Source organism: Momordica charantia (assembly GCF_013281855.1).
Source record: "Momordica charantia cultivar OHB3-1 chromosome 2 unlocalized genomic scaffold, Mcharantia_2.0 BLBB01000002.1, whole genome shotgun sequence".
NCBI lineage: Eukaryota > Viridiplantae > Streptophyta > Magnoliopsida > Cucurbitales > Cucurbitaceae > Momordica > Momordica charantia.
In genome coordinates this window covers 994,321-1,062,241 of record NW_028275160.1, presented here as the reverse complement: position 1 = coordinate 1,062,241, position 67,921 = coordinate 994,321, and the positions used below count along the sequence as shown (strand labels likewise).

Sequence of the window (67,921 nt, the reverse complement as noted above, 5' to 3'; positions counted from 1 at the left end):
TATAATTTTAGTCATTTCAATTTTAATTTTATATCATTTCTATCGATCATAATTTTAATATGATATTTCACTCATTAAATTTCTTAAAATTTAAGGATAAATTTATATTAAAGATTTTTCTGGTTAAAATTTTGTAAATATTTTGTAAATAGAAACTAAATTATTACAAATAACAAAATAAATATTTTGGGAGTACCACGACTGAAATAAACAAAAAATAAATAAAAAATTGAAATGAATTAAAATTAAAAATACATGCGCTAAAACAGTATTTAAATCTTAAATAAATGATGACGAGATGTAATTGTGGTGGTGCATATATATTTGGTTTTGGCACGATCCACCTCATCACCTCTCTTTCCGTATGGAATTCTAGCTAGCTCCCAAACATTCCAATTTGGATTTGCAAGTCATTCATGTTTTTCAAACATCTCTTTATTTTATTTATGCCGTGTGTAAAAAGTAGAATTATATGTGTATTATTTCAAAAAATTCTCAATAAAATGTCTTAGACCTTCCAATATATACTTATTTGAGATATTATGTTACTTTTTTTTTTACAAGAATATAATAGAGAGGGTAAACAAGTCGACTTAACATGCCCCCTCATTTTTGGACCGATTGTTCGTTTGAACTTTTAGACTCTGATATCATATTAATATTCATGGGTTCTATCTCAAAATCAATTGACAATGAGAGGAGTAGCTCATGTCTATTATAAACCATTGTTAAGTCCTCTCTCTTTTTAAGGTGGGATCTTTAACATAGTTGAGATACGCACAACCCTCGCTCCTTAATATCACAAAAAATAAAAAGATGAAAATTTTAAGTTTAACCGTGGAGTTGTCCAGCAGCCATGTTGTTCCAAAAAATATATAGTCTTTTTGGTTTTCAAATTCATTTTACAATAACAATATTTGAATGACCGGTAGGGTTAGTTGAATTTGGACTCCCTTTTTTCTTTTCCATATGATTAACGACTTTTCTTTTTTTAATAATTATAATTAAATTTCAAAGTGGCTAGGATTAATTAAGAGAGAATGAGTTCAAATCCAATGATGACCACCTACCTTAAGAATTCTTACGTATTTCCTGATATCAAACGTTCTAGAGTCAGACGGTTGTCTCGTGGAATTAATTTGGAAGATTGGCATGCGGATTTAAAAAAAATTAATGAATTCAAAGCATAGATATAAAGAAATGGCATTTTTTAATGATATCAATTTAATAACTGAGTCTTTATATTTTTCCTCCATCCAAAACCTCAAACTAATAATTATGAAAAATGTCTGATGTTTTGTATTTTTATAAATTTTGTACAAAAATTAAAATTTAATTTGTGCTATATGTTTGTATAATTAGGGTCACATATCGTCCTCTTCATAATAATTAATAATAAGATTTCATTTTATCTTATGAAAATAAATAAAAACAATGTCACAAATATTTACTTAATGCTTAATTAATTATATTATCAGCATGATGCGGTGATATGAATCAGCAATTAAATTTGTGTTGTAATTAACAAAGACACATTTTTAGGAGTCCAAAAAGCGTACGGCTTTTTGAAATATTTCACATAAAAGAATGGAAAATTGTGTTTTAAGTTATTATTGTATGAAAAAGTTTCTTTTTTTCCCCTTCTTTTTGCCTTAGAAATGAGGTTTTTCCATTTGACGTATTTTATATGCAATCAACCTAAAAAGTCGAAAATAGGCTAAAAAAACAAGAGAAATGCCGAGTAATTGTCTCTTTGTTTTGAAGATGTTTTGATGTAAAAATTGAGACACCGTTTTCATTACAGAAAATATTAGAAAACAAAAACAATAATAGTATTTTCTTCTTGTTAATTTACTCTTCACATATAATCATTAGTATGAATCCAAACAACTCTTAAGAAGAAGAATCAAATCACGTACATACGATAGATAGTAGGTCCTCCAACCTTGATCTGTCAGGCTAGAATCAATTAAGTAGTTACAGACGGCTGCATGAGATACCTCAGCAGCCTTTATCTAGGCAAATAATGGTTTTTCGAGCTATTTGAAACTCACTCTGGTCGAACTTACTATCTTGGCCACTGCGTATTTCTGAAGTAATTAGGGAAATGTCAGGAGATGATCTTTCCTCATCGTGCCACATAGTAGGTCATATTTCGTCATAGGTATAAATGTAACATGTATTCTAAAAAATATCATAAATTTTAATTTTTTTTTTAAAACGCAGTATAAGTATGACTATTCTTATCATATTTTTTATTGAATTTAGTCCGAGTTTTGTTATTTTTGTAAAATTTTAAAATTTTTGCTATATTAAAAAATACATATTTATTTTATAGTAGATGTCTCTTTAAAAAATACATCCAAATACTATGATCTTTTAGAAACTGTTTGAGTGTATTTTTTTAAATTATATTATTTGAATAATATTGTTTTTGCGTTTGTGATTTCGGTTTATCTAATGTAGATCAAAATTTGTCAATTTAAACATGTCTGAATTGACGAAAAAGTTGCAAGTTTGAATCAAGTAGATCAAATTTTCAAGTATCCATGTAGTCTTCTTAACAAGGTCATGTGCATGCAACTATTGATTGGAACCTTCACATTTTTTTCTCAATTCACATGGATAACTTATTTCTTAAAATCATTTGATGTTATTTTCATAAAATCAAAAAGTTTTCAGAAGCATTTTTTCTTAAAATACTTTGAATAAAAATCCTTCAAACCATTAATTAATCACAAATATTTTTCTTTCCCTATTACTAATTTTGATCCGTCCATTATATCCTAAATCTACTTTTTAGACCATCATTTTTCAAGTGTTTCTAAAAAAAATAAATCTTAAATTAATATAACTTTTTTTTATTAAATATCTTATTTATTTATTTATTTTTGGTAGATTTTTAAAAAGTAGCTCTAATCCTATAAAATTACTTAAGAAGCCTATACTAAACCCACTCTAAATTAATAATTCTTCTAAAAATATTTAGGAAAAAAATTGTCTTTACGCAATTAATATTGATTTCAAACCCACAAGAATCAATAATAATCTTACTTTGTCTTTACTTTTACAAAGTGACTCAAATCTGTGTGTGTTGAAATCAAGGAGAGGGAGAGGGAGAGAGAGAGAGAGAGAGAGAGAGAGAGAGAGAGAGAGAGAGAGAGAGAGAGAGAGAGAGAGAGAGAGAGAGAGAGAGAGAGAGAGAGAGAGAGAGAGAGAGAGAGAGAGAGAGAGGAAAATATTATTCATTGACTTTGTCAGTGACATATATTTGGAAAGGAACTAAATATGTGGATAAAGTGAAGTTATTTGGGAGACTTAGTTTTCTCAGGAAACAAACAGATCGCAAGTAGCTTTCTGCTTTAGATGGGGGAAGTACAAGAGATATAACGAGAAAATGCAGCAAACAATTAAGCAGCAATAAAGGGCTATGGAGTTATCTATATCTATATGTATCAGAAAAAAAAAAGTAAACCCTTTAATCACTAAATTTTGAAAACTAATTCAAGATTATTCTTTTCTAGATCAATAAATTTAAATCAATAATAATGTACCTAACACTGATTAATGCTACAAAGTTGAATTGAGATACTATCTATTTAATTTCCTTGTGCAAACCAAACACTTTCTCTAGCGGTTGTTGAAATTGGAACTTGTTAGAAATAGTGGCTCCCTATGAACTATCTATCAACTTTGTTAATAAGTGCATATTGGCATGAGAATCCAGAAGCTAAAAATGGAAATTTTCTAACTTTGGAGGGATTGTGTCAACATTTGTGTAGAGATACAGAATCAAAATCAAAATCGAACTTATATCTAAGTATAGAATTTGCAGGAGGGAGATCAATGTCAATATAGACTGGGTTATTTAATACGTAGGGGTGGAGATTCCTATATTAGCCGGCCATGAGAAGTAATTTAGGTATATTATAAACTTTTTGTTAGGCCCTCAATATCTTCAATAATGTGAGATCCTTAATAATCAGTGATCGGGTCTTGACCAAATTTACGTACTATGAATATTTTTATAAATGGTCAATGTTTAATGCTTGAGTTTTTAGTGTATCTAGTAAATTTTATAGGCAGGTTCAATGCCTGCCACGTGGACCACTCGTTCGATAACACGTGTTAGGGTCTTAATTCGGTCACATCAAAGACGAAGTAGGATTGACAGGATCACCTACCGTTAACTCGAAAAAATAGCCTAACTCAAACCTAACCTGGGGAAGGCTGATGGTGCTGGCGAAAAATCCTAACCCAGATACATGCATTAGAATGGTAGGGTTGCACTCTCCAAAGCTCCCTCTGTAAAAGGGCAGAGTATCTCCATCTCTAAGACAACCTAATTACTAAGCTCGGCTCGACACCCACTCGAACTAAATACTTACTTTAAGCTTCAAAATGTATATGACGTGCACCACACTTGTGTAAGATTCTGTTTTCAGGTCGTCATCTCGTCTCATTCGTAGCTCATTTTGGCTCGCCAGCTAACGTGACGCTTCATCTATAATCCTAATCAACAATAATGATTTAAGGTACGGTATATGAAAATAATGGATTTATATGTTCAGGCTTCTACAAGATTAGATGAGGACCATTCTCAAGAATTTGAGTCATAATGGTTTAACTCTCATTTTGATTTTCCAACTTTCAAATTTAATCTATTATCCATTTAGATAAAATATTCTTTTAGTCCCTGAATTTTCTTTTAGGTAACCATTTTTTTCTTGCTATTATATCACACACCACCTAATATATATATGTACACGCATTTCAATTTATGTGACCCTACTAAATGTTAATATCAACACATTAATACACATATTCAAATATAAATTATTCTTCTATTAAATAATTTATGACAAACTAGCCACGAGAATCAAAATAGTTTTTTTTTATTTATTTCCGGATCAAAATAGATTTTGAAATTTATAGATTAAAATAAAATAAATATGAAAATTTATGAACCAAAATAAACATTTTAAAAGTCTGAGAACCAAAATACAATTTAAACTTGTAATGAGTTAATATAAAAAATAGAGTTTTTTCGATGATTCTTAGTGCTCATATTTTATATTCCTGAATTATATAGTTATCTTTTTTCAGTCATCCTTTTTCTTTTTCAGAAAATTCAATTTTAATTGGTTTAGGAGACTTAAAGTACCTAAGTTAAAAATACAATTTAACTTGGTGTATGGTATATTGTTATTCTAGTATTGTTAGTCTAACACTTTACTACAATAATATTATATATAAAACTTGCTACATTTGTACAAATATAATAATGTAAATATACCTATGATTAAGAAAATTTAAAGTCATTAACCAAAAAAACACGATTAGAAAGCCAAAGTCAAAACCATAAAAAGAAAAAAAAAATTGTTGCTCCTCGGACGACCATAATTATGTGTATGTGTATAAATGCATTATTTGGCCTTGATATTTTGGCATCATTGCCCAATATTTCAAATGCAAATATTGCAATCTCTCCCATGGGGCCAATGAATTATACAAGACAAAATCAATCAAAAAAGAAAAGGGAAGAAAAAAACCATGCCGATGTGGCAGGTCGAGATTCGCGGTTGAATATTATTGGCTGAAGATTAAAAAGAAGTAATAATTCAAACCCATAATGATGTAAAATACCAATATGAGTCGTAGTGATTAATGTTGGCGAAATTATTTGGTTTGTGACAATATTATCTTTGCTTATTGACTCAAAATTTATTTCATCATTAATTACAGTAATCACTTGGAAAAAGCGAGTTTAGCCCAATTTCGAATCAAAGGGGTAGGGGAAACAGATGGTGATATTTTATATTTAATATTAATTGCGCCATGTCGGCAGTATTAAATGCATAATTTAATATGCTTCAATTTATCCTGACATGTGTTATGAATATGATAGAAAGTGAATATATGATATAATTTATATGCAGTTAAAAAAATAAATGCAGTTAATAATATAAAAAATATATATTTTTAAATTGAAAATTCGTGTTTCTTTTGGTGGCGGGTAATGGTGACCGTGTCGGCAGTTAAAAGAGAGAGAGAGAGAGAGAGAGAGAGAGAGAGAGAGAGAGAGAATCAAATCAATGGAAATTTTAAGGAAGCTTACAACATCAGTGATTAATCATTCACTTCTGTCAACCACTTTTAAATAGCAACACTCTCTCTCTCTCTCTCTCTCTCTAAAATCCAAGGGGCTATTCTATGGTTGCTTAAAAATAAGGCATCCCTAAAAAAAAAAGGGTTCTAGAAACATTGAAAATGCTTCGTGGAAGAGATACTGTGATGAAATTTTACGTGCTCTAGACTCTGCCCACATCCCATAAGAAAAATGGGTTACAATTTGAATCATCGATCGATTAAGATTTTTAAGAATTTGTTTAGGAACCTCAATATTTTTTTCCTACTAGTTATAGTGGAGATGAAGAAAAAGAGGGTGGGCTAGTATTATTACTGTTTTATTCTCTTAGTACAACATGTGGGATAGAGGTTCGAACCTTCAACATCTTAGTTGGAGATATATGTGTTAATTATACTCACTTTGACGAGTATTATTACTGTTATTGTATAACTGTATTGTCAAATTGTTCTATTCTATGATATTTTTGTTTACATTTACAAATTTAAAGATTAGTAAAAGGTTTGAAGGGGAGTGCCATAAGTTAATTATATTTGATTTGTTTCAAATCAAAGGTGGACAAAATGAAATGGTTTTTGTTAGAATTTCTAATAATATGAGCCAAACAGGTAAACATTTGATGTGTTCTTTTGCTATTTAATTAGACCAAAAGAAGTGATTTTGTGTAACGTTTCACAATATTCTCTCTATCAAAATCATGTAACCGTCCCATGTTTTCATTTTAATCGGTTACATAGGGGTTACGGTCCCCAAGTTAGATAACATTTCACAATATTCTCTCTATCCCTTGAGAGAGAAACGACTCTCTGCTTCTTCTATTTAATAGAGAAGATATTTGAGAATATAATAAGTCCAATCGTGGATTATCTCTTAACTTGGAAGATCAAATCCATAAATTTGCTTTCACTATGGATTCAGATACGCTTTCGCTCATTTTTGTTTAACCCTCTTGAATCAATATGGAAAATAGATCTATAGTTTTATTTTTTCCTACATTTATTATTATTATTATTATTATTATTATTTTGCTGGTAATAAAAATCCATAGAACATAACTTTATGAAAAGATCTTTTGGAAAAAAGGTTTTTGGCAAACAAAATATCAATATTGAGCTTTCCAATTAGTTAGTGAGGAACTATTTATTATATCCACACAATTGAAGGTCCCTTTTTAGCATTCATAATGATCAAAAGTATGTGCTATAGAGCTAATGCTAATGTACTTGCTGCACACCTTCCTTTTCTAGTGGAAGCAAAAGTATAAATATATATGTGGACAAAATCAACGACATAATTCTCAATATCCTTAACATTTTTTTCAATTTTACCGATATTATTTTTCAAATTTTATTGAATAGTTTCATGCTAGTTTTTTATTTCTTTTTTTAGTACAATATGCTAACTCACAACTTCTTGATTGGAGGTATATACTAATTATCGTTGAGCTATACTCGCTTTGGTACTGGTTTTTTATTTCTTAAACTCACGAAAATTTTTCATCCACATCAATTTTATTTGATGGGATAACATTAAGTTGTTCATTAGTTAGTACCTCTTCGCACATTTTTTGTTTATTTTTTTGTCATTTTGTCGAAGTAGATTTGCTAAATGTGATTCGATTAGATTCTACATCTTAGAACCAATTCAATTTTAGAGCGACTTTGTTATAACATAAACTAACAAGTATAAGTAATTAGAGACGTTCTCAATTAAAAAAAGGGTATTCACATTGGATAAAAAGACTTGATGGTAGTAACTCAAATAATTCACCGTGGTCAAAATGGAACCAAACAACTTTTTTCTACTACAAATTTATAAATAAAAGAAAGAGTAAGTTTTTAAAAGTTGTTCCTTACTTCTTTAGCAAGATTCAGAGTCTCCACTGTACATATCTAATCTGGTACAAAAATGATAAGAATTAATAAAATAAATAAAATATTTAAAAACCATATATTTTGTTTACAGAATGGACGAGAGGTGATATCTCAGCCACACTGTCCTTATGCTCCGACATTTATGTGAAATAATGACGAATTTTAGTGGTTTTATTGCCAATTTTATGACGAGTCAATTTCTTCAATAATCGGGATCTCAATCTCACCATCCATCTCCCTTCTCACGCGGTTATCGAAAAGTATTATTATATTCTTCTACATACATTTAAATAAAATCTTTATAGTTAGTACATTTCCTTTATCTCAAAAAAAAAAAAAAATCTAAAGGAAAAATGGTCGGATGCCAACATTATCTCCACATAAAATAGAAATACAGGAGACTTCAAACATTAATATACCAGATATTTTGAGTAAAGCAAAGTCGCACACTTAGGTAAAAATAAATAATATATTATAACACTATGAATATTAAACTAAATTTTTATAAAAATATTACATCACAGATATGGAAATGAAAATTCGAATCTACTACTTCAAAAATATAATTACCTTAATCATATGCTATAACGATGATTACATGGGTGACGATAATTGTCCATATTTGAACACAACTCATTACTAGTTGAGATTTTGGAAACTATTAAGATCAATAAAATAAAGCATAGATAACTACAACAATCAATTTAACAATTTAATTAAAATACAACAATCAATTTAATAATTTAATTAAATTGTTTTCCGGAGTGGAAGAAATTGGGCTTGGTTATAAAGGACTCTCCAGTGACTCTTGAAAACAGTGATACATACAGACAAGAAATGGGCTCCCAAAGTGGCCCATACATGGCGGAAAGGGCCCCGTAAAGTCGTATCAGTCCTCTTCAATTTCACCATTTTCCTTTCCTTATTATTTTACGTTATATTTTCTTTATTTATTATTATTTCTTTTAAAGAGTTCTATTTTTATTTATGTGAGTTGCTCCAGGAAATAAAACATAAGAACAAATTACATTTTTTTTTCTTTTAACTCTGAGTTTTAAGTTTAAAAAGCAATGTTTTAATCTTTTCCGTTAAGAAATACTTTTAAATAAGTTCAATTAAAAATTGTGTTGAACTAAAAGAAGTTGTTAACAGATGACATCACAGTACTGTACTAAATCGATATTTTATCTTATATTAACGGCAACAGTTTTTTTTTCCTTTTTGAAAGAGATAAAATTTTACTATAAAGTATATCAACGTTTGTCCAAAAATTTTAATTTCATCAAATTTGATTTTAAATTTTGATAGGTATTATAATATTTATATTTTTTTAGTACAACATATGGAATGAAGATTCGACTTTTAATCGTAGATAAAAGATGAGCTATATTTAAGTTGATATTTATGTTCAACTTTTGAAATAGTAGAACTTTTACCTGAAATAAGTTTTAAAGAATGATAAAGGACGCGTTTGATTAGTGATACGAAAACATAAATCTAATAAAGATTTAATGAAAACAAGGTTGTTTTATTTGTTTTTATATATGTGTTTGGTAACAGATTTGAACATTGAATCACAATCTAAAATATTTATAAAAGAACACAATTTAAAAGAAATAAATTAGAGATGTTTGATAATATATATGTAAGTGATTGATTACCAACAAAATATTTAATTTAATCTAAAACATTATTAATTAAATAACACAAATATTATAAATTTGGATAGAATTAATATTTTAAAATATTATATAATTTATAAGATATTATAATTTCTCTATTTTAATTTTAATAAAAATAAAATGAGTTTATTTGATTAATCTGAAAACAACGAGAAAACCCAAAACATGGTAAAAATAAAATATTCTCAAGAATTATAAAATATATGTGTAGTATTCGTGTTTGGTCAGGACTCGGAGCGAGAAGAATGCGAGGACGGTGGATAGAGAGACGATTACAGTTAGAGTGATGGTGAGAGTGGGAGTGAAGCCCAGCTGGTGCTCAATTTTCAATTACAGCTTCCCTCCCCTCCGCCCCTCAATTTTCAGACCAGTCCTCTGCTTCTCCAAGCCTCGGCTCTTCCTCACCCGCTCCTCCGCCTCCTCTTTGCTACTCAAATCCTCGGAGTCTTCTTCTTCTTCAGCTAAAGGCTTCTCGGATGGCCTCTTGGACCCTTTTCTCTCTTGTTCCATGCCCAACTATCCGCTCAAAGTTGCCGTTCTTCTTAGCGGCGGCGTCGATAGCAGCGTCGCCCTCCGCCTCCTCCACGCTGCTGGCCACTCCTGCACTGCCTTCTACCTCAAAATCTGGTTTCAAGTACGCTTTCTTTCTTCTATCAATGGAAAATACGGTCATTTCAGTATGAATTATTGTGGCAAAAAAATTGGGGTTTTGGATTACGAGAAATGACGATTGCAGACCTGCTTCTGTTTTTGTTTTTGTGTTTTTTTAAATGTACCATCTGTGTATGTTCTTAGGCAGGGGATTTTAGTTTCTTCCTGTGAACGCACTTAGATGGGTTTTGTTTGCGTAGGAAGACTTCGATAATTTTTGGTCGGAATGCCCGTGGGACGAAGATTTGAAGTATGTTAAAGCTGTTTGTGATCAGGTTTGTTATTATTTTAGCCTATAAATCCTTTTAGACTAACAAATTTTAATTTGGTCAATGGAGGTCCAAATGCAATAAAAGTTTTCTTCGGAATCTGAATATAGTTTAAGATGCTCCCAAGTTAATCGTGCTAAGCGTAATTATGAGTTCTCCATGATGTGGAGAATCTTTGTCTTATTTTAAATTCGTTTTCAGGTTGATGTACCATTGGAAGTCGTTCATTTGACGGAGGAATATTGGAAGAACGTGGTAAGTGATTTTACAACTACAACTTTATTCAATAACTTTGTTGGTTAAATCAATTTGGTTACAGTCGTGCTGGTTGGCCATCTTGCTCATTCATTATTTTGTAATAAGTCAAAGTAGTTCGTAGGTTCTCTTTTCCATGTAGTGAATATTTCTTGGTGTGTTTTAGGTTTCCTACATAATTGAAGAATATCGATGTGGCCGTACTCCAAACCCTGATGTCCTTTGTAACACAAGAATAAAGTTTGGTATGTTAGTTAGATGCACTCGAAGAAGTTTTATAAAAAAATAATTTCCTATATGGTTGAGCTCTTGTTTATGTTTTTTCATTTTAGAAAAATATAATTTACAGCACCCTGCTTTCTCCAGGTGCATTCATGGATGCAATAAGCAATATGGAGTTTGATTATGTTGCTTCGGGGCATTATGCAAATGTTATTCACCCATCTGCTGATCAAATGGACAGACCTTCGGTTTTAGAACTATCCAAGGACACGGTATCTGCAAGTGGTTGCATGAGGCTTTCTTTCAATCTATCCTGTCTAATATGCAGTTAAAGTCATAACTTGTTTAATATTTAGTAGTTCATTGTTTTTGTAACATAGGATACTATTTTGCTCTTTTCAGGATGTCTAAGAAGTAACTGTCTATATTCTAAGAGTGATGCCTTTAGAAATTCAGCTCGGAGATCTCATGTTTAAATTCAGTGCCTTAAATTTGACCTATGTTGAATTATATGGACTAATATTTGTTTAAATCGTGCTAGAAATGACATCTTTATTGAGTATTACGTACTGCTTTCATAGTTCAAGGTTCATGGTTGGACCCATTTATCCCTCCTTCTTGCTTCAGACTAATGGTTTCTTATTTTACTTTCTTATTTTTTTTTCAGGTCAAAGATCAAACATATTTTCTATCACATCTCTCACAGTATCAGCTTAAAAGACTTTTATTCCCTCTTGGATGTATTCCAAAGGTTTGTTCAAGCAGATCTTACACCATGTATCATTGCGTTCTTTGTAAGATATCTCTTATGGTTAAGATTGTGTAATTTGAAAGCTTCAGAAATTGTAAATTTGTTTGGTTTGGTACTGGCCTTCTACAAACATAAACACCTACTGCTTTACATTGGTTGCAATCAGTTGAGGAATGTATGTATTTAATAAGAGTTAAAAAATAATCACATAGTTTGATAAGCCAATTGATGTAGATATCATTTCAGAGCTTTGTGGATATCGTTTTGTGGTTGACGCTGTTAGGTTATTAACTATTCATGGGTGTTAGATGTATTAGCATTTCAATCTGTGAATTCATAAGATGAATTTGATGTGCTTATATCTCAACTTGCACTTCCTTTCAAATAGTGCATTATCTTTTCAGAAGGAAAAAAATAATACTTGTGTGCTTGTTTTATTACTAATATATTTGCCCAGAGTTGTGACTTTTGCCATATATTTTTTCCTCTCAGCCTTATAATCCCTCAACAATCATCTGCAGGATGAGGTTCGCAAACTTGCTGCAAAATTCAACCTGCCAAACAAAGACAGAAAAGATTCGCAAGGAATATGTTTCCTTGGGAAGGTACTTTCAGATATGGTGATTCATACATCTGTTTTGCTTGGAGGACTTCTGGCTTTCTCAAAATTTATTCCTCATGCTAATATGTCTAATATTTAGGTCTTGCTGTCTTATATTATGAGAATCTTCTTTACAAGTTGTTGCAGCTATTTAAAATGATAGAGGCTAGCTTAAAGAATTTAGCTTAAGATCTGTTAATTATGGTAAAAAATTTCTGATGGCTAAACTTTCCCCTGCGAGTTCTTTATTTCCTTATTCTTCCTCGTGGTGAAACTTACATTAATCTGGTTTCTGAAGATGGTTTCTTGTGTTAGAATTCACGTTAGAACCTGTTTCTTTTATGTATGTAGATAAAATTTAGTGAATTTGTTGCAAGACATATTGGGGAAGAGGAAGGTGTCATATTGGAAGCCGAGTCTGGAGATTTCCTTGGTACACATCGAGGATTTTGGTTCTACACGATTGGTCAACGCCAAGGTCTGAGACTCCCTGGAGGACCTTGGTATGCATTTCTGCTTCCTTCTTTCTAGTAGCATCATTTAAAGATAATTCTATATTCTCTGTTATTTGGCTATTGTATGAGCATTATCAAATCTTCAAGAACATCATAAATTCTATTCGTCCTGGTCGAGTAGATTTGAATTTTCCAAGGTGCTAGTTTTAGTTATCAATAACTTCTTACTCTAGACTATTTTAAAATCTGGTGCTTCACATTCTTTTAGTTACATCTCTTGCTGAGCTAAATTACTACAAAGATTTCAGCTTTTATGACAATGATCTGCTGCAGGTATGTTGTGGAAAAAGATATAAAGAACAATGTAGTATTTGTGTCGAGAAATTATTTCTCATTTGACAAAAGAAGGCGCCTGTTCCGTGTTGGATCACTTAAATGGCTCACTGTTTCGCCCCCAGACCAATTTACTGGGCTTCAATGTAAGGTAAAGGTTCAGCTTCCATCTCCCATTATTTCCCGCCAGTTTCACCATTTCATGTTGGCCTGGCTTTAATGATTCAACAGAGAAGACAATTGTCCTGAACGTTTTTATGCACTCCTTTCCTGAGAAGTCATCAGTTCATTCTTGCAAGTTTATGTTTAAACAAGCGTGCTGGTGAAAATGTTGACAATTACCACAAATTCGGTCAGAATAACCTATTTCGGATATATCCATGCATCTTGAGTTATACTTTTTAATTCTCAATCTTTGTTACATAAAAAATTCAATCTTCCATGATAATTTAATATAACAAACACATTCTCCACATCAGAGGATTTTCTTTTAAAGAAAGAATTCTGGTTTAGAGTTCAATCTTATCTGGGAATAGACTGTTTAAGGGGCATTTCCTTTTGAGATGGCACACGTATTAGACTTATGTAGATGATCTAGAAATGGAATATCACTGTTCTCGGGAAGCTATGCCTTCTGTATTCCGCTCATTTGCTTTTGAGATTATGACACTGGCCTCTAGTTCCTTATCAATTAATTTATAGTCCCCCTCATTTCATGAATTTTTACAATTTTCAGGTCCGACATGGCCCGAGTTTCTATAGTTGCAATTTGACGATGGAACGCGATGAGGATGGTCATGAAGATATTGCAGTCGTCCACCTAAACGAAGACGATCAAGGCCTTGCAGCTGGGCAGTTTGCAGCCTTTTATGAGGGAAGGAGATGCATTGGGTCGGGTGTGATTTTAGAATCTTGGGATGATCAGGGGTTTCCTGTATGTGAAAAGGCTCTTGAAATTGCAGGAATGGAAGATAAATCAAAGCTTGGTAAACCAGTAAAGATAAAAGTGAAACCAGAGAGTGATCTGAAAGAACATGAACATAAAGAAGATACAAAAATAGAAATACATGGCGAGTTGAGGAATCAAAGGACCACTGCGGTCGAGCAAATAGGAGAGACATCTTCAGATGAAGCAATCACCCCAGCTCCAATGAAATGGCTTGGAAACCTTGGGAAGAAGTTGTTGCAGATATTTTAACTTTTGTCTCAGTAAATTTATGAAACGAATCCTTCATCTCAACCATGCGATGAAAGTGAACCCCATATCATAATCGATATTACTTTTTGTTTCCACTCGTTTGTTTGATATTCTTCTAAATATTCTTGTGACGATATGGTTGCTTCCAACTCCATCTCATCTCACAACTATTTTAATCACTATTTTAACGTTTTTTTCTTCTGTGAATTTACTTTTCAAATCTTATTTTATACACTAAAATCAATAAATTAGGGAATAAGATTTAATATAATGGTTATTGACTGCTATGTTTTTTAGATTTCATTCTTTAACTATATGTTTTCTAGTACAGTAAGTAGGAATGAAGTTGTTCGAACTCATGACTTTTTGGTTGAAGATATATATTTTAATCAATTGAACTATACTCAAATTTGTCGAATTATCTCAATTATTATTTTTATAGTATTAGTAAGTAATGATACATTTTACAAATTTAAACATAGTCTAATTGGTTAAGGTATATATCATATATTTCTGTTTAAAATTTAATTGATTAAGATACATATTTCAAATTTAAGAAGTTGTTTATGCATGATGTCAAAGATTTTGAATCCTTGTCATAACAACTCAACCAACCAAAAAAAAAAGTAATTGTAATTTTGTGCTAATAGTAATTATAAAAAAAAAAGGAAAAAAAATGGTGGCGCGAGTTAAAACCCTTCGCCGTGCGCGGCAGATAAAGATAAACCCCTCTGCTTAACTGTCAAACGTTCGCCTTCCCAATTCAGTGTTCCAGCTGCTAGTCCGTAGCTACGACCATGGCAGATTTGAAGCTCTGGTACACTTCATCTCTCTTGTCTTGCACTCTATCTAAAACTCCCTCTGTCCTCTATCCGCTCACCGCTACTCCTTTAATTTCTTCCTCTTTCCCTGTTCTACGTACTCTTTCGTCCTTGGACTTATCCGGCTTCTACAAATCTTCTTCATTCTCATCACGAACGGCTTGCAACTGCACTTCGGCCACTGGCGATTCTGGATTCTCTGAAAAATATGGAGACGCCGAAGGAGAGGATTCGGAAGTGTTCGATGACGAATTTGAAGATGAGGATTACTCCATTGATGTGGAGGCTTTCGAAGAAGAAGCCAAGGACGTTCTTCGAGAGTATTCTAGCTCTTTATCCCGCGAACTAAGACTCGGTGCGTGTGTTCACTGGTGTATCCGTTTCTGCGTGAGTTCCATATTTGTAATTGTAAAAGAGAGAGGTGTCGATGCATATGTTAGGTAGACCGTCAATTTTGTACATGTTATGGTCCGAATGACGAAATTTCATAATTATAGTGTGGAATTATGCATCTCCTCCACGGTCCATAGCTTTTCAGTGGTCCTACTGATCATATTGTTGATATGTTGTGTTTGATATCTGTGATTACTGCTAACTCTGTGCCCTTTCCGGTCGCTTTAGAAGATGAAATGAATGATCAACCAGAAACTGGTCGGAAGAAGAAGAGGCGTAAGACTGCACCTAGAAATGTCAGTAAGTCTCTAGTTGTTATATTCCATCTTCAGTTCACCGGGGGCTAAGTTTAGCTGTTGTCATCGCATGTGTATACCGTGAGAACGTTTGGTTTGAAGAATCAATTTAAGGAACTAAAAGTATATAAGTACCCGTATTTCTTCGTAAACATTGCTGTATTGATTGATACCAGGAAGGAAATTAGAAAGAAAGAAAAAGAGTACAATAAATTACTTAAACAGCAAAATTCTCAAGAAATTTTCAATTAAAAAGGATATTATAGCTGGAAGAGGAAAAAAAAAATCATATTGCGCTTCACGATTGGAAACCGTTTATTTTAATATGTGACTCAGTTAGTTGCCTAGTTAGCGTATCACAGAAATAGACGTTAAAATTGATTGCATGGTCGGAACTTGTCAGTTGCCTAATTACCTCATGAAGGACCATACCCTTCACATGTATTAGAACATTTTCGAACTTTGTCAAGTATGCATTATTATTATTATTATTTCTTCTCCTCTTTCACTAATCCTTCTGCAAAATTTATTGTGTGTGACAATCAAGATGCTGTCAAGCTTCTATTGAACAGTGCTAAATTTAGGAATTCACTGGTTGCTACAAGTGATATGTTTCCTATGCCACAATATAAATTTGTTTCCTATTCTTATAAATTTTATCCAACAGATCCCAGACCATCTACTTCCAAGAGTCGCAATTGTTGGAAGGCCAAATGTTGGTAAATCTGCATTGTTTAATAGACTTGTTGGGGTAAGAATCTTGTTTTTTTGGTTGTCCAATCATTGTACTATTCAATGCCCTGGAAATGAGATTTAAAGCTTCCAATAGTATTATTATCCGGATAATGTTATTCTAAATTAGTCTTTCCATCTATACCATAGGGGAACAGGGCTATTGTGGTGGACGAACCTGGTGTTACTAGGGATCGGTTATATGGTAGATCCTTTTGGGGGGACTATGAATTTATGGTGGTGGATACAGGAGGGGTTATTTCGGTTTCAAAATCACAAAATGATGTGATGGAGGAATTGGCTATCTCGACAACCATAGGCATGGATGGCATTCCCCTTGCTTCCAGGGAAGCAGCTGTTGCGAGGATGCCGTCAATGATCGAGAAACAAGCTACAGCAGCTGTGGAAGAATCATCTGTCGTTATATTCCTTGTTGATGGCCAGGTTGTCTTAATTTATGATCATAAAAGCGCACTTCCTTTTGCATTTATTGTCAGGATTTATTATTCAAAATGTTTGAGAATCTTTCATTTTGTCAAAATTCAATTAGGAATATTTTTGGGTAAAGATTGCTTACTCCGGAAACTCTAGGAAGCTAAAAGTCCCCCTTCACTCATTTTTGGCCTGATATTTTCTTTAATGCCTCTGCATATTCTTTCATTTGCTCAAGTTTGGTTTCTTATTATTGTAAACAAGTCCATTAAATTTTATCTTCAAGTCATTAGAAATGACTTTTTCATTAAAAATAATTTTTGAGAAAATTTATAATTTGAATTGATTGTACCACAAAAATTTTATAATAATTTTAATGACAATGAACAACTAGAAAGGAACAAAACTAAAAAGTCCAAATATTTATAAATTTTTAACTACATGATTGAATGGCTAAGTGACTGTTTGGGTGTATTTTGAAAAAATTATTTCTTACTGTTTTAATTTTTGTGTTTGGGAATTAGTTGTGTATTCTTTATGAGCGAGTGCCCATGGATGTGAAGGGCATATTTTGAAGGTGCTCTTTTGCTGCGAAAATTTAGGAAAGGTTTAGGCAGGTGTTTAAGGGTGGTTTTGGATCTTGATTAGAGTTGTATGGCAATGATGGAGAAATTCATTGTATACCCTCCTTTACTCTTCTTTTAGGTAGGGACGGCGATTTCTTTGGCAGGTCAAGTTGTTGACTTTATTATATGGTACAATTGATTAGAGGAATATTAAGGCTATTAGGGGTGTAGGGTCTTAGGAAGAGGTTTAGATTCGAAAATGCTCTCCCTTTTTCATCATTATAGCTTTTCGTGGTTAATTCTTTTGAATACTCCTTTATTTTTATGGTCAACAATTGTCCCTATTTATTGTTATATTGGATACTTCTCAAGTTGAGGTATGAAGTTATTGTTCCTCGTTATCGATGATTTGAAATTGTATTTATTTGATCAGAATATACATATAAATTTATTTCTAGTTCCTCTTTGTTTCCCATGAGTTCATTCTTTGTGCTGATCCTCATAACATTTTTTTAATGCTCGTTCAACAAAATTTCATCGTATTAGCATATTTTCATGTCAATGCTAATACTACTAATAGTCTGATCAGAAATATTCACACTCTTTCACAGGCAGGTTTAACTGCAGCTGACGAAGAAATTGCTGATTGGCTTCGTAGAAACTACTCAGATAAATATATAATTCTTGCTGTTAACAAGTGTGAGTCTCCACGTAAAGGAATGATGCAAGCATCAGAATTTTGGTCTTTGGGGTATGTTTTTTATTGGAGATTTTTATTTTAATTCATTTTATATTTTTTGTTTGCGTGCAGGGGTGGGGGGAGGGGGGAGGGGATTGGGACATAATGAAACATTTGGAAGTCATATTAGTTTCAAAATTCAACATTGTATTTGAAATCGCTCTACTCATGCTCTTGCGATATAATCACAAAGATTATTGGGAATGCACTTCCAAATTTTAGACCTTGGAAAATATATTTATATAGGAACTAAGAAAAATGATTTTATGGCTTCTTTTTCCTTGAAACACCATAATGTAGGATAGTAATAGAGAAGTTACTAAATGTATTCCACCTAGATAAATTAAAAAATGGTCTGAAAAGAAAAAATGAAAGCCCCAGACCACAGTTAATCACACACAGTTATTGAAAATTGATCTTGAAAAATTTCTTTTTACAGATGTCTGGGTACTGTTGGAGTCAATAGTCTATACTGAAACTTGGAATCATGGCTCAGATTATACATTCTAGAACATTTATGATTTTGTAAGGAATCACTTCAAAATTCCTACCAACGATGATACGTTTCTGTTAATACTTTTCTGGAGGTCTCCTTATCTTATGTTATCAACTGCCAAAATACTCTCTTTTAGTTAAGTCAGAATTTTAGTAGGGGTGTGAGGGCTTGATTGAGAGTTTTTTTTTTGGTAGGAGACTACTTTGCCAAGTTTACACTAAATACTTTCGGACCCCACAAAGCCTAATAGAATTTTCTTTGATCATTTGATCTATTAACCAGGTTTACACCTCTTCCTGTATCTGCTCTATCTGGAACTGGAACTGGAGAGCTTCTTGATCTTGTTTGTTCAGGGCTGCAAAAACTGGAGGTTTGAATGCTTAAACTTGTGTACAAGTAGATATGGATGTTGTCTAATCAACACTACCTTTTGATCTTTTTCCCTAGCATTTTAATCCAGTTTGGAATTATCTTGAAGATCTGCTGTTTAAAAGCTTTCAAAAGAGTACCATGATTAGGATATCTCTAGGTCATCTAATTTGAAGAGTTCCACATCGATGTTGTATCCATTTTATATTGTATTGAACAAAATTTTCTTGATACAATACCTGTGAACGTTGACAGACCTCACGTAATTGCATTTCTGTTTCTTAACACCTTGTTATCTTGAAGTAATATTGACATTAATAATAGGTGATTCTTGTGTCAGGGTCTTGAGGATGTTCATGAAGAAGAAAATTACATTCCAGCTATAGCAATTGTTGGTCGACCTAATGTTGGTAAAAGTAGTATTTTGAACGCTTTGGTCAAAGAAGACAGAACAATTGTCAGCCCAATCAGTGGAACTACCCGTGATGCTATTGATACTGAATTTACAGGACAAGATGGTCAGGTTTGAGATGCTGCAACCCTACTGTTCTGTCATTGATGATTTTTTTTTTTAATAAACAATTTTATTTTTTTGGATAAGTGACTTTCATATATTTTTTTGAATAAACAATTTTATCGATGATGTGAAATTACTGGGAAAGCTCAAACCCCAACCAAGCAAGATGTCCACAATCTATTATATTTGTTCTAGTTGTGCGACCTTGATAATTCTGTCACAAATCTAGTCTTGATTCACGTGAAGGACCTCAGAAACTAAATCATTATCTATCTTACAGAAGTTCCGACTAATTGATACTGCTGGAATTAGAAAAAGGGCTGCTGTATCATCATCAGGTAGCATGACTGAGTCTCTATCCGTCAATCGAGCATTTCGTGCCATTCAACGTTCTGATGTAGTGGCTCTTGTCATTGAAGCCATGGCTTGTATCACTGAACAGGTAGTTCTCATGGCTCTTTCTTGAAAGATTATTTCGCGATAGCATGACCAATACCCTGCAATCTTCCTGCCTTATTCTTACAGTTTCGTTCTGTCAAGGTTCTATAAGACAAGTTAAATCCAAATGAAACCATCGTGGGGGCATCACATTATTTTTTATTTCTTGTTCAAATCATTCTACTGAAAATAAAATGATATTGATTATAAAATTTTAACATTCACCTGGGATTTGAGCTTGAAATAATAGCAAGGAACAAAATATTAATTGATACATATTATGACGGTACCAAATTGGACTTCAGACTCTGTTTAATAACATTCTGATATGCCTCCCCTTAGATACACTAACTTGTGGAGATCTAGTAAGAGGGTGAAGTGAACTATTTGTAGGGGAGTTAGTAAGGACTGACCTGGATCGTGAGAATATTGCTAAACCATCAATTTGCTTTACTTATGCTAGGAGGAAGAAGGTGAAGGATAGCAGAGGTAGGAGGGTCCTGTATATGTTCCATTTAAAAAGAAGGAATTTATCGGAGGGTGTTAGTGTTAAGACAGAAAAGGGAATGGAGGAGCGAGAATGGTGAAAAGTGTATTTTGGTGGGATTAGGTTGTATCTCCAGTTTTTTGTGTATCATTTCCAGCTACATTAATGAATTCTACTTGAATTTCTCTTGGATCCTATTAAATATTGCCATCCCGGTTTCATGTTTTAATTGTTGAGGCACTTCTAACTTGTTGTGATCGTAATGATGCTGTCTGAGTTGCTGCAAACAGTATACCATGTTCGTAATAAATATATTTAACTCGATTTTCATTTTATTTATACATCCTGTTCCTTCACATGAGCAGACAGCTAATGCTCTTACTATTAGCTACTGATATCCCAGTCTTTATGCATCTCCATTTCGAGCTTCAAGTTCCTACTCCACTATTCATGTTTCCAAGTCCAAGTTTCAAGATTCTCCTGCACCTCTTGAGGGGTGCTGTGTGGACTATATCTGGAAGTGCCCAGTACCTTTATTTCATGTCAGATGTTGTTGTAGAACTCCGTAGTTTTTTATAAGGAAGATACAAAAAGGTCTCCCAATTGGCACATAGAAAAGATAAGCTAAAAAGCATTGTAGGGAGCATAAAATTTACATGAAGAGAGACTAGTAAAAATAAGGTGGTCAAAGAATTTCCGGAAAGATCTAGACTTCTTGTCGAAGGCCTTATCGTTCCTCCCAAGCCAAATACTCACCCTAACAAGCAGCGGCCCTGTTGTAGAACTAGAATTTTGTTGTTGTATGTTATTTGTAACTAATTGCTTTCTTCTTGAGTTTTTGGTAGCCTTACTCTTTAAGCACTTGGTTAGAAGGTAATGAGATGAACAGTGTTTCCTTCACCGCTTCTCATTTCCACTAAAGTGCATTTAAACTAGTAGTCTTGAACATCAAGATGGTTTTTGCTTTTCTAAACTTCCAAGTTCCAACATGTGTTGCAGAGCACAGCTTTCTGGTGCTGCACTTTCTTTTAAATTTTACTCAACATGATTGCAGTGTTATAAAGGGCCAGTACTTCGTTTGGAAAGGAATGTTAGTAGTGTATCACCTTATTAGTCTTTATTTTTCCTATAAAGAACTTCGGTAGGGCTCTTTTATTCCTTCTTCAAAGGCAAATGATTTGCTCTTCTTTGTTTTCTCAGATATTGCTTACTTCTCATCTTGTTTATCATTCATGCTTTTCCAATTGTTTCTACCTCGACTGTTTTCTAATTAAACCACTTTATCATATTCGACCTGAATGTCCTAGGATTGCAAAATTGCCGAAAGGATTGAGAGAGAAGGAAAAGGTTGCCTGATAGTTGTCAACAAGTGGGATACTATACCAAATAAAAACCAACAGACTGCAATGTATTACGAGCAAGATGTAAGGGAAAAGCTACGTTGTCTTGATTGGGCACCCATTGTTTACTCTACTGCAATTACCGGTCAAAGTGTCGATACGTATGTTCCAACACAACTCTCAAGTTAATTGTTTAAAATTGTGCCTCAACATGCACATGGTCTATATGGATAGAAGTTGCCTCTTATATTCCAAGACATTGAAAGGAAATACGATATATGTACACAACATTTTCTTTTCTTGCTTACATACTGGCATTTGGATGCACACTTACGCTCATGTTTTTTATGTTGGGATCAGGATTATAACTGCTGCTAGTGCAGTTGAAAAGGAAAGATCTAGAAGGCTTACTACTTCCATACTAAATCAAGTAGTACAGGAAGCATTAGCTTTTAAGTCGCCCCCAAGAACAAGGGGGGGCAAGAGAGGACGTGTTTACTACTGCACTCAGGTATTCATTTCAAAAGCCGATCCTTTTATCAGTTCTACTATCTACAGCTTTTGGTTTAGGATGAAGTTTCGATAATTGTTTGTCTGCTCCAACTTTTATTATGCGAAAGTTGGCAATCCTTTCCTCCATTTTAGAGGGCAGGACATTATTGGTTAGAATTTAAGTCCCTGAATATTCATCTAGTACTCTCGTTAATTTGGTTTTACGTTATATTACTTTGTCCTCCACAGGCTGCTATAAGGCCACCCACGTTTGTTTTCTTTGTAAATGATGCAAAGCTTTTCCCTGAGACATATCGGCGGTATATGGAAAAGCAACTACGGTCAGATGCAGGTTTTCCCGGCACACCAATTCGGCTTCTTTGGCGAAGTAGAAGAAAAATGGAAAAAGGCGAAGGTAATAATCAGATGGGGTAAAATAATCATGAACACCAGGTCAAACTTGCACAGTGGACACATCTGAATAACTAAAAGTTATTTTTTCCTATTGGTTACAGGTAAAGCTATGAAAAAGGCACAGATGAATCTAGAGCAACGAAATAGAGAAGTTTCCTTGGCTGTGTGATAGAGAAATTTTAGTTCCCCCTTGCAAGAGTGACCTTGGAGTTGGATGTAGCTTTCTTTCAGAAAGAGCCGTGTTCTGTTTGGGTAATTATTTAATGAAAGGATGTGATCAAACATACAAAGCAATAAAATAGCTGAATAGTCGCTGTGTAGATTGTGAAAACCTGGAAGGAACAAACAATTCAATCGTGGTTGTTGAGGAACAGGCAGTTCAAGTCGCTAATTTCCAGCTACCTGAAAAGATAAGCCATTAATTTTTCTCTAAAACTTATATGATACAATTTTATCTTGATTTTAAAGTTCTGTTTCTATTAATCAGTTCATGATTGAAGTAAGATTTCTTTATTACCGGTAAGATTTGTTTGCTCATTAATGAACTGCAATGATGGATATATGGATGGATGCAAATTACTTTCTCATTTCATGGCAGTTTTATCCAAAGCAAAGACACCTTAACTAGCAAATAATGATCAACAACTTCATCAATAGAAATGGAAATATGTGCTTGATGGGGGGCTTTGAGCAGGCGAATGCAACGAAATTGTACAGGTATGGGCTGTCACACTAATTCATGGCTTATATTTGCAGTACGTGTTTAAGTTGCAACTTGCAAGTAACTGAATATAGTGTTCAGTAAAAATAATGTGGTCCTCTTTCACCTTCCACCCATTCAATGTACCATTATATTGATGGGAGAAATTAATTGGTTATTTTAGGTCCCAATTTCTTTGTTAGTCATTAATAGAGAAATTGACTAAAGGAGTTAGAAAATAATCAATAATACATCAAAGTGACATGTTATTTGTCTTTGTCAATACTAAAATATAGTACATTTATAGCATTTATGTATTTATACCTTTTAAGTGAGCATGCATACGTAAATGAGAATATGATTTCCGCTTTCAAGCAGGCCGCCCCGACCCCGCCCCATTGGGGATTTTTGCCGCCATCCCCGCCCTCATTATAAATATATATTTTTTAATTTTTAATTTTAATTTTAATTTTTAATTTTTTAATTAATTTTTGTTATTATTAATATAAAAAGTGAACAAAAAGTGACTAAATAGGATATTAGCTTGAGTTAAAAAAAAAGTATTTATAAAATTAATATATTAATATTATTACATAAAAAATAGAAAAAGTAAAAAAATATTAAACGGGGTGGGGAATCCTCCCCCGTCCCCGGTCAAACCGGGGATTCCCCGACCTGATTGGATCGGGTACCCGCAGGGATCGAGTCCTACACCATTGTTTGTAATATCAATTAATTTCATATGAATGACTTAATTAAAATTATTATTATGTTTTAAATTTTATGTAGTAAATTAATAGTATAATTTTCTTTTTAGTTCAACCCTTGTAAGGTGGAGCTAACATTTGAGAGGATAATAGGTATTTTTTATCTATTGAGCTTTGTTAGACACCCAAACTCTAACCCAATGGTTTAAGTTTTTGGATTTATCGGTAATTTATTCAGGTTTAATATGATATCAGAGATGTGTTGTCATTTCCATCCATTTGTATTCATTTCCACTTGTTTGGTCCTATGCAAGTTTCCAAATTCACAAGGGAGGGGAGTGTTAGATATTCAAAATAAATGATTAAATTTATCATAATTCATTAGTTAAGTTTTTGAGTTCATTAGTGGTATATTCATGTTTAAAAATATGTGATTAGATTAGATTGACTACTTAAAAAGTATTTTTTTTCTTAATTAACGTAGAATAACATTAATGCAATTGGTAAGACTAAAGTCTGAAATATATTTTAGAGAGTGGGGTGAATGGATGAGTCTTTTGGGGGAAAACATTGACAAAAGGAAGTCTGAACAGTTGATCAAGATTCCTATCTACGATCAAAACATTGTGGGTTGATGTCTGAATCAGTATTATATAAAAAAAAAAGTATTTAATGGGAAAAAGCATTTTTTTCACGTGGCAATGCAAATTTTCTGTTGCAGCATTAAATGTGAATAAATATACTTTGTAACTGTGCTACATAAATTAATGAAACTCGTAAATGCATCGTTATCATATTCCCATATGATTTTGTCGGTGGGTTAAAGATGCGGTGGCTATTGGCGAAGCTCTTTATCAGAAGCCGTTGTGGCGCTTTCTCCTTCACGTTGCCAATTATTTTGTTGCCCTTCCTACGCTGGATTTTTAAAGATATATTTTTTATTTTCATTTACATACTTATAAATAATTAATCATTAATTATTACAGATGAATAATTAATTAGAAAATAATAAATAATATATATATTTTTTATTTTTAAGAAAAGTGGTGAAGTTATGGTCTAAAGAAATTGCATTATGGGTGAAGGGAGGCTCTATTTTTCAGTTCAATCATGAGAAGTTAACAGATAACTTGTCCATTCAACTATTATAGGGATGAGATCAGGTCGGGATGGATAGAGATGAATTTTCAAATTATGTTAATTGAGGTTGGGTCAGGGATCCCACAGGGAAAAATCTCTATCCATGTGAGATTCAAACTTACAACCTCATGGAAAAATATATTAATTATTGTTGAGCTATACTCACTTTTGGCAAAATAACAATTTAATTAATTAGTAACAATTAAATAAAATAATATATTATTTATTTAAACATAGTTAATTATACTATTTTGTAATTGAAATAATTAATTTTAAAAAATATTTAATGTTTATATTAATAATTTAATTAAAAAATAAATATATATATATTTTTTACAACAGGTAGAAATTCGACTAGTTCGGAATTAAAAGTAATTTTTAGGAAGGCAGAAGGAGAATTGAATTCCATGTCCTCTTTTCTAACCGGATTCAGTAGGAGAATGATTTTTGACACCTAGCGAAAAGGTACTGTTAGCCCGTGGACATTACATTAAAAAGTAAAAAAAAAAGGTTTCGTTATCTTTTTCTTTTAATATTTGAAAAATTGCAAACAAATATTTAATGAAAAAAAAAACTATACAATATATTGATATTGGTGTGTAGACATCAGAGTTAGTATATTAGCCTCTTCAAAAATTCTCATGCTACACTTGTTATCCAGGTATCCATATAAAAACTCACATATGTTCAATAGGTCGATTATGTATAATAACCCAATATGGTATCTTTCATTTCAATCACGAGAGATTTCTAACGTACTCTTCTTGTCTTTCCACTACTTGTACTAATTTGGACTACTTCAACTTAAAAAATATTAGACTTCATAATACTATAAGTTCAATCTCTCACTTTCTTCATCTCTAACTTTCACGCCACTCGTGCCAAAATTAGTACAGTACATTGGTAGTTGGCATTTACCTTTTTTCTCTAGAAATCGGTGATTCAAACTCACATGCTCCAATTTATTGTACTGAAAAAAAAATTTATGTCACTCATAAATCATAGCTAAACAACCTAAGCATCGACTAATTTTGCTGCAAAAACATATTATGTTGGAATCAATCCACCAATAGATGTATCTTACTATAAGAGCATTTCCTTGCATTGCATTAGGTATTTAATATTGTGTAAAGAAGTTGATAACTTCTCAAAAGATTCGGATTGTGAAAAGTGAGAGAGACATAAAAATTGAGAAGGCGTAATCCACGTGAAATATAATTTTGTTTTTCATTATTAGCTTCATATACTCTCTCCCAAAGTGTCATGTCTTTGCAACTTCATCTAATACAATCCAAATTTGATAATAATTGAGAATAGCATAGGTGTTATTCTTTGATTTTGTCCTAACTTATATCTTAGATTTTAATTGTAATTTTAAAATTCAAGATATAAGTGGGATTTTGTCGCAACATTTTTTTTCCCCAACTAAAAAGGGGATGGATTAAAACTTTTAAATATTGTATAATAAAAATAATTATTAAAAGGAAAGATAATGATAATAAATATATCAATGCCGTACTTAGAATAGTAAAAGCTATCATTGCACGGTAGGGGCATATTTGTAATTTTTTAACGAGATATGAAATTTGAATATACTAGTACTAAAGATACTAATACGCACTAGATAATTGATAATCCATTATTGTACTTAAAACTAATTAAAATTTACATAAATGAAACCTAACGCATTAATGTTACATATTTAATAACTTCTATTATTACACTAAATCGTGGTTCTTCTTCCTTTAATAATCATATAGCCTAGAAATGGGGAGGTGTAGCAGTAATGTGTGTGCATATATATACATGTATATACATTTGGCCTAAATTAGGCCACATCATTTCTCTTAATTGATAATTCACGTCTTTCATATGACATTATTCAGGCCACACTTTTCCCCTTTTTAAATGAAACTTTATTAAATTGAAAGCTCCCAACCAGACTCCATTCAATAGCTCACTGGAATTGTGCATTCATTATTACATAAATATAGTATTTACTTTTACAACCACATTTCAAAACCGATGGTTTTTTTTTTTTTTTTTTTTTTAGAAACCAATTTTACAACACAAATTAATAAGTAACAAATTAACGTAACTAACTAATTATAATACTCATGTGGGCATATTGTACACAAGTGGGAACTAAGATTAAGCCTTTAAATAGTTGAAACACAGTTGAAGGAAATTTAATCATATTTCGCATTTATCGGTCGGTTTGGGAAGTTATGGAGAATTTGGAGAGGGATTTAGAGGAGATGAGAGATTACTTCAAGAGTGGGAAAACAAAAGAAAAAACATGGAGAATTTCGCAGCTCAAAGGCTTACGCCAATTCCTAAACCACAAAGAAGAAGAGATTTATAGTGTTCTAAACCAAGACTTGGGAAAACACCATGTCGAAGCTTTTAGGGACGAGGTATTTTTTTTTTTTAATTATTAGTTTTCTTCTAAAAAATCTCATCTTTTTTTTCCTTTTTCTTCTATTTAAAAAACCCCACTTGAGTTTTTGCCATGTTCACGCAGATTGGAACGTTGGCCAAGTCTCTGAACTTTGCTTTGGAACATTTGGATAATTGGATGTTACCCAAAAAGGTAATTAAGAATAAGAAAGACAAATAAAAAAGAAAAAAGCTAGCCAAAATATAGAAGAAATTTTCTATATTTAATTTTTTTCTTGTGCAGGCAAAACTGCCGGCAATAGCTTTGCTAAGTTCGGCAGAAGTGGTTCCACAGCCTCTGGGCGTTGTTCTTATAATCTCATCTTGGAACTTTCCGTTTGGTGAGTGAGGAATTTGATTAATTTTGAAGTTAATTAATTAATTAGATGATTAATGATTTATTTTTGGGATAAGGGTTGTCGTTGGAGCCGTTGATAGGAGCAGTGGCAGCCGGAAATTGCGTGGTTGTGAAGACGTCGGAGTGTGCTCCGGCGAGTTCGGCGTTTCTGGCGAAAGGCATCGGGAGTTATGTGGACGGGAGAGGCGTGAGGGTTGTGGAAGGAGGGGCGGCGGTGGGCGAGCGGCTGCTGCAGCAGCCGTGGGACAAGATTTTCTTTACAGGTACAGGTTGGAAGTAAGGCAATTAATGGAGGGGGCCCGTTGATTAGAATTAGATTAGTTTTTTTGGTTGTTTTGTTGGTAGTTTTGTGATAATTAATTAATAATTAAATTAAACCTCATCAGTTATCTCTCATTGATTTGATTTGATTTGATTTGGGGATGTGAAAAACTGAGACTTGATTGGTTGCAGGAAGTGCACGAATAGGACGGATTGTTATGACGGCCGCCGTGAAACACCTGACGCCGGTGACTTTGGAGCTCGGTGGAAAATGCCCCGCCATTGTTGACTCCCTTTCATCTTCTTGGGATATTCAGGTTTTCCTTTTTCCTTCTCTATACAGATATATAATTTCTGGAAAATACTTTTCAATTATTTATCTCTACATTCACTACCATTTGACTGTTTACTTTCCGTCTTGAATGAAACATTTTATTTTCGGGGAATAGCTGCCAAAATAATAATAATAATAATAATAAATAAATAAATAAAATAATAGCTCTATAATAAAAAACCATTACGATAGATTACACACATGACACATGCAAGTAGTGGGTCGACTAGAGAAAGTAGCTTGATGTACTCTTGACTTATCTTGATTAAGATAAAAAATTGAGCTTAGAATTATCTCTAGGTTTACCACTGTTAAAAAATCACTAACTTATTATTAAAAAATAAAAAATTTTATTTTCATATTTTTCTCTTTTAATTATCAAATATTAATATTCGTCTGTCTTTTACCTAACGATTTAGATCTCAATATTTTTCATAATTTATTTCATTTATATATAATTCATTCATTTTTTATTTCATATATAATTCATTCTAGATCTTCTTACGATGTAATAATAATGATGTATACTTATTTATTAAGAACAATCTAATATTTTAGTTTTCTCACACACCCCTAAAATAAAAGTAAGTAGAACTTTCTTTTTCTAAATCACAAAAAATATCCTTTAATTTTATCATATATTTAAAATATATTTTTATCATTTCAAAAACTTCAATATATACTATTCTTTTAACTTTTCAATTAAGCGGTAGAATTTAAAACTGCCTGCATAATTTAATATAATAAATAAGTAGGTTCATATAATTTAAGTCTTATTTATTTACTAATTTTCATCTAATTCAATTGGTTAAGGTAAAATATTCAAGATCCGAGTTTATTTTGATTTTATATATTTTTTACGTTAATTTTGAATTTCTATTTAAATATGCTGAAGAGTGAAGACTATGTAGCTCCTGCACAGTTAATTTTCCCGCTACGCTCGTTCTTTATTTCGCGATGGTAGAAATAGAAATGGCCATATATCGCCCACCATAAGCTTTTTTTAAAATTGTCTTCGATTTTCACCTCCAAGGCTGCAGCCAAACGACTCGTGATCGGAAAATTTGGAGCCTGTGCGGGTCAAGCTTGTGTAGCAATCGACTACATCCTTGTTGAGCATAAATTTATATCCACATTGGTAAGATTTCTGGATCAATCGCTCGTTTTCCCCTTTCCAGAATCCGTTCCTTTTTTTCTTTTTTTCCATCCTCTTCTTCTGCGTCTCCAACATTTGGAAGAATCAGGTGTCCAATATGACATTCTGTGCCTTTCTCTCTTTTTTTTTTATTCATTGCTATAGGTAGAAATGATAAAGAAATTGATCAAGGAAATGTTCGGCAAAAGTCCGAATCAAGCAAAAAGCATGGCGAGGATTGTAAACAAACAAAATTTCTTGAGATTGAAGAATCTGCTGGATGAACCTGGTGTCCGAGCTTCGATCATATATGGGGGATCGATGGACGAAGACAAATTGTAAGTGTTTAAACGGAAATGTGTTGATAAATCCATGCCTTTCTTTCCGATACGCTTGATGTGATAAATTTATCTATAATTTTAGAGAATTCAAAGGAAAAAAAAAAAAAAGAAGTAAAAGCACTCACAGAGGGCTCCACAATATATGTATACTATGTTACGAACCATGGGGCCCTGAGTGCTTGAAAGAAATAATTATGGAAACAGATAACACATGTGACCTTAGCTAATTAATAGTAGTTCCTTATGTTAACAAAATTTTCAGGCCTGTGTAATAACTGATAAGTAGTTTTATAATTAACTTAAGGAGTCTATAATCTATGATATATGTAGTGAATAATGTTACAAAAGAATTTTTGCTGTACTTAATGTCAATCTTTATGCAGGTTTGTTGAGCCGGCTATTTTGTTGAATCCACCAAATGATGCAGAAATTATGAGAGATGAAATCTTTGGACCATTCCTTCCCATAATCGGAGTTAGTTTATTTTTCCCCCATTTATAGCTGTGTACTACTTGTCATTGCCTTTCATTTAGAAAGGGTGGGAAGTGATGGATCGTGTCACTTTCTTTCTTGGTAGCTGGACAAGATTGAAGACAGTATAGATTTCGTCAATTTAAGGCCTAAGCCTCTCGCCATTTATGCCTTCACAAAAGATAAAGCTTTCCAGAGAAGACTCGTTTCAGAAACTTCGTCCGGCAGCTTGACCTTTAATGATGCAGTTGTTCAGGTACTTCATCGCTTCCGCTTCCTAAGTTTTTCAATTCACATCTCCATTGTAGTAAAGCATTTAGTCGAGACTTCTCCTAAAATCTTTTTAATAATAAGTCTGGGCTTATATAGTTTAAATCTGAGTTTATATAGTCTATCTTTAGATTATATAGAGTAACCTTTGAATTTATATAGCATGTATTTGGTTGGTGGTTTACGATGTGCAGAAGTATATGTATTGTTAAGAAGTTTTAGAAGCTATGTAACACGTAGGATTAGCAAATCATAGTTTGAAATAAATAAACCTATATACCAAATTTAAGCTCTGGCTTCATAACTTCATCCAATATAAACTTAGTTCACCCACGAGCCGTACGTAGTCTCTTCCAAGAAAACGTAGATGTGCTGATACAAGTGGGTCAAAACCAACCATTAGAGCAGCCGTTTATTTTTTCTTTCTTATTACCGTTCTGGTATCGGTGCCTAATTTCCAGCCACAGCAAGCAGCTTTAACTAGCTACTGCTGCTGCTTCAAAACCCTCACTGCCATTTTTGTTGTCAATTCAGTATGCAGCCGATACACTCCCATTTGGAGGGGTTGGTGAAAGTGGGATTGGCAGGTATCATGGCAAATTTTCATTCGACACCTTTAGTCATGACAAGGCAATATTGAAGAGGAGCTTTTTGCTCGACTTCTGGTTCAGATATCCACCATGGAACAATCACAAGCTTCAGCTGCTTAGACAAGCTTACAATCTTAATTATTTTCAGTTTGTCCTCACTGTTTTGGGTTTGAAAAAGTCTTAAAAGAAGACACCTCCTTCTCTTGAGAGATCCTCATTCTACCGTATAAATAAACAAAATGTATTTTTGTTGTGTAAAATGTATTAAATTTCAACGGGGACCTTCTGATCTTAATTCTTGTCTAGCAGCATTTATCCCTTAAATGTTACATGGGGCACCTTATGAGCCAGTGTGATCCCAACCGTAAAAAGTTAAACCTCTTTATTATTATTTATTTGATGAGAAACAAGAACATCCTATTAGATGAACAAAGGAATTAGTGAATTTTATTTAAGAATCAACAAATTTTCGGAAGATAGTATCAAAAAACCAAATACGAACTTTTGGTCCAATCTTGATTAGGTATATTAGATCTTACTACAAAAGAAAAATATCCTCTTTTGGAAGTTACAGTAAGCAGAGATAATCGGTTATTCCATGGACAAATTTAGTAGATTATTTCTCTTCAATCTAGGTTCGAAATCTCTCCTTGCATATTAAAAAGAAAAAGTTACAACAAGCCTTATACTCTTTAGTTAGTCTTTCAAATAGAAAAAAAGGAAAAAAAAAAAAATCAAAAGCAATGGAAGCCTATAATTTAGATTACCACCATGGACCATGGTATATGTTCCTGTCGTATTAATGAACTTATTTCACAGATCAAACCTAAAAGGCACCGACATCAGGCACCGACATCAGGCACGATATTGCTTAAGAAAGGACAAAGCCAAATTTATCACATGGGACCAAAATTTTTCCCAACTATATATATTCTATTATATGTTTAGATATTGCAACAATGTGTGTGTGTTTTTTCGTTACCTGTTAGTGACTGGATAGGTTGCTTCAAGATTGGGCAACGGTTATAGGAGGGAACTCTTGGGCGTTGAGAGTGAAGAAATCATCATAAAGAAATTAAGGAGATTAAAGTTAAAAATTTGTGGGGTATGAACTGTTCTAATTAGATCGGTTAATTTTATTCCAAATATATTTGATATTTGAAATGCATAATCTGAATGGTCGAGGGAATTGAGTTCTAAATTGTGCATCTTGAAACAATTTATTATTCACCATAGAACCTTTTATTTTTCTCTGCCAAGTTCTTCTACACATGAACAATTGCATTCACATTACCTACATATTGATTGATGTCACTGTAAAATAGATAACTAACAAACGTACTTTTACCAATCTTTAATTGTCTTAGATGATTAGAGAATTAGATTTACAATAACAAGAAAATATCCGGAACTATCAGATCGCTTTAAGTTGATAGGTCAGGACCTTTAACACTTGAATAATTAATACATAGCGGAGAGAAGTAATTTTGCAAAAATTTTAATTTCAAATTTTTCTGTCGTGATTACGGGTTAAATTACTATGAGACCCAAAGTAATGGATAAAGTTTAGAATAAATTCAACTTTTATCAATATTTAATTAACTATAACAAAGAAACAGCAGTCTTTTCTTTAGTGTTTTTTCTTTATTTAGCGCAGTTTGAACTCGTTTCTAGCTCACAAGCAAAACTAACCGTAAGTTTAGTATTAAGAACGACAGTTAGAAAGTTTACAAGCTCATCATCATAACTTAAACACTAAAATAGAAATACATAATTTCATAAAGTTTACAATCTCGTCATTATAACTTAAACATCAAAATACATAAATTTTAATGAAATAGTGATCAACACAAATCCCAAACCAGAAAAAAAAAAATTTAACCAAGGATTATGTCAAATAAAATACAATATTTCATAGAATTCAAATCTCTAGCAGCCATTGGATGCCAAAAATAATACAACTCCTTCCCAAAGTTTTGATCGCAAGGGATCTAGTGACAATCACACCATTAAATAATCGACGAACTCCAACTCCACCTTATGTATAGGAAGTCGGTAATATTATTCATACAATTTAATATAATTTAAATGCCATCACTCAGTGGAATTTTGGAGGTGGGGCTGAGTTGTAGTGGTATGGGAGGTGTATGGATTTGTATGGAGGCGGAGGTGATGTGTAGTAATAAGGAGGAGGTGGTGGTGATTTATAGTCTACGAACTTATAGTAGTACGGTGGAGGCGGAGGTGGGGGTGACTTATAAGTGTAGGGAGGCGGTGGGAGTGGAGATGGTGGTGGAGGAGATTTATAGACATAAAGAGGTGGTGGTGATGGTGATGGTGGTGGAGGAGATTTATAGACGTAGGGAGGCGGCGGAGAAGGGGATGGTGGTGGAGGAGATTTATAGACGTACGGAGGGGGTGGTGACGGAGATGGTGGAGGAGGAGACTTGTATATGTAAGGAGGCGGTGGTGACGGAGATGGTGGTGGAGGAGACTTATACAGGTAAGGAGGGGGTGGCGATGGAGATGGTGGAGGTGGAGACTTGTAGATGTAAGGAGGTGGTGGTGAGGGAGATGGTGGTGGAGGAGACTTATAGATGTAAGGAGGGGGTGGTGATGGAGATGGTGGAGGGGGAGACTTATAGACGTATGGAGGAGGTGGTGAAGGTGTTGGTGGTGGAGGCGACTTATAGATGTAGGGAGGCGGGGGAGAGGGAGATGGTGGTGGGGGAGACTTGTAAACGTAAGGAGGAGGTGGTGATGGAGATGGTGGTGGAGGAGACTTGTAGACGTAAGGAGGTGGTGGTGACGGAGATGGTGGAGGAGGTGACTTGTAGATGTATGGAGGAGGCGGTGAGGAAGATGGAGGAGGTGGTGATGGAGATGGTGGTGGAGGAGACTTGTAGACGTAAGGAGGTGGTGGTGACGGAGATGGTGGAGGAGGTGACTTGTAGATGTATGGAGGAGGCGGTGAGGAAGATGGTGGAGGTGGAGACTTATAGATGTATGGAGGAGGTGGTGAGGAAGATGGTGGAGGTGGAGACTTATAGATGTATGGAGGAGGTGGTGAGGGAGATGGTGGTGGAGGGGATTTGTAGATGTAGGGCGGCGGTGGTGATGGAGAGGGAGGAGGGGGTGACTTGTAGATGTAGGGAGGTGGTGGTGAGGGAGATGGTGGTGGGGGCGACTTGTAGATATAGGGAGGTGGCGGTGAGGGAGATGGTGGTGGAGGAGACTTATAAACATAAGGAGGTGGCGGTGATGGAGATGGTGGTGGGGGAGAGTTATAGATGTAAGGAGGAGGCGGTGATGGAGATGGTGGTGGTGGAGACTTGTACACATATGGAGGCGGTGGAGATGGAGATGGTGGAGGTGGAGACTTGTACACATATGGAGGGGGTGGTGATGGAGATGGTGGAGGTGGAGACTTGTAGACATATGGAGGTGGTGGAGGTGACTTATAGACGTAAGGAGGTGGTGGCGATGGAGACGGTGGAGGAGGAGACTTGTAGACATAAGGAGGGGGTGGCGATGGAGATGGCGGTGGAGGAGACTTATAGACATAAGGAGGTGGTGGTGAGGGAGATGGTGGCGGTGGAGACTTGTAGACGTATGGAGGCGGTGGAGATGGAGACGGTGGAGGTGGAGACTTGTAGACGTATGGAGGTGGTGGTGATGGAGATGGAGGAGGTGGAGACTTGTAGACGTAGGGAGGTGGTGGGGAGGGAGATGGTGGCGGAGGAGACTTGTAGACATAGGGAGGTGGCGGTGATGGAGATGGTGGAGGAGGAGATTTGTAGACGTAGGGGGGCGGTGGAGGAGATTTATAAACATAAGGAGGTGGTGGTGGGGGAGACTTATAAATGTAAGGAGGTGGCGGAGATGTATAATAGTATGGAGGTGGTGGTGAAGGAGAAGGGGGAGGCGGAGACTTGTAAACATACGGAGGTGGTGACTTGTGGTGGTGATATTTTGGTGATGGTGGTGGCTTATGGTGCTTATATTTTGGCGGCGGTGGTGACTTGTGGTGGCGGTGATATTTTGGCGGCGGTGGTGGCATATGATGCTTATACTTGGGCGGAAAATCTTTGTGATGCTGATGCTTTGGTAGATCACCACCAAGTTCAGGCTTTTCGAAAGGTAACAGACCATCATCGACCTGATCAGCAGCAACAATGGTGGCGGCAATGAGGCACATCACCACCGCAGAGAGCAGCTGAGGCCAATGCCTCAAGAGTTTCGTAGTCCCCATCTTCCGGCAATGCTAATTCAAACAGATTATGGATGTGAGTTGCATTATATGGTATGGTCTGAACCCTTTATATACTACTACTCATCAATGCTTTCTTGGTTGACATAGATTACCATTGTTTATTCCACGTAGAGAAGAGTAGCACATCTTAATATCTTCTTATTTTTAATTCTTAAAATTATCTTCACAGCTATTGATTTAATATAAATTAAGTGTGCAACTTACTTAGCTTATTAGACTATATACAATGTTATTCTCTCTATACTTTGAAGATTTCATGCTCTGAAAGCAACATTTTGATGAGATTGAGATCCAGAATTGTAAATAGAATTGATAAATATGTCTGGATTTCAAATGTGAAAACTTTGAGAGACCAAAATTATTAGATGTGCATTGATCTAGCACAACCCATTATCAATTAACAGTTTTTAATTCAATCTGGCTTGATTGGAGATCTGACTTTCTGCAAATTTAATTGAATATTGAGTTTGAAAGTTCATGGTTAACGACTACTAAGCTGGTGGAGAAATGCATTTTGTGTCTTAATTTAAAAGAAGTAATGCACGTTCGAAGCATGTATTTGTTCATCAACAGAATGAGGGCTATGAAAGAGACAAAGCATCTTCTGTGCACACAACAAAAGAATAACAAAAAACAAAAAAAATCTGCTCCAGTTTTGCCATGTCGGTGATATAAATTATATTTCCAAATTAAAATGGTTTCTCTTGACTTTAGGTTTATGTTTTTCTTATTTTAGATTGTATTTGTTGCAAATATTTCTTTAATTGTTGACTTGATGCGGTTTATTACTTTTTTGTCTTGTAACAACCTAGTCCTTAACTTTCTGTGGTTCATTTACTTTTCCATATTTCATGTATTTATGGTCTTCCAATCAAAATATTAGTCGAGGCTTAATTATTATTATGATCACTTATCTTATTTAGCTAATGTAGGATTCTGATCTCATTTCCAACGGGAATTACATGTATGTCTTTATCTCTTAATATTGTTTCTATAATAATTCATTTGGATGAACTAACGTGATGAAAATGCTAAGAGATTACATATAGGTGCATCTATTGATTCTTTGATTAAAAGATAGAAGAGTGTTTACGTATAGAAATACGAATGAGAAGTTTGATATGCAAATTATTTAGTATGTGAAAATAATTTTCTCAAAATGAGATTTATAAGTTTATTTATTTTTCATTTGAAATTCAATTATACTTTATCGTTCAAATCTTTACCACATATTGTTGTACTAAAAAAATCAAATTATATTTTTCATAAGTTGATTAATTATATAAAACTAAATTAAATTATATTGATAGTATTTTATTAAATAGCTTAAGTCATGTTTAATTTAAACTATACGTTAATTTTTATGTTGGTCTTTTAAAATGAATTTGAGACGTTGATGCTCAGTAGTAACATGGGTTTTTCATATCGTGTACATCTATAGTTGACCCAGAAATTAGGAAATTGAACTATCTTGCTGGTTATTGGGCTTCCTTCACGTTGAATTTAAAATTAATTATTTAAATTAAGTAATTAATTTTTATGCTTTTTTTTCTCTTTTTCTTTTTTGGAATTTAAATTGTTGATGCTGAATAGTAACGTGGGATTTCTATTGCATCTGGAAAAAATAGTTGACCTAGAAAATAAATTAGGAAATGAATTGTCTTGATGAGTTACTCTTTTTTTTTTCTTTCAATAATTGCACATTATAGGATGAAATTGAACCATCGATTTTTGGATGATAATAAATTATTCTCTTATTTTGAATTATTTTCTCAATTATATAAAACAGAAAAAAAGTAGTCGAAGAATATTTTTTTTATTTTTTATTTTATTTCAGCTAATGCATCTTTCTAAAGTTTGAATTTCCAACCATGTATCGTTGTATTTGAAAAAAATAAAGAAAAGAAAACAGAGCAAAATGGGAGTCAAACCATTAAAATATATCCCATTTATTAGCAATTATTATTAAGAAACAATATATAAAATTACAAAATCTCCCACTTACTACAGTAATAATGACATATAAAAAATTAATTTATAATTAGCAAATAAAAACATAAAAACAGAAAATTAACGGTGAAAATTTCCCTTCAGCTAATAAAGAGATTCGATCCATATCAATTCATTTATTGATAACTTTTTTTGTTCTCTCTTTCATTTCTAAGGTGAATCTTCTTTTTTGTTTCGATGCAAACATATGTAAGGGAGAGAATTTAAATGTCAAACCTTTTAGTCGAAAATATATATTTTAAATAGTTGTGCTATGTTCAGACATTGTCTTACATTCTGTACTTACAATATCATTGATTCAAATAAAATTGAATAAAAGAAAATCCGGTAAATTATGAAGTCATCTATGTCAATATGTCAATAAATTTAGAGGTGTTCTTCTTCTTCTTTTTTTCCTTCTTTTTGGTTAAATTTTCCTTTTCTTTTTGGTTAAAAAAGCTGAGATTATTTTTTCTTGTGTACAAGTGAGGTGAGGGTTCAAAACACGCAACTTTTAAATCAAAGATATATGTTTAACTAATTGAGTCAGGTTTATGTTGATAAGTCAAGGGATATTCTACATTTCCACATTTTCTTCACTTTTTAGTTGTAGATAGATGTTTTTCCCAATTGAACTATGCTTAAATTTATGATATTCTAATTCTTCTTAAGTCTTGATATCGACTAAAAGATTCTTGTATCAATAGTTAGATCTCATTATTACATTATAATAGAACTTTCAAATATTATAACCCATTCACATTTTATCAATCAATAATCTTTCATCAAATTGGAAAGGTAATATTATTATATTAGTTTCGTAATTTTAATTTTCTAACCATAAAAGTCAACTAATTACTAAGAAGAGTACCGACAATTCACTTTTTTTTTTTTTTGATAAGACAGTTCACATTTTAGGTGCTTGTTTTCTGCACAGAAAATTATGATCAGAAAGAAACGTGATTGCGCATTTTAGAAGACCAACATCCATCCATTACATATTTTTATGAATACTGAAGACGGAGGATTTGGATTGGAAGAAGTTTTAGAAGCCATTCACAATCAAATATGAGACTGAACTAGCTTCAAACAGTTTTGTTCATTACTTGGTTTGTTGTTTCTAAGTTTATGTACTGTTCCCATCTATTATATATTTTTTCATATTTTCTACAAAATTAGAAAATGACGATGCACAAGATTCATCAATCACCCTTATAGGAGATAATAGCAAAAATTAGCTTTCTAGAAACAACGCACCCTCCACATTTTTACAATGGTGTAATATTATTGTTTTTTGTTTCACCCAAAATGTCTTATACCAATTGATCGTTGTCTTTCACTTATATATATATTTTAATAGAGAATTTTGATCGCATGCCAACGAGTTCTATCTCATTTTAACCAAATGAATAGGTTGATAATTTTTCGCCAACTTGAAATTGGCTCAACGATAAATGATATCTATTCATTTTTCTAAGATTGGAAATTAAAAAAGACAATTTCAATGTACTAAAAGATGATTTTCTATATATCATTACCTGCTACCTGAACTTGCGGAGGGGAAGAAAAGGGAAAAAGATTCGCTCAGTAGCTTCTACCATGAAGCACGATGAGCCAAATGCATTGGATTTGAGCTTTGACCATTTTCCCCAGTTATGCTCTCCAACTAATAATATAAAGATGTGTAATAGGCAGAGGCAAAACCAAGTCGTCGTGGTTCCCCAAGTTGAAAAAATAAAATCCAAATCGATCTCAAAATCAATCAAATTCTACTCTCTGCTCTATAATTATGTGTGTATAAGTCCAGCACTTCTCTTATTCTTTAACCTCATACGAAGATCGTACAAAGTAGAAAATGAGCAAGGAAACGAAGTCAATATCTTCAGAAAGGAAGACTCCAAACCTTTTAAAGGTTTCCCTTTCTCATGATATTAATAGCTTCTTTAACGCTTTGAAGTGCCACCGAAAACTTCAGTGTAGCAAATGGGGCAAGCCTGGAACAGAGAATTACGTAATGTATTAGCTAAAGTCATTTATGGCCCGTTACTAAAATTATCCTCAAAATGTGCCGGGATAAAAAATATCAGAACGTCACCTTGTTGATACTGAGCCACTTAGTCCCGCAACAGGTATGGTACCTGTGTTTGCACGGTAGAGTGATCCTCTGATCTCCACGTTTGTATTCCATCTGGCATATCACACACCTATATACAAATGAAGACTGATTTATGTAGTCAGATGCATTCTTGTCAAAAAATATCAATTGACCCAGTAAATCATATACGACTACCACTTTCAGCCAGCTTTTTATTTTTAGTTAGCTAGCAACATAATTGTGATATCAAGATAGAATTAGGAATATTATTAGAGCATTAGTGGTATACTAATAATTAGTTACAGAAATTGTGCTGGAGATTTGTTATAAATAGAGTGCGTAGGAAATGATGGAGGTAAGCAATTGTTTTGTTTGGTTTGGATTTGAGTGGAAATACTCAAAGAGGAGAGATTTCAAGTAGCTTGAATACAGAGTTATTGTAGTTCAATAGTATTATAGTTCTTTTGGGTTCTATCAAATTGCTCGCTAACATATATCCAAAAACATGGAGAAACACTATTCAAAACAGTACAAAATAGTTTAACTTTGCAGCATGCACAAAGATAGAAAACAGTGAAGTTAAACATTTCAAATTTCAAAAGTGAATTGCAGGAATTGCAGGGTTTATATTCAATTATCTTCATAGCTGGAAAAAATCCTAAAAAACAAAGCAGAAACAATAAAAGTTTGAAAAAATCATATGGTATAAGACAATCAATCAATCAAGTGTTACCTTTCATTTCGTGATTTCTTCATCAAGAAAAACCCACATTTATACTTTGATACTGGAAGCAACGCAATCAGTTCTTGTGGAAGGCCTCGATTATGAGTTCCAACTGTCTCGCCTAAATCTAGTAATTCCTGAAATTTAGTTGCTTTAAACCATTATAATATTAAAGAGAGTAAGCGACATAATTTAGGAGGCATACACAGGAGTTTACACATTACAGTTAGCCAGACAAACTTTTACGTTTATTAGTTATAGGCCTTGAAGTACCAACTGGATTTACAGCTGCCACATGAGTTCCTTATCCTCATAACTAATAAATGTCAGGTACTTAAAAGCACTATCAGCAGGCAGATCCATCCAAATAAGCAAGTTTATGTTTTTAAAAGATCCTCCGAAGAAGCAAGGCTCAAGGTTAGAAACTAGCTGGAAGTGTACCAGCAACCACAATGCAGAACAAACAACTAGATTAATCTGAACCAGCATTTCTTGCGTTTCTACGTTGGTAAGGAAAGCATCAAAAACCAAGCCTACTGCCAATTTCAGCTTAGTAGCTGCAATGGCAACTAGTTTTGCCATTGGCTTTTACAGCAGCAAGGACTTCATACTTGTTGAATTAATTAGCGCAACTCTGATACCACTTGTTGAATGAATTAGCACAAAAGGAAATAAACAATCACTTGAAGAAAGAAATTTTTATTTAGAAAGTATGAATATGGACACTCTTTGATGGAAGACTCTCTCACTTTCTAACTTTTCTCTCTTTCTTCACTCACTTCACTTGGTTCACTCTCATCACTCTATTCACTTGATTCACATGGACATCTCTCCTATTTATAGGAGAAAGATCCTTGGAGCCCAAGCAAAAAGAACTTTCTAGACTCCTCTCAAATTTTACATATTCTAGATTTTTCCTTATCCATTCTAATCCAAAAGATTTCTCTAGAATCCTTTGGAACCTAAGAGAAAGTCTAAGATATTTCTAGATCCTTTTCTTTAGATATTTATTTACAATCTTCAAGAACAATCTAGAAAGACTAACTATTACCTATAAGAGAAATGTGTAGAAACTTCCAAGAAGCTTCTAGATAGTTAGTGTTGTATTTCAACAATAGTAACCGTAATAACAATTCAATTACAAAATTCAACACTTAGGCATTGAGTAAGAAAACTTAACTTCGATAAGAACATGTAAATTTACAGGAGAGGAAAATTTTGTGCGGCAATTTGCAAAATTAAGAGGGAAAGAAAATTATTATCAGCTCTAACCTCATAAGTCATGTTATCTGGATCAACAATATCTTGCCAAATAGTCTGCATATTTCAAAGTGGAACTGATTAGGGAGCGCATTCAATAAAATCTTTTCTGAAGAAGTTTGGAAGTAAATTCCAGGTCTATATGGCCTTGAACAAAAACTCTTGGGACAAAGATTATTAGGGAAACCTGAACCACCACCTAGGCTGTCAAGTTGTCAACATTGGTTAGAAAATGAATTCCTATTCTGTATTCTCTCTCTACTTCAGTTTATATGTGCCAGTTTTATAACATACCCAAATAAATACAGGGATGCTAAGCCAAAAAGTGAGGTATCTATTGTCAACAACCTTACAATAAAACTGCAACTGTAGACTTAATGGCACAAAAAATTTAAGAATAAAAAAGCTGCAGACCTGATACTCTTGATAATTTGGATGCCTACGTGGGCCTGAAAAAGCAATGGAGAATAGTTAAAGTTGGGAACTAGAAAAAAATTTTCAGTAACATTTTAATTGGATCAGAAGGAAGCCAAGAGGAAAAATTTTGGTTGTTAGATTTCATATATACCTTTAACACTCTACCTAGCAGCAAGTTAATTCTACTCCGGATAGTACTTGCTAAATATAAAGTGGTTCACCCAGTGGTTGCAAGTTAACATTGAAATATGGTAGAACATGTATATCAATGGATGGTGAATGTATCTCATTTACAAGATACTCGTTGAAGCACCCTACATTCAATTTGTTGCATCGAATAAGTCATCCCAGTAAATAACTAACATGCCTAAAGCCAATTTTTCGGCAACATTTAACTTTCATTTGATATCTGTGTCATAAGAAAACCATAGACCAATATAACCATTATAGTTTTCAAATATGCCAAAAATGCACTATATTAGCAAAAAGAATGCCCTCAATAGCGATCATGAAGATGAAGGTTGCCAATGCCTGAAAATTGATGACACCAACTGCTTTTTCTCAACAAATACCTCAATTCAGGAACAGAGAAAAAATAAGAGACTAAAAATCAAAACAGAGAGTCATTAATTATACTCTTCACAACATGTGGTTTTATAGAACATTAGCACTTAATATCTAAATTCTGTTTCATGGAAAGTTGAAATGACACAGAACTCAATCCTTACATTCCATGGTGTTGGTGTTGCTGGACATATTGGGATTGGCATTTTCTTCCCACGCTCTATTTCCTGAACTCTGTTCATTCGGTAATGTCGAGAAGTCCTGCGGCCTCCTATGTTCATCAACAGTGGACTCATGACCTAGTACCTCAGATGATTGAGCATCAAAGTATGAACTGCTCCAAGAATCAGAATGCCCAAACTTATAGTAACTTGAATTAGTGGATGGATAAACAGTCTCCTGAATGGAAGAACGAAAATATTATACTCCCATGTTGCGAAATTCATTTAATGCATGAGGAAGTATGAAAACTAGACATAAATACTATTCGATCTCGATAATAGATGTCCAATCAAGCATGCATCAGGAAGTTTAAGCATGATAAAGGGCTATATCCCAGGAGTGAAATAGAACATGAAACCATAAGCTTCCAAGCAGTAACTACTTTGAAGATGAAATGTGGTTTGCTTTCCTTTTTCTATACTTGGGTAGGGGGAGATTCAATTTTCAAGGAGTCTTAAGAGGAGGGAAGCAACTTTGAAAGAGATAGGGAGATTATCCAAGATAACAACCAACAGAGCAAAGAAACAGTAGAGATCTCATGGCAACAAGTAACGCCAAATAACTTCCTTTGAGTAGCAGGTACAGAGACAAAACAGCATCTAAATGCCATGAGTTCTATCAACCTAGTCACAGACGAGATCCAAGGAAGGCATCGAAAGGAAAGAGATGTACAGTACCTGAGAATGTGAGGCACCGGAAAAAATGAAATTCACGTGTTCATATGTAAGACCTTCAAAGTATTCCATAAAGCTTCCAGCTGTGCTGTAAGGGTAACTATTATTCATGCAATTAACCTCCATGCTCGTGTTCCAGCTCATTTTAATTAACTCTGTTTCAATGGGTGTAAAAAGTAAGTACAATTGCAAAGGAGAGAGATCAAAAGGAAATTTAGATTCAAACCTAACTGTCCTGAAAATTCTGCAAACCCATTCTTGACAAAACTTCAAGCAGACAATTTATGTCTAACGCCAGTAAAGTTCCTGTCCTAGAGCCACTCCTGCAAATATGAAAATTAGAAATAAAATGAAGACGGCAAGAAATAAAAAGAAATTGAGATGGTAGTTCTTGACCACAAGCGAAAAAAGTAATGCATGGCTAGCCTCTACGATATTCGAGTATCAATACATTTGGTTCAATAGAAATAAACACAGCACGCAGAAATTTGGTGGATTTCTTTGAAAAAAATACAGGAATATCTCCATAGTACAGAAAAATAGTCGTATCTTCCAGAATCATATTGCAGTGTAAAGTCGGCATTTGATACATAGCACCATTCCGTTCAGCAGCTAGAAAGCTCCGGGAGCAAAAGAGAAAATCGAACGTGCTACAACTCCTCGCCGCCAAGCAGAGATCCGCAGAAACAAGAATGCAGATCAATCTACATTCGATTGAACAGATTGAACCTAGGTACTCCAGCTGATTCTCTCACATGAAACTAAAAAATCCTTTTCTATACCTCATTTCATCCATCAATTTAAGCTGGGGCAATAAACGGTAGAAAAATTGACTATTCCATTGTAGTACCTAGTGTTCTGATTCAAACCTCTTTCCTCTCTACTACCACTCGCAAGTCGCAACGCAGAGATCACACAGACGGAGTGAGCAGATGAGTAATCAAACGCAATTAAGAAAAGAGTTGAAAGAAATCATTATTGACTGCATTAAAAGTGTGAGAGATTACCGAAAGAAAGGAAACCGCCATTGAAGAGGATGCGCAGTTGTAGCTTCCTCTTTCGGCTTCTGGTTCTGCGTGTGTGTAATCTGTGAGCGAAATATGAAAAATGGGAAGCGATGAGGAATAAGTTGAGCTTCTTATAACAGAAAACGCTCTCTCTCTCTCTCTCTGACACGCTCTCTTTCATCAAACCTTTAATCGAAGCATGTGCGATGACGTGGCTCTAAACCCAATGTTGGAGTTGGTACTTTGGATCAACTGCAAATGCACATTTTTTTTTTCCTTTTTTTCACATTTCATATTTTTAAATATAATTTCTCATTCCAACTTAGTTCACCAAAAGCGAGCTATTGCCTACCTGAATAGCTTGAAAGATTATAAATTTGTATCCTCGCTTTGTGTTTATAATTAACTCAATCATAATTAGTGTGTATCTCCAAGTAAGAACTTGTGAGTTCGATGTCACACCCCAAATGTAAAAAAAAAAAAAAAATTAATGTTAGTAGCCAAAAGTTATAGTTTGAAAGGTGAGTTTGGAATTTTTTTTTTTTGGGTCAAGCATTTTTATGTAAACATGTTTAAAAGGAAACTAAATTAATATCTAGTAAGACTTCAAGTGATTTTTAGAATTTCAAAATGCTTTTAGTTAGAATTATAAACACTTCTATCACTTTTTAAAATTTCTACAAAAAGGCCACTACCTCTGTTCAATTATTACTCTCAGAATATATAATTTTTTTACCAAAAAAAAAACAACAACAACAGGTTCTATAAATTATCATAAAATTAAGATTTAGATCTGGGTAATAATTCTATGTTTATTTTGAAGAATTAACCTATTTCTTCTCATGTTTCAGTCTGTAATATTCTTTTAAAATCATGGGCAAATCCTAAAATTTGAGAGAAAATAGTCTTTAAGAACCTCACTCATAAATCAAAAATATTTTTGTGAATTTGAGAAATAAATAAATTACAGATAAAAAAAGTAATTTTTTTAATTTAAAAAACTACTATAAAACCAGAAGGTAAATGAATTTCCCAAGGAATTTAGTTGTTTTAACAACCAAAACCACTCCAAATCTGCAATGAAAGTCAGTGTGAACGTATGAACGGAGGATGGTCTGTCAAAGTTTGCAACTTTCGTATAAAAATCAGCAAAGAAATTAAATGGATCCCTCTAAATTCACCTCAAAATTGAAGAAATTTCCAAATAACTTCAGCTCAACTGTGTTTCTGAGTATGGTTCATATTTGAGACTCGAGAGCTCATAATTTGAGAGCTTTTCTTTTACAATAAAGCGAATGAGCTGAGCATCCGAGAAGAGAATTGCTAGAAAGGGGAGTTCATCCATCGCCATGATTTTGTCGTCCAATCACTTTCCAATGGAAGTCTCCCTCTCTCTCTCTCGTTGATAGCTTTAGTGGTCTGCGATCTGCCCACAAAATGAAAAAAGAAATAAAAAAAAGTAACAAAACATGAGTGAGTTAGTAGAATGAGCAAAGCATGGAACTAAAAACATGGCGTGCAAGGAAAGAAACAATTCATCATATTCTGTATTCTAGTCACCTGTCTGCAAAAGTTCCAACAATAAACACCACGTTAACCCATTATAGCCTAGCCAACTCTCTACAGTAGTATAAGGAAAATGTTTCATAGCAATGCTTCTCATTCAATATTCAATAGTTACTCCTTGGTAGGGGTGAATTTCAAGTATGAGTAGTGCAGCAGCTTGTAATAACATGATGGTTTCAATTTTCTGTCCTTCCATTTTTTTGTTTTCTTATTCTCAAGCTTGACGTTATGTTTCCAAACCCAAATCTCAGTCAAGGGCAAAACAATGTCTCAATTCTAAATTGTAATATCATCATATACATTATATAGAGATCGAGCAAATTAGTCAATAAGAACTTGGTGAATATATGCATCGAATATAAGACTTCAAGCATGGGAACTCACAAACGAAGTTGGATATTCAGTTGCTTAAAAAGTCGGAGACTGCAAATTCATGAGAATGATTCTATGAGTTAGCTTCAATCAAGTGATTTGACCAAAAATAAAAAAGAACAAAGCAGAAACCATACTTCTAAGCAATTCCAAGGACACTCCACACAAGGGAGAAACAAAAAGGAAAGACAAGTACCAATGTACCATTAATTTAATGTAGAACAAGACGTGTCCAGCAAAAGAGAGATGGGTTCAAATTCAAAAGACGGTGAACCCAAACAACAAGGGAGGGAAACAATAGTGAAGAAAAAGAATAAGCAGCAACCAAGCAGGCAGCCCTCATATAGCTCATCACGTACGAATACAATCAACATCTTGTATACTATAATCCAAGTTGGGGGATTTAATTGACCATCTCAAAACGTTGACGGAATGAATTGATGCTGTTTTGCAGCATGCACAGTAAAAGGGACATAATGTTCTCGAGACATTTGCTTTATCAAGTAAAGTATAATATTGGATAATCAAGATAGAGATGCAACAAATATTCATTTTCTCCAATCTCAAACGCAAAAAAGTGGAGAACTAAAACTCAGAAGGTCAACTAAATAGCAAATATGGACTAAGTTTTATCTTTAGATTACCTCCAAAATTGAGAATCTGAGATGATCCAACAAATGGAGTAAGGGCTTCGATATTGTCTTTCAGTTCAGACTAAGTAGTTCAACCAGACTGGCATGTTAACGTAAATCCATATAACCACACAAATTTATATCCTTGAGAAAGCTATGGATGCACTTCGAACGAAAACTTTGTTGGAAGCTGAACCACTTGACATTAATCATTGAGCTTTACAGCAGAAAGTTCCAAAGGCCAAAAAGAAGAAAAGGGAGAGCCTAAAATAACATAAAAGTAGTGACATGCTTACAAGGTTTAGCATGCTAACATGCATTTGGCTTAAAGGTTTTGTTCCACAATGATCAGCAAAATCTCGTGCATCACAACAGGTCCAAAACATGAATGACCTTTTTGTGTGCTTTCAATGTCTACCCAAATCAATATGCTCTCTTCCCTGAATTCTATCAATGCCAAGGGTTGGACCCAAGGATGAATCAGACCTTTTGAATTCCAATTCCGTTTCCTTCTGCTTCAGTTGCAGTACTCTCCGCTCATTATCTAGTTTCAACCTCTCATTTTCAAGCCTCGCTCTCTCCAAATCCCTACTCTTCTTACTGCAATATCTTAACCATTTGAAACGTTGTTTCTCAAGTTCGACAGCTTGAGCCTGGAAGCTGACAGATTGCTCCTGAAGATGTAGCATCTGTTTTTTAATCCAATCTCTGCGCTCCCATTGGGACTTCGTAGGATCTGAAAGAAAGACATCAATTTGACCTTCAAATTCATTTTGTGCAACTGAGTTTGACCACAGAGGACCATCATCTCCACTCAGTTTATTTCTACCACGTGACTCAGCCACCCATAATCCATTTTCAACAGGACAGTGATCATCTTCATTATCTGACTCATCATCCTCACCGTCACTTTCATCAGCCTCTTCTGACTCATTATTACCTTTGGAGAAATTCGCAACAGGTAAAATTTTACCTTGGAAATCAAGGTCCTGGCAACCAGGAATTGTTTGTCCATTATGGTAAGCACACATTTCCTTATAAAACAAGTGCTTTGAGCTTAATATTTTTCTGACATCATCCTTGGCTTTATTTGAGAGCTGAGCCATTGAATCCATGAGTGCAGGGTTCTCCACAACCATACAACTGGTTCCCCTCCCAAGTATATCGTTCAATCTCTTGTATCTTTTGTTCAAGTCATTGAACTTATCCTCACACTGCTGTGGAGATACATGACGCCCCTTACTTATCATAATCTTCGACACTGTTTTCCATTTGCCCTTCTTTTGCAATATTCCAGATTTTCTCTTGGAGCCCATCCCAGCCTCACCGTCATCACCCACACAAGCAACCACGGCTATGAGAAGCTTTACAATGTCATCTGTCCACTTCATTCTCTGCCATGGAGAGCCCTTTTTACCCTTAAAAAATTCAGAGCACTCACCGTCCTCTGTGAAACTAGGCTCATCTTCTTCACTCGTATTATTGTTGTTCGTGGCATTACCAGTGGCAATAGCTTTCCCTTTTGCGAAGGTCGTCAATAAATCTTTCTGTCCGAAACTTTTCGTGTCCACAATCCCAATCGATTGGTGATCACCTTCAAAAGTACTCATCCTGTTCAAGTGATGATGGTGTGTCAAAGAGGGATTGACCAATTGGGTCTGTTGATGTCTTCGGATGGGAGACTCCAGATCTAATAGACCCCCACCTGCCGACAGAAATCCACTTCCCATACCTGAACTATCCATTTTCCAGTCTCTAAATCCAAGAAACCCTCAATTTCTGTTGTTGCAGATAAGAGAAAACTGAGATCCGATTCACAAATATGAATAAGAACGCTAATTCATTAAGCTTGATCAAATCGTTCTAAGTGATAGATACAAATTTAGCATCAACGATTGCCGTTGAACCAGCATAAACGAAAAGCCAATTTCCGAACTCCTCCATTGTACTCCACTTTCTTAGCCCCCAAATAAAGTGCATCCCAAGAATCTCGGAAAACCCCATAACAGAGTCCACTAAACTATACCGAATAATAAACTAAACAGCCTTTGCGTTGGAAATGGATATCGGTAAAAAGATCCTTCAACCCAAGTTAACTATTCGGAATCGCTGGAAGAATTTAAAATTGTAGCTTAGACCAAGCTAATGAACAAATAAATCTAGAAAAACATATACTGAAGAAGAAAATTAACTTCTCCACGACCTACCTCTCGACGACCTACAATCAGATTGCTCTAGGAAATTTTCCGCTTTTGTTCTTGAGATTTGAAGGTACAGAGAACGATGAGGACCGATTGACACGACTGTTGTACCGCGCTGCCAGGAAGGTAAAATCCAGGTCACGCGACGTATCCAACGCCGTTTTGACCCTAAGGGAGATTCTTTTTATTTATTATTTATTTTATTATTATTATATTTTTTTAATAAAACATGAGGTATCCAACTCGCGATCTAAACCAGGTCGTGTAACATTTTTACTATTTATTTTTTTAATCAGAGATAAATTCTTTAATTAATTGAGGTGGAATTAAGAATTCGAATTCAAATTTTTTTTTTTGAAGATAAATTCTTTAATTAATTAAGGTAGGATCATGTTTAACATTTTCTCTTATTGGATTATTTATATTTTATATTAATTTGTTTGATTAATCTCTCTAAATTCAATATCATATCAAACTAATTGGGTATATATCCAGTTTACCTTTTTAAGTTATAATCCTAATTAATTTCATTTTCTTTTCTAATTCTCATAATTTTGCTAGGCTGTATTTACTATCGATGAGATTGATTTATTATAATTTCTCAACGAAAAAAATAACAAGAAATCCTTATTTTAGTATCACATCATAATGTTGCAATTAAGATTGGTCAAACATTTGCTTACTAAATTATTAATTTTTCTATAATATAGCAATCAAAATTAAAAATATATATATATTCAAACATTGGATCTATACAAAATAATAATAGCAACAATAAATAATTAATGTCTTAACCTAATTACTAATTACTTCGACACTATATATAATAGATCAGCTAGTTAAAATTTGAGTGACTTATTTGTGAAAACATTACATACTAAAACAATAAGAAAGAGAAAATGTGACAAAGGATCAATAGCCTACAACATTTTATACACAAAACAATCTAGAAGTCCAATAGTAGTTGAAAGTTTGCTCCAAATCACCATACAGTGCTACCTCTATTTATACATCCAATTTGAACTTCCAAAAGTGAAAACGGTGATGTGCTTATGAGGGAAAGGCCAGGGAACTAGCTACGTACTCGAGGTTTGAAGAAGTAATTAAATGCTCAAATAATGGATTGGAAATTCAAAGGTCTCTTAAAGCACTTCAATAAGAGAGAAGAACAGACGACACTAACGGATGAAGCAGCCATGCAGGCACCAGCAAGCCAAGGTGGCAACCTAGTACCGGTGAAGGGATATAAGATTCCAGCAGCAATTGGCACAACAATGATGTTATAACCAAGTGCCCATATGTAGTTAAACCATATGCGATAAGTGGTTTGTCTCGAGAGATCGATAGCAGTAACCACATCTTCAATATTGCTTCGCATCAGAACTATATCAGCTGCTTCTATAGCAATATCTGTTCCAGCTCCAATTGCGATGCCAATATCAGATGCAGCCAGAGCAGGCGAATCATTTACTCCATCTCCTACCATTGCCACAATATCACCTGTCATCTGCATTCATTCATTCAATTGAATTTTACATTTGTATTATACTCCCCATTTCGGAGTAAATATATTTCACATGCTGGGCATAAATATTAACAAAGATTAGTATCTTTTTCAAGCACATTATCACTGATGAGCACAAGCACAAAACTTCCTACAGGAGATAATTGAGCTTTACCTTCAAGGCTTTGATCTTGTTAGCTTTTCCAATTGGATCTACCTCAGAAAGGACGTCATCAATTCCCAGATCCCTTGCAAGCGCAGCTGCTGTGAACCTGTTATCGCCAGTGACCATTATGCTTGAGATGCCTTTTGAGCGAAGATATGATATGACAGCTTTAGCCCCAGGCTTCGGCGGATCATTAACACCAAAACCTCCAGCTACTCTTCCGTTGATAGCCACTAAGATACATGTTTGAGCCTTGTGCTCGTTGTCTGCAATATACCGATCAACTTCCGTGCCCATACGAATGTTGTTGGCACGCATAAGTCTCCTGTTCCCTACTAAAGCTAAAAATTTGCTATCAACTTTTCCACCAACCCCTGTTCCGGGGAAAACCGCGAAGTTTTCAACGTGCCCGGGACGTTCAGCACTGAACCCATACTTCTGTTGCACTTTCTTTGCGTGCTGCACCACAGCATTTGCCAAAGGGTGTTTGCTGTTCGACTAAATTGAAAAAAACACATTAGTTTCTTACTTCCCATAGTCTCATAATCATCTCAGTGTAGGTTAAAGAAGTTATCATGATCTGATTAAAATGATAAAATTGACTAGCAAAAAAGCTATGCTATATCAATGCTCGAGTCTAGATATTATCATTTCTAATAAATTACTATATTCATTCAACTTTCTACTAAACATGGTGGTTAAAGCATATATTCTTGAAAAAAAAAATTTTCATCCCATGTCATGCGGTTAATAAAAAAAAATTCACTACTATCTATGCTACAGATTTTAGTTAAAGAGGCCCTTTTCTAATTTCAGCGACAAAATCACATGGAGTAATTCAGTATAATAATTTGACATTTTCAAGTCCCCTTCCCACAAGCTACAAAGACAAACTTCTCCCTCCCCCACCAACCATCAGAAGATAAATTAACTTCGTTTCCAGCATTTCATTAGAGTGTTTTTCATGACTAATTCTCGAAAAGTCAATAAATCCTTGGTACGGAATCCAAAATACTGCACTCACCTCTATTGCCATAGCCACATGACAGAGCTCCGCCATTGAAAAGTTAGAAAAGAGCACAACACTAACGACCTTGGGCCTGCCAAGTGTCAGAGTTCCAGTCTTGTCAAAAACTACAGTCTTCACCTGGATGGTTGGAGGGGAAAAGAAACTCCGATTCAGTATTCACCATAGTCAAAAGGAAGTTTACTCTCATATTAGGATCCAATGGCCAATTGATCAGAGATTAGCCAAATGGACACATTCGTTTTCAAGTAACATTAAATTATTTTGCATAGTGACATTCTATTGTGATAATAGTGAGTATACCTTGTATGCATTTTCAAGTGCACTTGCTCCCTTAATGAGTACACCTAGAGAAGCACCCTTCCCTGATGCAACCATGACTGCAGTTGGCGTTGCTAAGCCAAGGGCACATGGGCATGCGATCACCAGCACTGAAATTCCAAACTGCAGAGCAAGCTCAAATTCATCCATGCCTTTTGGTATCCAGTGTTTAGGGTATATACCCGCTTCTCCGCAGATTAACCATCCAAGCCATGTTAGAAATGCTACCACGACAACCTAAGGAGAAAAATGAAGAAAAGAAAAGAAAATAAGAACTGTACATTAAAAAACATTCTCACTGAGAATGGGACTGTAGCTGTAGACAATAAAAAAATGGCTTTTAACTAACAAAGAATATTCACGATCAACAGGTAATTGACACTCCCTGATAGTACATCTTTCAGAGGTTCAAATTTCACTTTTGTCCCAATTATTCAAAATTTTCTGTTATGGCCTTTAAACTACTCTCAAACTACCTATTTTAATATTGTGAATAAATTTGAAATGGAAAGAATCAAAATGTTTTAATTTCATTGACCACGAATAAATAAAACTTCAAAAAACTAAAATAAGATTTAAACCTACCTTATACATTTTCTATGAACTCATCCAAAAAGAAACTTACATTGAAAGTACTTTGCTCTTATTACACATCTGAGTGTCAACCTCAAAAAAGGAATTATTTGATGAAATGGCAAGTAGAAAATCATTAGACTCACAGCAGGAACAAAGAATTTTGATATTTGATCTGCTAATTTCTGAGCCGATGCTCGTGATAGCTGAGCTGATTCCACGAGTTGAACAATTTGGGAAAGTGTAGTATCAGCCCCAACATGTGTGGCCTTAACAAATAAGCATCCATTTTCATTGACAGTTCCGCTAACAACCTGTTCGAGGCATTACATGATGCTAAACTTCTTTAATTCATTGTTCAAGAAATTGCTAATTCAATTTCTAACAAAGCGTATAAAAGCAACATGCTGAATTATATAATTACTTGAGAAATCATCTTAGTCACGCATATCTCCGCAATTAGTACGTCATACACACAACCAGTTACCTGGACTATCCAAATTTCCAGACATAACAGCCTCTCTTCTTCCTTTGTTTTTTTCTTGAACTCTTATTTGGCACAAATCAAATTTTATAGATATGTAACGGCAAGAAAAAGTACCTTATCGCCAGGTTTTTTTATAGTGGGCCTTGATTCTCCTGTGATCGTACTCTCATTAACATGGCTTTGACCATGAATAACAATTCCATCAACAGGAACTTTGGCTCCAGGAACGATCTTAATTACATCATTCCTCTGTAGCATTTGAGTATCAATCTCCACCTCTGCCAAAATATTGTTATTATCATCCAACGTCAGCAGACAAGATGTATCAGGAGCAAGACGTGCAAGCTTTGCTAAAGCATCTGATGTTTTCCCTTTAGCGATGACCTCCAAATATTTTCCAAGTAGAATGAAGGATATCAACATGGCACTGGTTTCAAAAAAATCTTCCCCTTGAAAATATTTTGAAGCGAATGCTTTAATTACTATATACACGGAGTAAAAGTAAGCGGCATTGGTTCCTAGGGCAACCAGAACATCCATATTTGCAGATTTTTGCCGTAATGCATAGTACGATCCTACATAAAACCTGATAAGATCATCCAAGAATGTTATTAAAATATTTAGAAACGTTTTTTTTTTTAACTTCAGGAAACTAATTAGATGCTCTGATTGAGATTAGTAGCAGATACCAAGAAGGTAATGAACAGCAAAAACAGAGTACCTCCAGCCAACAATAAACTGGACTGGTGTGCATAAGATCCATTTTAGAAGCATTCCAACGGTCAGCATATTGTAAACCATGTAATCCAGCCACTCCCCATAAGGAGGAAGCATAGGAAGCACCATCAAGAGAACTACTGGAACTGAAAATAGGCAGCTCAACAAGAATAGGTTTCTGTGAGTACGAATTTCTTCAAGTTGCTCAATATCTCTTCTCCTTGGAGGTAAATATAGGCTTGCATTATAAGTCCTGAGGCCTTGGGCTGCCTCTTCAATGCACTGGATAAGAAATCTTGGACCGGTTTGATCAGGCTCGTAACTAATGGTTACCTTTTGTTGAGAAAAATCCATTTCCACCAGATTCACACCAACAGCGTTCTCAAGAGATGTTCTTATAGTGATCATATCCTCAAAATTAACTTCGTCAAGTTTTACATGCACTTTGTTGCCTTCATCTGCAGAATTAATCAGCTCGACATCAAAGCCAGCATCGTCAACTGCTTCAAGAACTCGGTCTTCATTAATCAAGCTTGAATCGAAAAGTACTTTTGCTTCTCCGATTGTTATACCAACCACTGCTCTTTTTACTCCATCAACCATCATAAGCGCGTTTTCAATAGATTCTGCACAGCTTGTGCATGTCATTCCTTTGATTCTTAGACGGCATGTTGCAATATCTTGTTCCAGATACCCATTAACATCGAAATTTCCGGCTTCTATGATTCTCAAGGTTCTACTTCCCTGTGACATTTACGACAGTACGCTTTAATTTTAGAACCACAAGGTGGATAACAAAGAACTGGTGTTGCAATTACAAGATATATAAATGCATTTATGTTGATTTTGGAGATCAGTAGCTTGACATGTTGAATTTCAGTGAAGCAAGTACAACTGAAGGATTACTAAAGGTCGAGGGCTTACATCATCGGGGTGGACTGGGTTTAAAGGCGCCCTAAGTTCATCAAGATCACTATCCATCTTAACCTGCCACAGAAGCTCGAATCTATCAACTCAAAATACAATTTAAAAGAAAACAAGAAGAAGACAAGAAGCAATAAGAACAGAAGTTGATGCGCCAGAATTTACAAATTAGAGACCTTACTCGTCAAAGATTCACAGTGGAGCGACGATTTCTTGACTTCGATTGAGAAGAAAAAAAAGAAAGAATGCTACTCCATTGACATCGGGAATATTGATGATTAGAGAAGAGAGGGAGTTTATTTAGCAATTGAGAGAGGAGAAAAACGACTCCGCGAAGTTAGTTATATAACATTAACAAACTCTGCGAAGTTCGTTTTGAATTCTTTTTCTCTCTCTTTTGTTTTTTTAATATATAAACTGAGTATAAAAATTGTGTGCTGAGATGGGGACATGCATTAGAAACGACGACATTTAAAGGAAAAACTTATGCAGAAACGAAGATGGCATCATTCTTTTTTATAGTGCATTTTTTTTTTATCAAAGCTCAGGAGTTTCCAAGGCAAATGATAACATCCACGAGGGCTGGATTATTTAATATGATTATAAAAATGAAGTTTATAGATTTACTTTATTAAATCACAAATCATAGAGCGTAACCAGTGATAATTGACATATATATCCAATCAAGAATTGTGTGAGTTCGATCTTCCACCTCATATATTGTACTAAAAAAATCACAAATCATATTTTACAAGTTTCGACGTGGCAGCTATGAATAACATTTATGCAATGTAAGGTAAGTGGCTACTTTGCAACTTTTTTTTATTTTATTTTATAGAAAGTTTGACATATTAATATATTATATGAATTTGTCAAAGCGAGTATAATGGTAATTGGCATATATCTTTAACTTTGGTGGTAAGTTCGATCTCTCATCCTTACATGGTGTACTAAAAAAATATATGATATAATTTTTTTTAAATATGTAAATGTACCATTTAGTATTTTTTTTTTCTGTTTGATTTTTCAAAGTGGGAAAGAAAGTGGAATTTGAAATATTGATAAACAATTTAATATATATACAAATTTAATATTCGGAAATCAAATTTGTAAGTTTTAATTCACGTATAGGTCGTGAATTTTGTTTCATTTTGTTTATCAATTATTTATTTATTTATTTATTTGTTATGTTTCTTCATTTTACTAAAGTTGAAGTTATAAAGTTACACAGTTACATATTTGTAACTTTATCTATCTTAAAAACTTGTGAGATATTACTTGTTTTGGACGACTATATAAAATTGTTGTTTTACTACATTTTGAGATATCCAAACATACTACAGGGTATTCTCCTTCTCTCACAATAGTTATCTCTTCTTTTGAGTTGTTGTTCTTGTTTGTGTTGAGAGCAAGTGTTTAAAAGTTCTGTCAAATCCGAGTAGTTCGAGGTTGTAGTTCTATCGGAGTTAGTCGTTGTATCATATGATACGATTGCTGTAGTCTGCTAGCAACTTGTGTAGAGGGAATAATTGTCTTTAGATCAGCGCTACTGTAGCGTGTCTCGACTATATTTCGTAAAGTTTTTTGTATTCATCAAGCTGTTAAGATCTATAATTGTTTGTAGCCAATTACGTTGTAAATTGTTGCTAGTGTTATTAGTTTACATAAACAACGTGTATCTACCCAACAATGTTACATAGGTAACTTTAACATGTATAAAGTTACAAATTAACAAAATAAAGAAACAACTTTCTCATTTAAATAAATAACTACAAATTTAATATTAAAAGATACAAGATAAATTATGTGTGATATTTGTTGTCTCAATTTATCATGAGAATGATAGTTCCATAACTAGTTCTTACTAAGGTTCAAGTCCAAAAGACACATTTGCTGATGCATAACTTATATATTTGCTCTCAACGTCTTTTTACTTTTCATAGCTATATATCAAAATTATTAAAGCATTTAGGTTCATAGTAGAGTTCCACCTCCCTCAGATTTACAGGAAAGAATCATCACAAATAAATTGATTTTAATGGTATTTACAAACCATCGATCAAAATACAATAAAATAATATGGTTAAAAATATTAATGGACTACTTTTCTCATTGTTAATGGATTTTGAAATAAAATTTCGTAAATATTAATATAAAATTATAATCTAAAAATTAAAATCAGATCTAAAATTCGGTTAAAGTTGGTGAATCTAAAACGGAGCACAATCTCTAAATATCACCGTTACACTAAAGCACTTAATTAACTCATCTAATAAATATGCTGTCTTAACAGATCCAAACGCTTTGCTTGCCGTGGGGCATGGGGCATGGGGCATGGAGCATGGTTGTTGTTGGATACCCCATTTACGAAAGAGAATAAAGTTCTACTGGTCCAATTTATTACGACTTTTTCATGGACTAAAGAAACAATAGAACAAATTCTTTGATGGTTATTTTTTATATGCTTTTTAACTTTTTTTTCCCAACTATTACTCGTGAATTCGAGTATAACTACCCATACCTTCTATTAAAAATGGTTGGGTTCGAATTCTTACTTTGAATTTAAAAAGAAAATAAATAACTATTCATTTTTTTTTAATTTTTCATTGAATCAATGTTATTGGATGATGTATGTATATCTAAGGTTGCATGTTTAAATTCTCACTCCCGCAAGTACTATTTTTATTTTGTTTATTTACTTACAATTTATTTATTATGTTTTAAAAGGTGGATATAAAAATAAAAAATACATGAATGAAAATAATATTTACAAACTTAATTTTTGGTAACATAAAATAAAAAAACAAAATGACCACCAAGCCTAAATTATAATTTTGACCATTTAATACACATGTAAAAATTTTGTTTTGTCAAATAAATAGTTAAACTTTCGTCTAACATGTAGAAGTGAAAATCTTCTCATCTCATATTCGATTGTAATAAAAAAAAAATCTAAAAGTTCAATTTTATACCTTTCAAATTATTGATACGTTAGATATAAAATTGGGAGTCGAACAATACTAACCATTTTTCTTTTTCTTGAAACAATACTAACAATTTATTTATTTATTATTTTTATTTTTTGACAGATAAAAACAATAAACCAAATTAAATGCAACTCGGAATCAAGCTTGCCTAAATCCCCATGGAGAACGTGGTTCAGCGCAGCAGCAGCTTCTTCCAACCAAACTCCTGAAATCGCTTCTTCCACCGAAATCTTTGCCGCCTCATGAGCCACTGTGTTCCCATTTCTTGAATCAAATCGAAAGCATTGAGAAATACAGTTTTAAAAAAACTTCAACTACGTTATGATCGAAGAGGCTTCTACCAAAAGGCCCATTGGGCACTTACCCATCGTGGCCCAAAAATATTGTCGGGTGCACGAGTCGGGTAAAAAGTTCGTTTCAGTGAACCGACCCGAAAGTAATAACCGAAAGTCGTTCATGGAGGAGCCACTCGACTCAATGAGTTCAATCGTCCCGCGGATTTCCTCGTGGGGTTTATGCTTCTCTTTCCCTCTTCTTCCAAAACCCTATATTTAACTCCTCAAATTCAGTAGATTTCTTTCGACGTCCAAGCACCGGGCTTCCATTTTGAAAAATCCGAACCCCATTTTCCGTTTATCCGATCACTCCATCAAGATGCCACCGAACGATGACGTTATCTTTACTTCGCGTGCCACGCTTAAAGTTCCGCACTTTCCTCTGTCTAACTCACATTCTAGTTTCAGATTCTGCTTCCGAAATATAGCTTCGCAGTTCGATCAATCGTGTCACTCAATATTCCAGTTCATTGATTCAGTTAAGAGAGGGTCAAAATTGACCCATTTCAACCACAGTAGTCTCCCTTTCTGCCTACCGCAGCTCCCCTTTTGTGGTTCGAAGAAGATAACCCAGCAAGGGAATTCGGTTAGTCGACGCGCGAATGGGAGTTGGGGGCCAATGTTTTTAGATAAATCTCCTCTAATTTGTTCGGCGTCATTGTCGCTAATTCAATCCGACGCGTCGAAAAATGCCGAGTCAGAGACTCGTGCGGAGGATTCAGACAAGAGTACGGGTTTGGTTGGAAGATCATCTCTTCTTTGTTCAGCTTCTTTGGCCTTGACTCGGTCTGACGAGTCGACTCAGTCTGGTGGTTCGGAGAGTAAGGAATCACCTCAAAAGGGGTATTCAGCTGGTCGACAGGATGAGGAGAGGATTCTAATCAGTGAGGTTCTCGTAAGAAATAAGGATGGTGAGGAGCTGGAGAGGAAGGACCTCGAGATGGAGGTTTTGACGGCCTTGAAGGCTAGCCGACCCAACTCTGCGCTTACTTTGCGTGAGGTTCAAGAAGACGTGCACAGGATTATCAATAGTGGATACTTCTACTCGTGCATACCCGTTGCAGTTGATACCAGAGATGGAATAAGATTAATATTTCAGGTATAGTTGTCGAATCAGCTTAATTTCTTTGTGTTTTTATCACAGTATAATCAGAGGAAAGGATCCGGCAGGACTGGAATATGATCATATCCTGAATTTCCTTACTTTTTAATCGGGTAGGATTTTACGTCCGACAGACTAAGAGTATTAGTCTTAATGCTGGTGGAAGATATGGAATGGTAATGGTTTATGTTAAGTGAAAGGGCAACTGGGTTGGAATTTCGAACAACTTATGAGTTATAACTTATAATGTAAGATTTTAGGTCGAACTCTGAGTTGATATTTGTTCTATATGTTTGATCTTGTGTCTAACTCACTTGTGAAAACAAATTTGTTTTATTCAATAATACATATGCAAGCTCGAAAAATAAGAAATGGCCGAGAACCCTCTTAGTCTTATGAAGCTATAAAGTGGGAGAGCATTTAAGTGGTTAGCACACTTTCCACTGGGAAAATTCATAGTTATGAACAAGTTCCTTCTTACATTTTTAAAGAGTATATTTATTAATGTTATCTTCTAATGGCACAAGGTAGAACCATATCAAGAGTTCCAAGGGTTGGTATGTGAAGGTGCTAATGTCCTTCCAGCAAAGTTTCTGGAGGAAGCTTTTCGTGATGGCTATGGTAGGATTTCTTACATAATTGTAGATTGTCACAATAGATGAACCAATGTGAAATATGCTTACAGAAGACCATTATTTTGGATTCTTCGGTGTCAAGCTGTGCAGGAAAAGTTATTAATCTCAGGCATTTTCATGAAGTAATATCATCCATCAATAGCTGGTATGGTGAACGAGGCCTTTTTGGCAGGGTTAGTTCTTTAGCTATGTTCTTGTACAATATAATGTTATTGTTTACGTAGAAACTTAAATTTCTTTTGCTTTGTAGGGATTAACACATTGCAGACTTTATTTTTGTGATCGTTATTGTTCACATATATTGATACTTTAACTATATAACACAGGTATCAGCTGTAGATATTCTATCTGGGGGCATACTTAGTTTACAAGTTTCTGAAGCTGAAGTAAATAACATTTCCATCCGATTCCTGGACAAAAAGACGTAAGAATATGTCTCTTGCATAATCTAAATTTGTATGCTAACAAAACTACCATGATGGATAGCATACTGCACCAGCACAACCTTGCACACGTATTTAATAGAGGCATGGACTTACATCTTTTGAAAATCTGGATTTCATGGTTTTCTGACTGGTGGTTACATTCAGTGGCGAGCCGATTGCAGGAAACACAAAACCTGAGACAATACTCCGGCAACTTACTACCAAGAAAGGACAGGTATTTGTGCATGCTTGATGTGTCTAACTTTACTTTTGGTTATAAAATATGACTAACTTCAGAGACATGGTCAGAAAGGTATAGTCTGGTTTTTGTGGGGGAAGATTGAGAGTTTTCTTAGTTTTTGTTTCTAGAGATTCTCCTCGTTGTTCTTTGGAGTACTTTATTTGCAATTGCCCGCATTCAAATTGCAGTCAATTTTGAATTTTTTTTTTAATAACCATTTTGGTTAGCTGGATGGATGACTTATCTGCCTTATTTCTACTCTTGGTATTGTTTCTTACCCAAAATAATGGTGGATCATGTGTCCGTGTGTGCATGTTCTCTTTAAAGCTTTCAGATGTTTATACTTTATGGTTTATAATAGCATAATGCTGTCTACGTGAATGGATGATGCATTTTACTGATTTCCAAGCTTGAAATGTGCTGGTTTCTTAATCATATATTCATATGTTTGTGTTCTGCATTCATGGATACTTTCTTCTTCCAAAAAAATGGGGGGGGGGGGGGGGTTTAAAATTGTTGATTTTTATCTTCAGTTTAAAGATATTTAACATGGATACACTATTAAAGTATGGAGTTATGTCATTATAGGTCTATAGTATGCTCCAAGGGAAAAGAGATGCAGAGACTGTCTTAACCATGGGGATCATGGGAGATGTCAGCATTATTCCCCAACCTGCAGCTGGTGACTAAAATGTTTTTTCTCTTTTACATGAACATTTATATGTTTTCTTTGGAGTTCCTGGCTGGTTGCTAACTTGTTCTTGGTTTTGGATCATTTTGGCCCAACTTAAAACTTTTGATATCATGGTCTTATGCATAAGATCCTGTGTCATAGGATGAAACTAAAGTTGACATTCTTTTGTTTATGTGGAAATTTCATTTGTATTGGACTTTAATATTTAGTTGTGGTTAGGGTTTTTGGGGTGGCATTGGGTTTGAAGGTGATCGTGGAGAAAATAGTTACTTGGGGGCATTGATATCAACAAAGAAAGAGTGGGTGCCCGGTTTGGGTTGTTCCTCAAGTGCTTTACCCATTATGTTTTGGGCACGCTGTTGGAGTAAATCTGAAGGCGGTGGAGTTTTGGAAAAAAAATTGAAGAAAAAGTATTGGGGAAATTGGAGAAATTAAATAACTTAAATATTCCAAAGAGAGGATGTTCGACGGTGGTGAGAGAAAGGAGAGAGGATATGATGATGTGGAGTCCATAACTCAGAAACGTAACAACATCAGATTGTGAAGTTATTATCATAATCTATTTTTATTGCATGGACTTGCATGTATTCTCACAAGTCACAATATAGATCTAATTCGCTTGATTTTTCTTACATTTGGAATTGTTTAGATGCTGGAAAGGTCGACATACTAATGAATGTTGTTGAGCGTCCAAGTGGAGGTTTCTCTGCTGGAGGTGGTCTATCATGTGGGTAAGATGCATTATCTTCCATATTTGCCTATGTTTGCTTGCATTCAACTATATTGAGTATTTTCTATTGTTAACTTTATTTACTGTTGACTTGGGAACTTTTCTAAATATAGGACCACTGGCGGAGGTGGCCCTTTATCAGCCCTTATTGGAAGGTAAGTTCAAAGCTGTACGTCCTGTTTTGGAAACCCTCCCTCCCCCCACATGCATATATGCGTATAAACTCTCTGAACTTGGTTTATGCATGGCCTTGATTAGAATTTAGCTGATAAACTCTGGAGAGAGAAATAATCTACACGTTTCTCTTTTCTTCATGTACCAGTACCACTGTTTTTTTCAATACTCTACTTATTAGATTATTTTGCTACTACTTTGCCTTCTTGTGTCTCACTTGCATTGCATTCCACTGATATGATGAAGTGCTGAGATTTTTAGCTTAGTAACAATATTGTTCTTGTTGCAGCTTTGCATATTCCCACAGAAATCTTTTTGGGAGGAATCAGAAACTCCATGTCTCCTTGGAGAGGGGTCAAATTGATTCCATATTTCGTATAAACTATACAGATCCATGGATTGAAGGAGATGATAAGAGGACATCACGAACGATAATGGTTCAGGTAGTCTTGAATTCGGTGTATTTTTATTTATCATACTTTTCAGTGGAGATCCTATTCAATATTCTTTGTTTCTTTTCTTCAGAACTCAAGGACTCCAGGTACACTTGTCCATGGTGGTCGTGGCAACCTGACCATTGGTCGTGTTACAGCTGGTTTAGAATTCAACCGGCCAATCAGGCCAAAGTGGAGTGGAACTGCAGGACTTTATTTCCAGGTACTTTAGTATAACTGGCTATATGATTCTGGGTACAAAGTTGGGTTCAGGTAATTTGGGAGTCTTGGAATTCTCTCCCTAGAGCTTTAACTCAATTTTACATGCTATACAAATTTTCCTGCACTTATTAGCCCAAAGTGTTCATATCTTCTATACTATTTACATTCTCTACCTTCTTTCCTTAAATGTTTTCTCTGCATTTCTAACTTCAGCTTTCTATCTTCCATGTTCAGCGTGCTGGTGCTCGAGATGAACAAGGAAATCCTATCATAAAGGACGACTTCAACAGTCCTCTCACTGCAAGGTCTGCTCCTTTGCGATTTGCAATTAGGCATCATCTTTTGTGAAGATGCCAGGTGCAATTTAATTCTGTGTTGAAAGTTGTCTCTTAATCTTTTTCTTCTTATATGTTAGCGGCAATACTGACGACAATATGTTACTGGCTAAATTTGAGAGTGTCTACACTGGTTCTGGAGATCATGGATCTTCAATGGTTAGTCACTTTCATCATCTCAACTTCAATATTCTCCAGCTATGATGATCCCTCATTATCTTTTCTCCTTGCAGTTTGTTCTCAGCATGGAACAAGGGCTTCCCTTTTTACCTGAATGGTTATGTTTTAATAGAGTGAATGCTCGTGCCAGAACTGGCATGGAAGTAGGTCCCTCTCAGCTCCTTTTAAGGTATGGTGCCTTGTTATGAAGTGCAAGGATAGCTATAAGTTGGAAAATCATACTGGGAGGATAACTTTGAATGCTGTCCTTGATTTTTTTTGGGTATGAAATAAATCATGGATTGATTTTACTTGGCTGATGTGTTTTGGTCATCGTTTTTAGTTTGTCTGGAGGTCATGTAGTTGGCAATTTTTGCCCACATGAAGCGTTTGTCATTGGGGGAACAAACAGTGTAAGAGGTTACGAAGAAGGTGCTGTAGGCTCTGGTCGATCTTATGCTGTTGGCTGTGGAGAGATCTCTTTTCCCTTGGTATGCAAGGGATCTTGTATTTGGGTTGCACTGTGTTTTATGCTTCATATTTGTTTTGGCCTCTCCATTGAGTTCATTATAAAGGATTCATTTGATACCTAGAAATGTCTGATACGTATCAGCTGCGTTGCTTTGTGAAGGATTTGGCATGTGACAGGAAGATATTTGAGCAATTGAAACTAGATATTGTTGAAACTGAATAGAATATAACAATCACAGAAATTTTATATCTATCTCAGCATCATGTTCTTAAAAAAAGAGAGACATTGGATGGATTAGCAATTTACATTAATAAGTTAGTGTTTGAGGGTGGAGATTTGAAGTGGATGATTAGGTCCAAGTTGGGGTAAAGTGTAATTTTTCATTTTTCAACTTTACCTTAAGATCAAAGTTATGCATTTAGTTTTCTAGAAATCACTGCTGCTTGTCAGATAGTCGGACTATGAAGAGCGTCATAGTGGAAAGAAATGTAAATGATTAGGCAGTAAGGGAAATCAAGACCTTACTATAATTAACCTGGATTGGTCTAGTAGTTGAGGTGCCTCTAAGTTCATGGATTCAATCTCGAATTTTTCAATCCTCATAGAATTAAGAAGTCGGTCTTTACTGAATGTTCGATTGGAGAGGTATAAAGCCATTGACGTGAAAATGGTTGAAAGTGTCAAAATTTAACTAAAGGCGGCCTGGAAGTTAAATCTATTTGTTGCTATTCATGCTGATCTCTGCTTCTGAATTATGAGTTTGTCTTAAGCATACTTGTGGTGGTCCACTTTTTCTGATCCTTTTATTTTCCCTCGTTTCTCACTTTTTTTTTCCCTCTTATGTGTAGTTTGCCCCTGTAGAAGGAGTTATTTTTGCTGACTATGGAACTGATCTTGGATCGGGCTCAACTGTTCCAGGTTGGACCTTTTTATGCTCTTTTTATTCTTGCTTTCTCAAGGTATAAATATAACTAGGATGTTGCAACAATGATATTGATTGCCTCAAGGAACGAGAATTTGTGCACAACAGTTAATATGTATATAGGGTATTCAAAATGTCTTCTAGAAAAGATAACGATCAATGTGGCTATCCTAATATTAAGTTTGCTTATATATATATATATATGAAAAGCCGAGCCTTTATCTTAATAATTCATATCAAGTTATAAGTGCGTTTGGTACAAGTTCTTAGCATCTTTTCCCAATGGCGATATATTTGGTTTTGAACCATGGGTATGATGCTCTTGCGCAAAAAGAATGGTTTGAGTGTCATCCATTCACATTGAAAATTTAGCATTCCAGACCTGATGTGATGGCTTATTTTAATGGTAGTGATGAACCCATGTATGTGGTTTTGATACTTTGGTGCTGTTAACGGCTTATTCTCTGTCGACAGTAGAATTTCTCTGCAGTAGTTTAAACTTTAAACTAAAAGCTCATGTTTTTCTTGATTAGGTGATCCTGCTGGGGCTAGGCTGAAACCTGGAAGTGGATATGGGTATGGGTTTGGAATCCGTCTGGACTCCCCTTTGGGGCCTCTTCGTCTGGAATACGCGTTCAACGACAGACACGCAAAGAGGTTCCATTTTGGTGTTGGCTACCGGAATTAATCCCCTTTTTCCTACTATTAGACGGGGAATCTTCTTTCTGTAATCTTCTTCTTCTTCTTCTTTTTTTTTTTTTCCAGTGTTTGTTGGGGGCGGGGGTGATCTGAAGTTAAATCTGTTTCACTACCTTTTTTTTGTTACAAAGGACATGATTAGTCTAGTTTGAAGCCCAATTCCTTGATAATTTATTTTCTACTTTAATATAATTTAATTCATATTAATCAACATGGGAGTCTTTGAATAAGTATATGGACTGTTTGGTGGATTCAAATTTTACCAAATGAGATCAATCTTTGGTGTCAAGGACCAATTATTTTAGCCCCTAAAAATAGTTATATATGTCCAGTTCTATTGGGAAGGACAAAATTTCTTGTCGGGAAGGAACTAATTTTTTTCGATTTCATTAATCTAGGTGGATTGGGAATGTTTCTCTACTTGGATCTTGTCTCCGTCCTTAAGCCTTTTAGCTTTTATTTACATCACATGTTATGTTTATAATATTTCAGAACTTTGGTTTTTATATATATATATTTAATGAAAATAGTTTACATGTTTACAGTGATACAACGGCAAAACATTTCTTTATCAATCTCTCGGGTTATGTTTAAAAATGACTTAACAGTTGATTATTTTATGTGTACAAACAATTAGATAGGGAACAAGGTTTTAGAGGATTACGTTTCTTGTTTTGTGGGATATTTGAAATGGGGAATAGGACAAGGACAGGCTTACGTATTGATCTGTAATTTTGTTCTATCTTTATCTTGTAGTGGTCATTTTTAAACTAGGCTGTTTTAATGCAGTTTAAATTGCAAACTGCTGCATCTGACTAAGTTACTGTGCAAAATTTGAAGCTTAGTACCGTTATGAGAGCAAGAAAAATAGCAGTACTTTGCAGGGTACAAAAGCTTCTGATTGCAGCTTCGAGATGAGGTACATTTTCATTGAATGAAGCTGAGGCCTGAGGGTGTCATCATTTAAAGGTTCAATCAATTCTTTTGGTTGCAGTTTGTTGTCTCAGGTAAATGGTCTTCTTCCAAATTTCACATATCAATTTGATCATTTAATGGGGTTTATTTGTGGTCTTGTTTGATATGAAGCTGGACAAAGTGAATCTATACAATATATTGCAATGGAGAAAAGTATGAGGATATGTAATGTTTGGAAAAGGATCTTATCTCATTGTTATGATCGTCTAGGCCCCAATAAAATAATGGAGCATCTTGCAACAAGAAAACTACTTTTTCTTATTTTTTGGGGATAATTTCTTTAGGAAAATTTGAGTGGGCAGCACCATTTTCCTAAATCTAAATGTATAATATGTATGGGAGTAATTATATATATGGCACCTCATAATGTTTGCAATAGTAAATATATACTTTTAAAACTCATCAATCATTGACTGACTTCATAATAGTAATGAGTTCTTTTTAAAGAATTTGTTTTAAAATTGCAATAGTTCATGTGCATGATGATGAATTTGAATATTGATCTAAAATTATGGTAGTAACTAAAAGTAATTAACAATAATTTGATTTTAGTACAACAAATGCGGGATGAGAATTTGAAGACCTGACTTGAAAGGAAGGAGTAAATGTTTAGTTATGTGTGTGTTGCATAACAATCATTAGTTTAACAAATATATTACTATTTATTATATTAGGACTATGTTTAGCTTAATTTTGTCTAGGTATGTTTTTTTTTTTTTGAGTTCATCAAATGTAAAGATGGAGATTTTAACCTCCATTCTTAAGAGGAGTAGATGCTTGTTATGTTACCTTAATATTTTGTCATATATACATATATATATTTACAGTTTTTGTCCTTGTATTTTAGAATAGAACAAAGTTCTTACTTCTTAATATTATTTGCAAATGATGTTCTAATCGAAAAGCTTTTGGTCTTCACAATAAAGAGACAATTTGACTCAAATGATT

At 34.2% G+C, this 67,921-nt stretch overlaps 8 protein-coding genes across 21 annotated transcripts; 5 read left to right on the top strand and 3 right to left on the bottom strand.

The window, feature by feature from the left end:
• The first annotated feature begins 9,922 nt into the window (after positions 1-9,922).
• Positions 9,923-14,534, top strand: LOC111017390 (tRNA (5-methylaminomethyl-2-thiouridylate)-methyltransferase). The gene is made up of 10 exons (XM_022293139.2): positions 9,923-10,338; positions 10,556-10,630; positions 10,826-10,879; positions 11,046-11,124; positions 11,246-11,373; positions 11,769-11,852; positions 12,374-12,457; positions 12,805-12,956; positions 13,242-13,392; positions 13,978-14,534. Exons 1-10 carry the CDS (start codon positions 9,991-9,993, stop codon positions 14,437-14,439), a joined length of 1,617 nt encoding a protein of 538 aa, XP_022148831.1. The 5' UTR covers positions 9,923-9,990; the 3' UTR covers positions 14,440-14,534.
• Positions 14,535-15,154: 620 nt separating this feature from the next.
• EMB2738 (GTP-binding family protein) lies at positions 15,155-23,558 on the top strand. 2 transcript variants are annotated; one of them, XM_022293127.2, is made up of 12 exons: positions 15,155-15,615; positions 15,885-15,949; positions 16,617-16,700; positions 16,832-17,125; positions 18,291-18,430; positions 19,197-19,284; positions 19,624-19,806; positions 20,081-20,242; positions 22,033-22,226; positions 22,426-22,576; positions 22,807-22,972; positions 23,073-23,558. In XM_022293127.2, the coding sequence occupies exons 1-12, from the start codon at positions 15,237-15,239 to the stop codon at positions 23,138-23,140; spliced, it is 1,974 nt and encodes a 657-aa protein (XP_022148819.1). In that variant the 5' UTR covers positions 15,155-15,236; the 3' UTR covers positions 23,141-23,558. The 2 variants fall into 2 exon arrangements, with proteins under 2 accessions (XP_022148819.1, XP_022148818.1); XM_022293126.2 differs by having other exon boundaries at positions 15,882-15,949.
• Positions 23,559-27,663: 4,105 nt separating this feature from the next.
• LOC111017407 (aldehyde dehydrogenase family 3 member F1) lies at positions 27,664-32,012 on the top strand. The gene is made up of 10 exons (XM_022293156.2): positions 27,664-27,935; positions 28,043-28,111; positions 28,202-28,298; positions 28,372-28,578; positions 28,769-28,893; positions 29,944-30,048; positions 30,211-30,383; positions 30,770-30,860; positions 30,964-31,113; positions 31,662-32,012. The coding sequence occupies exons 1-10, from the start codon at positions 27,747-27,749 to the stop codon at positions 31,899-31,901; spliced, it is 1,446 nt and encodes a 481-aa protein (XP_022148848.1). The 5' UTR covers positions 27,664-27,746; the 3' UTR covers positions 31,902-32,012.
• A 149-nt stretch (positions 32,013-32,161) lies between these two features.
• LOC148212632 (uncharacterized) lies at positions 32,162-39,277 on the top strand. 2 transcript variants are annotated; one of them, XM_088120804.1, is made up of 2 exons: positions 32,162-36,020; positions 38,886-39,277. In XM_088120804.1, the coding sequence occupies exon 1, from the start codon at positions 33,806-33,808 to the stop codon at positions 35,906-35,908; it is 2,103 nt and encodes a 700-aa protein (XP_087976930.1). In that variant the 5' UTR covers positions 32,162-33,805; the 3' UTR covers positions 35,909-36,020; positions 38,886-39,277. The 2 variants fall into 2 exon arrangements, with proteins under 2 accessions (XP_087976930.1, XP_087976929.1); XM_088120803.1 differs by having other exon boundaries at positions 38,917-39,275.
• A 209-nt stretch (positions 39,278-39,486) lies between these two features.
• LOC111017416 (E3 ubiquitin-protein ligase BIG BROTHER) lies at positions 39,487-46,146 on the bottom strand. 7 transcript variants are annotated; one of them, XM_022293168.2, is made up of 10 exons: positions 46,124-46,146; positions 44,943-45,022; positions 44,167-44,258; positions 43,939-44,090; positions 43,204-43,438; positions 42,473-42,507; positions 42,071-42,115; positions 40,808-40,935; positions 40,075-40,183; positions 39,487-39,973 (listed from the first exon to the last, which is right to left on the bottom strand). In XM_022293168.2, the coding sequence occupies exons 3-10, from the start codon at positions 44,189-44,191 to the stop codon at positions 39,923-39,925; spliced, it is 780 nt and encodes a 259-aa protein (XP_022148860.1). In that variant the 5' UTR covers positions 44,192-44,258; positions 44,943-45,022; positions 46,124-46,146; the 3' UTR covers positions 39,487-39,922. The 7 variants fall into 7 exon arrangements, 6 of the variants coding, with proteins under 6 accessions (XP_022148860.1, XP_087976935.1, XP_087976934.1 ...); XM_088120809.1 differs by lacking the exon at positions 46,124-46,146 and adding an exon at positions 45,129-45,379 and having other exon boundaries at positions 43,204-43,435; XM_088120808.1 differs by lacking the exon at positions 46,124-46,146 and adding an exon at positions 45,129-45,339.
• LOC148212631 (uncharacterized) lies at positions 46,096-49,875 on the bottom strand. 3 transcript variants are annotated; one of them, XM_088120806.1, is made up of 3 exons: positions 49,720-49,875; positions 47,525-49,621; positions 46,096-46,368 (listed from the first exon to the last, which is right to left on the bottom strand). In XM_088120806.1, exon 2 carries the CDS (start codon positions 49,255-49,257, stop codon positions 47,920-47,922), a length of 1,338 nt encoding a protein of 445 aa, XP_087976932.1. In that variant the 5' UTR covers positions 49,258-49,621; positions 49,720-49,875; the 3' UTR covers positions 46,096-46,368; positions 47,525-47,919. The 3 variants fall into 3 exon arrangements, with proteins under 3 accessions (XP_087976932.1, XP_087976933.1, XP_087976931.1); XM_088120807.1 differs by adding an exon at positions 46,893-46,931 and having other exon boundaries at positions 47,525-49,862; XM_088120805.1 differs by having other exon boundaries at positions 47,525-49,862.
• A 735-nt stretch (positions 49,876-50,610) lies between these two features.
• Positions 50,611-55,866, bottom strand: LOC111017415 (copper-transporting ATPase HMA4). Of its 2 annotated transcripts, none has more exons than XM_022293165.2 (9): positions 55,609-55,866; positions 55,433-55,495; positions 54,513-55,252; positions 53,906-54,377; positions 53,451-53,618; positions 52,714-52,968; positions 52,408-52,530; positions 51,393-51,881; positions 50,611-51,220 (listed from the first exon to the last, which is right to left on the bottom strand). In XM_022293165.2, exons 2-9 carry the CDS (start codon positions 55,487-55,489, stop codon positions 50,825-50,827), a joined length of 2,700 nt encoding a protein of 899 aa, XP_022148857.1. In that variant the 5' UTR covers positions 55,490-55,495; positions 55,609-55,866; the 3' UTR covers positions 50,611-50,824. The 2 variants fall into 2 exon arrangements, with proteins under 2 accessions (XP_022148857.1, XP_022148856.1); XM_022293164.2 differs by having other exon boundaries at positions 55,614-55,866.
• Positions 55,867-58,893: 3,027 nt separating this feature from the next.
• OEP80 (outer envelope protein of 80 kDa) lies at positions 58,894-67,379 on the top strand. Of its 3 annotated transcripts, none has more exons than XM_022293071.2 (17): positions 58,894-59,853; positions 60,384-60,477; positions 60,582-60,664; positions 60,818-60,915; positions 61,082-61,151; positions 61,746-61,839; positions 62,501-62,582; positions 62,695-62,736; positions 63,045-63,198; positions 63,281-63,412; positions 63,646-63,716; positions 63,827-63,905; positions 63,980-64,095; positions 64,249-64,396; positions 65,226-65,295; positions 65,833-66,026; positions 66,839-67,379. In XM_022293071.2, the coding sequence occupies exons 1-16, from the start codon at positions 59,074-59,076 to the stop codon at positions 65,985-65,987; spliced, it is 2,268 nt and encodes a 755-aa protein (XP_022148763.1). In that variant the 5' UTR covers positions 58,894-59,073; the 3' UTR covers positions 65,988-66,026; positions 66,839-67,379. The 3 variants fall into 3 exon arrangements, with proteins under 3 accessions (XP_022148763.1, XP_022148762.1, XP_022148761.1); XM_022293070.2 differs by having other exon boundaries at positions 66,788-67,379; XM_022293069.2 differs by lacking the exon at positions 66,839-67,379 and having other exon boundaries at positions 65,833-66,209.
• Positions 67,380-67,921: the final 542 nt, after the last annotated feature.

Bases quoted from the DNA above. Each gene is read 5' to 3' on its own strand.
- LOC111017390 (XM_022293139.2), top strand. From the start codon at position 9,991: ATGGTGAGAGTGGGAGTGAAGCCCAGCTGGTGCTCAATTTTCAATTAC. The intron at 10,339-10,555 runs GTACGCTTTCTT...TTGTTTGCGTAG, and splicing joins ACCTCAAAATCTGGTTTCAA to GAAGACTTCGATAATTTTTG. The intron at 10,631-10,825 runs GTTTGTTATTAT...ATTCGTTTTCAG, and splicing joins TTAAAGCTGTTTGTGATCAG to GTTGATGTACCATTGGAAGT.
- EMB2738 (XM_022293126.2), top strand. From the start codon at position 15,237: ATGGCAGATTTGAAGCTCTGGTACACTTCATCTCTCTTGTCTTGCACT. The intron at 16,701-16,831 runs GTAAGAATCTTG...TCTATACCATAG, and splicing joins TGTTTAATAGACTTGTTGGG to GGGAACAGGGCTATTGTGGT. The intron at 22,577-22,806 runs GTATTCATTTCA...TGTCCTCCACAG, and splicing joins GTGTTTACTACTGCACTCAG to GCTGCTATAAGGCCACCCAC.
- LOC111017407 (XM_022293156.2), top strand. From the start codon at position 27,747: ATGGAGAATTTGGAGAGGGATTTAGAGGAGATGAGAGATTACTTCAAG. The intron at 28,579-28,768 runs GTACAGGTTGGA...GATTGGTTGCAG, and splicing joins GGACAAGATTTTCTTTACAG to GAAGTGCACGAATAGGACGG. The intron at 30,861-30,963 runs GTTAGTTTATTT...CTTTCTTGGTAG, and splicing joins CATTCCTTCCCATAATCGGA to CTGGACAAGATTGAAGACAG.
- LOC148212632 (XM_088120804.1), top strand. From the start codon at position 33,806: ATGCCATCACTCAGTGGAATTTTGGAGGTGGGGCTGAGTTGTAGTGGT.
- LOC111017416 (XM_088120808.1), bottom strand. From the start codon at position 45,236: ATGAAATGTGAAAAAAAGGAAAAAAAAAATGTGCATTTGCAGTTGATC. The intron at 40,184-40,807 runs GTAACACTTGAT...ATTTGTATATAG, and splicing joins AAGAAATCACGAAATGAAAG to GTGTGTGATATGCCAGATGG. The intron at 39,974-40,074 runs GTGACGTTCTGA...TCTCTGTTCCAG, and splicing joins AGTGGCTCAGTATCAACAAG to GCTTGCCCCATTTGCTACAC.
- LOC148212631 (XM_088120806.1), bottom strand. From the start codon at position 49,257: ATGGATAGTTCAGGTATGGGAAGTGGATTTCTGTCGGCAGGTGGGGGT.
- LOC111017415 (XM_022293165.2), bottom strand. From the start codon at position 55,489: ATGGATAGTGATCTTGATGAACTTAGGGCGCCTTTAAACCCAGTCCAC. The intron at 55,253-55,432 runs GTAAGCCCTCGA...TAAATGTCACAG, and splicing joins ACCCAGTCCACCCCGATGAT to GGAAGTAGAACCTTGAGAAT. The intron at 52,969-53,450 runs GTGAGTCTAATG...TTTTCTCCTTAG, and splicing joins CAAAATTCTTTGTTCCTGCT to GTTGTCGTGGTAGCATTTCT.
- OEP80 (XM_022293071.2), top strand. From the start codon at position 59,074: ATGCCACCGAACGATGACGTTATCTTTACTTCGCGTGCCACGCTTAAA. The intron at 63,413-63,645 runs GTACTTTAGTAT...TTCCATGTTCAG, and splicing joins CTGCAGGACTTTATTTCCAG to CGTGCTGGTGCTCGAGATGA. The intron at 64,397-65,225 runs GTATGCAAGGGA...TCTTATGTGTAG, and splicing joins GAGAGATCTCTTTTCCCTTG to TTTGCCCCTGTAGAAGGAGT.